This window comes from Salvelinus fontinalis, chromosome 27 (genome assembly GCF_029448725.1).
Source record: "Salvelinus fontinalis isolate EN_2023a chromosome 27, ASM2944872v1, whole genome shotgun sequence".
NCBI classification, from domain to species: Eukaryota; Metazoa; Chordata; class Actinopteri; order Salmoniformes; family Salmonidae; genus Salvelinus; species Salvelinus fontinalis.
In genome coordinates, this window is record NC_074691.1 from 17378289 (window position 1) to 17450377 (window position 72089).

At 40.2% G+C, this 72089-nt stretch overlaps 2 protein-coding genes and 1 long non-coding RNA gene across 4 annotated transcripts in view; 2 read left to right on the forward strand and 1 right to left on the reverse strand.

The window, feature by feature from the left end:
• Positions 1-20778: 20778 nt before the first annotated feature.
• Positions 20779-21262, reverse strand: LOC129825723 (uncharacterized). The gene is made up of 3 exons (XR_008754925.1): positions 21124-21262; positions 20953-20988; positions 20779-20861 (listed from the first exon to the last, which is right to left on the reverse strand). It is a non-coding gene; the product is annotated as an uncharacterized LOC129825723 (long non-coding RNA).
• Positions 21263-23918: 2656 nt separating this feature from the next.
• LOC129825179 (adhesion G protein-coupled receptor F5-like) lies at positions 23919-39043 on the forward strand. Of its 2 annotated transcripts, XM_055885062.1 has the most exons (21): positions 23919-24006; positions 24690-24793; positions 26306-26354; positions 26637-26846; positions 27022-27189; positions 27325-27360; positions 27447-27605; positions 27755-27910; positions 29431-29466; positions 31218-31274; positions 31799-31852; positions 31931-32025; positions 34651-34712; positions 35166-35278; positions 35646-35827; positions 35990-36160; positions 36436-37791; positions 37994-38035; positions 38139-38189; positions 38420-38480; positions 38597-39043. In XM_055885062.1, exons 2-21 carry the CDS (start codon positions 24692-24694, stop codon positions 38665-38667), a joined length of 3231 nt encoding a protein of 1076 aa, XP_055741037.1. In that variant the 5' UTR covers positions 23919-24006; positions 24690-24691; the 3' UTR covers positions 38668-39043. The 2 variants fall into 2 exon arrangements, with proteins under 2 accessions (XP_055741037.1, XP_055741038.1); XM_055885063.1 differs by lacking the exon at positions 31218-31274.
• A 15543-nt stretch (positions 39044-54586) lies between these two features.
• The window catches only part of adgrf7 (adhesion G protein-coupled receptor F7), an 18467-nt gene continuing 964 nt past the window's right edge, over positions 54587-72089 (forward strand). Inside the window, exons 1-10 of the mRNA XM_055885842.1 lie at positions 54587-54839; positions 66433-66582; positions 67476-67631; positions 67738-67773; positions 69175-69269; positions 69626-69687; positions 70298-70410; positions 70767-70948; positions 71109-71279; positions 71454-72089. The exon at positions 71454-72089 is cut by the window's right edge and continues 708 nt beyond it. Of these exons, the coding sequence (XP_055741817.1) occupies positions 54587-54839; positions 66433-66582; positions 67476-67631; positions 67738-67773; positions 69175-69269; positions 69626-69687; positions 70298-70410; positions 70767-70948; positions 71109-71279; positions 71454-72089 (1854 nt within the window). The remainder of the gene's footprint in view (positions 54840-66432; positions 66583-67475; positions 67632-67737; positions 67774-69174; positions 69270-69625; positions 69688-70297; positions 70411-70766; positions 70949-71108; positions 71280-71453) is intronic.

Consider the following 72089-nt stretch of genomic DNA (forward strand, 5'->3'; position numbering starts at 1 on the left):
GGATTATTTTATATTTCATGGGTAGGACAGAAAATGTACTCCAATTCTGTAATGATCCTTAAACCAAACACTTTCCCAACGTGAAAAAATATACAAAAAAAGGATGTCGTTGGCCAGTTAATATAATTTTTGAAATAATACCCTTACTTTGAAAATCCTTTAAAAAATGATCCAGCAGAAAATATATAATATTTTCCTGACAAAAAAATTATTAATGTGGAAAGACACATCATGGAATGGAGTATAAGGGCACAAGGCGAGACCCAGATGCAGACACGGGAGGCAGATGGTTTGAGTTTTGATATTTATTAAACAATTCAAAAAGGGTAGGCAAGAGAATGGTCGTGGACAGGCAAAAGGTCAAAACCAGTTCAGAGTCCATGAGGTACAGAGTGGCAAGCAGGGTCGAGGTCAGGGCAGGCAGAATGGGCAGGCAGGCGGGAGAGAGAATAAAGTAGACAGCACGGGTCAAACGTCTGATTTATGATCCTATGTCCGGATGACGCGTACATGCCCAAAGATGGGCATCCGGCCAGGACATCCTGTTCCTGTTGTCACGTGTTAGAGGGTGTGTTATTTTATATCTATATTGCATCTATTCCTTTGAAGTTGTCATGATGATTGATGTGTAGGGACCTGGTTGAACTGGGGGGGGATGTGTTTGAACATTTCATAGAGGATGACCCCACACCCACCCTATTTTATTGCCCTTAGGGTTGTTGTCTATGAAGTAGGAATGTCCGGGGGGTTGTATTTGCAGCATACGCATTATAAATAAAGCCCAGAACAAGACATGCGGCCCCAGAACACTAAACACGATTTTACAAATAAACATGGGTTTTATGATCAGTGGCAAAGCAGTGATGACCGTAACAACGGAAGCAGGACCGCGGCTGAAACATAGAGAAAGGGCAAAGTATAAAGCCACAATATACGATACGCCAAAAAAGTGGTTCCTAAGTGTGTATAGAACCCAAATACCGCCCGCAACTGCGCTGAAAGATCAAGTGATGATGTCTAATGGACAGCAATGGGGGTATCAGTTTGATTACCAGGCCTGTAGAGTGAAGCTCTATACCGTAGCCGAAGGAGAATAATATACAGACCGGACTTTAGGAGTGGACTACGGGCTTGAAGACTGGCCGGTTTTTCGCAAGGTTGTTTGTCCCAAACTGAGAGTTGGGAAGGTACCCTTGACTCCTCAGGAAGAGTATTTCACAGGGTGAAAATACAAAGAAAGAATGGACTTCCATGTCCATGTTTTGGACTTCCAAAACATTCGTGATGGTTGCCTGACTGGGGATTTTAGGTTGTGCATGCTAATTCCTTTTAAAAGTTGGGATCTAATGGAATTGAAAATGTTAGAGTTGTTGGACGCTCTTTTTGTACAGAAGCAACAGCGGCAGAGCATTGTTAAGCTAAGGAAGTGCATAATATATACGAATTCTGAGGATTATGATTCCAAATATCCCCAAGAAGGTACATCCTCTGAAGGGTCAGACCCGAACAAAACTAAGTACGCGGCTGCGTTAACCACGCCCTGATACCCAAAGGACTGGTTCAACAATAAAAGGAGTACCCTTAAAGCCTCCAGTTCTTCATTTCAGCATATATCATGGATATTCACAGGACTCCGATACGTCATGGGGGCCAGACCCTAAGGACTCTATTCTTCGCAGCCCACCATTCTACTCCCCCCGGGCAAGACCCACGACACCACCTACATGTACACAGCCCGAGGATGTGTTTGATGGGGTGGTCAGTACTATTTTTGTGGACACCATCAAGGCCTCTGTAGCCACACTTTTAGACGTGGTGATTGGAGAGTATATAAGAGACAAATGCATCGGTTGTGAGATCAATCACCCCAGCCAGCGCCGTCATCCGTGTTTATACGAGCCCCCAAGATACTACTTATTCAACCATTTTGAGGAGCTGGTGAAAATACTGTGGTCCTGCAGGTTTATACCTTCGCTAGTCAGAGCCCTGGAGTCTATGGGTCTTGTGCCATCTATTCCCACAGTTTACGGGGTAACCGAGGCCTTCCTACATGAACTGAAGGAGGCGATCTACATCCACGAGAAACTCAAAGAAATACGAGACGCCTTGGTGGACGACAACAAATACAGGGAAGCTGTGGTGGCTGATGTGATGACTTTCTGGCTCAATAAACCCCAAGAGCCCGAGTGACATTTTGTTATTTAAATGTAAAGCAATGGGCAACTATATGCATACGATGTTAGAGAGAATAACTAAATAAAATATTGAGAGAACTTACAAATGTTATGCATCAAATTATTGAAAATAAAGTGAACAATGTATCGTTCTACACAACAAACAATGCCTGGGCTAATGTAGAGTGTGTGCTAAAAATGGAGAAAATCATGAATCATGTACGACATACGGGCGAGAGTCTACAATGGACACAACTGGTATCCCGTCTTGTGGATGATTCTGAAGAACTAGAAACAACTTTGTCTAAGATTTTACTTTATTTGTTTGAAACACCATTTAATTGTAACATGTATCATATTTGTTGTTTATATACTTATATAGCGGATGTGTGTGTTTTAAAAATTCAGCGACACAAGCCTGTAAATCTAAACCAAATATACAGGGTGTTGCATGCTGGGATCGTTGAGAAAACGGGGACAAGTATCCTGCAATGAATCCTGAATTGTCTGTATACGTAATACTTGATGTTTGCACAAAAAAAAAAAAAAAAAAAAAATGAAAATGAAATGTTGTTATTTAAAAGTGGCTCATTAACTTTATTGTACCTCAGAGAGGCAAGAAGGATGGCGGAGCAGATGTTGAAAAACATTTATTATAATCCCTCTAACCCCGGGTCTTATGGGGGTAAAGAGCATTTACAGAGAGCTATAGCCGAAGAAACAGGTAGCCGGTTAAGCGCTGCTAAAGTGAATGAGTGGTTAGCCGAGCAGGATGCTCATACTCTACATAAACCTGTACGAAAACAATTTCCAAGAAATGTAGTTTTTTCTACTCATCCCTTGTCCCAATTTCAGGTGGATCTATGTGACATGCAGGCCCTTGCAGATAGAAATGATGAAAATCGCTACATGCTAACGGTTATAGATATTTTCTCTAAAATAGCATTTGTAAGGGTCTTAAATAATACGAGCAGGGCAAAAGTGACCTGGGCATATGTCTCTATCTTGAAGGAAGTAGGAGCCCCCAAGAAAGTGCAGACTGATGGCGGAAAATAATTTTTTAATAATACTTTTCAGAAACTCATGAAGAAGCGCAATATTGTACATTTTGCTACAGGCTCGGATTTGAAAGCTTCAGTTGTTGAATGCTTTTACTTCTTATGGCTGCATCCCGCTACCGGGATCGATATGACAACAGCCAGTGAAAGTGCAGGGCTCCAAATTCAAACAACAGAAATCTCATAATTAAAATTCCTCAAACATACATGTGTCTTATATAATTTTAAAGGTAATCTTGTTGTTAATCCCACCAAAGTGCCCGATTTCAAATATACTTATCAGCGAAAGCACTACAAACGATTATGCTAGGTCACCACCCGACCACAATAAGCACAGCCATTTTTCCAGCGAAAGATAGCAGTCAGAAAAAGCAGAAATAGAGATAAAATTAATCACTAACCTTTCATTATCTTCATCAGATGACACTCATAGGAATTCATGTTACACAATACATGCATGTTTTGTTTGATAAAGTTCATATTTATAACAAATAATCTGAGTTTACATTGGCGCGTTACATTCACTACTTCCTAAAACATCAAGTAATTTTGCATAGCCACATCGTTTCAACAGAAATACTCATCATAAATGTAGATGATAATACAAGTTATACACATGGAATTATAGATATACCTCTCCTTAATGCAACCGCTGTGTTTCTTCCATCCTCCCCAACTCTTCCTTTACTCTGGCCAATAAAGGGATAGGCACCCGGTAAGGGCATAGGGGACAGCATCCTCTTTCAGGCGGATTTTGTAGTCATCTTCTATCCTTCCTAGACCAGAAAACACTTTTGGGAATTTCTTTTTGAAAACCTCACCTGGGTCCTCCAGTTCGCTCACTCTCTCAATGAGTTGCAATGCTTCAATTGCTGGCAGCCCCAGCTACGGTCTGGCTAGAGAGTCAATGCCGAAAACAGGCTGGATGGCACTTTTGTCTTTACTCTCCAGTTTAATCACCAAGTGCCCTACCACTGGTAAAATCTTATTACTGGGCCCGTACAGTTTTTTGTTTGTAGAGAGCAAAGGGCCATCTCTGCTATAGCTATACAGCCTAGTTGGGATAGCTGTCACTGCTGCCCCAGTGTCTAGTTTAAATGACACAACCTCCCCTTATGGCTGCAAGCCCGACGTCGGTACACTTAAGACAACAGCCAGCTCAAGTGCAAGGCGCGAAATTCAAAATATATATTTTTTAAATATTTAACTTTCACACATTAACAAGTCCAATACAGCAAATGAAAGGTACACATCTTGTGAATCCAGCCAACGTGTCCGATTTTTAAAATGTTTTACAGCGAAAACACCACGTATATTTATGTTAGTTCACCACCAAATACAAAAGAGGACAGACATTTTTCACAGCACAGGTAGCATGCACAAAGCCAACCTAACTAACCAAGATCCAACCAAACAAACCTAGAAACAACTTCCTCAGATGACAGTCCTATAACATGTTACACAATAAATCTATGTTTTGTTTGAAAAATGTGCATATTTGAGCTATAAATCAGTTTTACATTGATGCTACCATCATAGCTACTGTCAGAAATAGCACGGGAGTAGCCAGAGTAAATACAGACACCAACGTCAACTACCTAATTACTCATCATAAAACATTTCAGAAAAATATATGGTGTATAGCAAAATGAAAGACAAAGATCTTGTGAATACAGCCAATATTTCCGATTTTTGAAGTGTTTTACAGCGAAAACACAATATTTCGTTATATTACCTTACTGCAATAGCTAACACACAACAGCATTGATTCCAAGTAATTGGTAGCGATAGCACAGTTCGACAGATATATGAAATAGCATCCCAAATTGGGTCCTTATCTTTGTTGATCTTCCATCAGAATGTTGTACAAGGATCCATTGTCCAGAACCGTCTTTGTTTGGATCCAGAACAAACTATTCCCTCTTGAATTAGCAAGCACACTGGCCGTGCAGCGCTAACTCTCTCCTTCTTGAACAAATTCTTCCAACGCATCACGTCTAAAGTCCCGAATAAATTTCAATAATATAATTAAACTATATTGAAAAAACATACTTTAGGATGATATTGTGACATGTATCAAATAAAATCGAAGCCGGAGATCATATTCACCTATAACGAAGGTTTTCCAGGAGGCAATTCCAGGTCCAACTTCGCGCCTTCGAAAAAAAATAATGGCGGACCTCTCACTCCAAGAGGATGTATTCAATCCCAGAACGAGATAATCAAGTCATTTCTGCTCTCACTTCCGCTTGACACCCAGGGGAAGGTGTATGACGTGTTTCTATAGTCCCAAGTGACATGCCCTTTTATAGACAAGCTCTTGAAAAAAGACCTCGCTTTTGGAAATCTCACTTCCGGATAGGAAATGGGCTGCAGAAAGAGTTCTGGTTCACTTAGAGAAATAATTCAAGCGGTTTAAAAAACTAGAGAGAGTTTTCTATCCAATATTAATAATAATATGCATATTGTACGAGCAAGAATTGAGTACGAGGCCGTTTGGAATGGCCACCTCTTTCCAGGTTACTCAATGCTGCCCCTTCAGGTTAACAGGTTAAGAAACTGACGTTCATAATGTTCATAATGTATCTAACATTTTTCCTGTTACGTGCCGGAACATGTGTCAACATGTCATGCATAACTTTATCTTCAACAGACATTTGATCTTCAGCCGGTAAGATCGAAGGTACAGGCATTACAGGGGCTTGGCTCTCGCTAGGCTCGTCATCTTTTAAAGGGTCCAGTAGGGAAAGCGTTAACCTTTCACGAGTATCTACCCCGGATCCGGGATCACCCCCCCCCCCCCCCCACACTGATTAGCATCGCTAGCATAGCGTCACAATTAAATAGTAGCATCTAAATATCATTAAATCACAAGTCCAAGACACCTAATGAAAGATACAGATCCTGTGAATAAAGCCACCATTTCAGATTTTTAAAATGTTTTACAGGGAAGACACAATATGTAAATCTATTAGCTAAACACGTTAGCAAAAATCACCATTTTTCTTGTCCACCATTTTCTCTCAACATCAGTAGCTATCACCAATTCGGCTAAACTAAGATATTGATAGCCACTAACCAAGAAAAAACCTCATCAGATGACAGTCTGATAACATATTTATGGTATAGGATAGGTTTTGTTAGAAAAATGTGCATATTTCAGGTATAAATCATAGTTTGCCATTGCAGCCAGCATCACAAATCTCACCAAAGCTCCTAGAATTACTAGAGACAGCAACTTGTATTACCAATTTACTCATCATAAAACATTTCTTAAAAATACACAGCACATAGCAATGGACAGACACAGATCTTGTGAATTCAGACAACATTTCAGATTTTCTAAGTGTTTTACGGCGAAAACACAATAAATCGTTATATTAGCATACCACATACGCAAACGTTACCCGAGCACTGATTCTAGCCAAAGAGAGCGATATCATATCATCGCCAAAATATATAAATTTTTTCACTAACCTTCTCAGAATTCTTCAGATGACACTCCTGTAACATCATATTACAACATACATATACAGTTTGTTCGAAAATGTGCATATTTAGCCACCAAAATCATGGTTAGACAATGACAAAAGTTGCCCAGCTGGTCAGACAATGTCGTGCGCCATATTAGACAGTGATCTAGTTGTATAGATAAATACTCATAAACGTGACTAAAAAATATAGGGTGGACAGCGATTGATAGACAATTTAATTCTTAATACAATCGCTGATTTACATTTTTTAAATTATCATTACTTTTCAATACAGTTTGCGCCAAGCGAAGCTACGTCTAAAAAGATGGCGTCATAAGCCATTAACATTTTTCGACAGAAACACGATTTATCATAATAAATTGTTCCTACTTTGAGCTGTTCTTCCATCAGAATCTTGTGCAAAGAATCCTTTCTTGGGTCTAATCTTCTTTTGGTCGAAAGATGTCCACTTGTCCGTCGAAATGCGGGACCCCGAAATGTGCCCAGCGCGTCAAAGTGCACAACAAAGCAATGCCTCAAAATCGCACTAAAAGGATATAAATTGCTATACAACTTTTCAAATTAACTACCTTATGATGCTGTTAACCTGTTTGGGGTGCAAGCCCGAAATCGGACGAAAATGACAACAGCTGCAGGGCGCGAAATTCAAAATCAATTTTTTAAAAATATTTAACTTTTACACATTAACAAGTCCAATACAGCATTTGAAAGATAAACATCTTGTCAATCCAGCCAACATGTCCGATTTTTTAAATGTTTTACAGAGAAAACACCACATATATTTATGTTAGCTCACCACCAAATACAAAAGTGGACAGACACGTATGAATTATGATTATGAAGTATGAATTATGATTGAAGTAGCATGCACAAGCCAACCGAAATAAACTAAAACCAACCTAAAGAGCCCAGAAAAAACTACCTCAGATGACAGTCATATAACATGTTACACAATAAATCTATGTTTTGTTCATAAAAAGTGCATATTTTAGCTATAAATCAGTTTTACATTGATGCTACCCAAAAATGCTAATACATAGCTAGAGTCTGAATCCAGCCGGGAGTAGCCAGAGAAAATACATACACCAACGTCGGCTACTAATTACACCTCATAAAACATTTCAGAAAAACATATGGTGGATAACTAATGAAAGACAGATATCGTGTGAATAAAGCCAACATTTCCGATTTTTGAAGTGTTTTACAGCGAAAACACAATATATCGTTATATTAGCTAACAACATAAGCTAGCATAAGGCAGCATTGATTCTAGTCAAGCGCTAGCCTAGCACAGTTAGCAGAGTTAGCATACAACAGTTCGACATATATATGAAAAAGCATCCCAAATTGGGTCTTATCTTTCTTGATATTCCATCAGAATGTTGTAACGGGGTCCAATGTCCAGTAGAGTCTTTAGTTGGGTTCCAGAACGAATTATTTCCCTCTTTGGTTAGCAGGCACGATAGCATTGCGGCGCTAGAAAGCGTTTCTTCAAAGAATTCTTCCGTCGTTTCACATCTAAAGTCCAGAATAAATTGCAATAATATAATTAAAGTATATTGAAAAAACATACTTTAGGATGATTTTGTGACATGTATCAAATAATATCGTAGTCAGGCATCATATTCAACGTTATCTACCTTGTTCCAGAAGCCGAGAACAAATTATCCTTCACGCCCAGAATTTTTTTTTAACTGCGCAGGTCTCACAAGAAGGTGTGTTATTCAGTCCATGGACGAGATATTCGACTCCTTTCAATTCTCACTTCCGCATTACAGTCTGACGAACGCCTGTGACGTGTCCCTATGGTCCTAAGTCAAAGGGCCTTTTATAGAGAAGGTCTTAAAGAGACACATCGCATTTTGGAAAACTCAATTCGGCTGGGAAAATGGCTGTAAAAATATTTCTGTTCGACTTAGAGAAACAATTCAAACCTTTTTAGAAACTACAGACTGTTATCTATCCAACAGTAGTAAATATATGCATATTGGAAAATAAAAAGTTTCTTAGGAGGCCGTTTGAAAATGTGCACACATTTTCCAGTTTTTTCAATATTCAGCTTGCAGCCATAACAGGTTTAACACCTATAACGGGTAAAAACATGACAGGAGAAATATTACTGCCTACACTAATGTTTGGAAAAAGAGCAGCGCGGTGTCCAACGCGCATCCGGTGCAGCTGGAAAAGAGTTCCTACCTACAGGATTTTTTCATTTATAGTGGCTGTGATTGCGCAATCGATACCATTCAAATCGTCATCACGTAAAGGCATCCAGGGGAAGGCGTAAGCAGTGTCCGTATCCTGATAGCGTTCACAGTCGCCTTTAAACTGACTCCAGATCAGGGGCCAAAATGTGTGAAATCTGACTCCATGTCAGGGAAATTGCTGTAGAATGAGTTCTGTTCCACTCAGAGACAAAATTCCAAAGCCTATAGAAACTATAGAGTGTTTTCTATCCAATAATAGTAATAATATGCATATTGTACGAGCAAGAATTTAGTAGGAAGCCGTTTAGTCTGTAATGAAATTATGCTAATGAGAAAACAGCACCCCCTGTAGTCGCAAGAAGTTAAATGGTTGGTCTCTCTTTCACCTTGTTTTACCAAGGCGAAATACCTTTGCAAGAGGTTTGTGTATTTTTGGACCTTATCATAGGGGTTCAATCCTTTTTGGTTCAAAATATCCTTCATGGCCGTATCCAAATCATTTTCTGCTGTTTGTGTAACGGGTGTCCTCCTCCTCTTCAGACGAAGAGGAGGAGTAGGGATTTGCCCAAAACGCAGCGTTGTGATACGACATGAATATTTATTAAACAAGACGAAGACGAAACACGAAAAACACTTGAATAAACTACAAAACAAATAAACGATGTAGACAGACCTGACTTGAGAACTTACAATAGACGAAGAACGCACGAACAGGAAACAGACTACATACATGAACGAACAAACCGAAACAGTCCCGTGTGGTGCAACATACACAGACACGGAAGACAATCACCCACAAACAAACAGTGTGAACAGCCAACCTTTATATGGTTCTCAATCAGAGGAAAAGTCAAACACCTGTCTCTGATTGAGAACCATATAAGGCTAATTACAAACCACCTAAACATAGAAACACAAAACATAGAATGCCCACCCCAACTCACGCCCTGACCAACTAAACACATACAAAAATAACAGAAAACAGGTCAGGAACGTGACAGTTTGTCTGATATTTTCAGGACCCCGCATTTGTTTTTTTAAGTCTATCCAACTCTTGTTGTGGCACCAAGTACATTTTATTGGCCATCACACTCTGTGTTCAACCCCCACGTCTGGCAGCAATAAGGCTGGTGATGAAGGGCACGGCTATACTTAGTAAAGGTAGAAGAAAGCCCCCAGACTGTTGTATGCTATGTATTTTCTTTTTAAGACTGGCCTTTTTATTGGCAAAGAGTTTAATCGATGTCTTTTGTCTCTTTAGTTTTTTCAATTGGGTCAGGGTGAGTGGAATGCGTCCTTTGAGAAGATTCAAAGCAATCTCACATAGGGATAATATGAGATCTGAAGAACAGTGACCCAAGATGGCCTTCGGTTCTTTAGCTGTAGCCCCAACTAGGCTTCTCAAGAGGGGCAGGTTTCTTTTTAAAATGCAGAGACATAGCGGTTACTTTTTAGGAATGTACGCAGCCAGTCACTCCCATGGGAACAGACCGGTTCGTAGCCTCAGGTGTTCTGGAGTATTTGCTTTTAAATCCACGATTAAATAAGAAAATGGCGCTTGGGTAGCGTCCTCATAGCTCTCCATAAAGTAAGATCTCCTTCCTGGGTACATCTGCTGAGCTAGAGTGTTAATTTGTAGTTTGTAGTTTTTTGAACAAAACCATGTAATTGGCGTTCAAACTAATGGTACGACTATTTTTACCTTGGTGAAACACATTCTGCACCAAGTAAAGCACGGACAGGTTTCTATGATGAGTATATTGGGTAAAAGCTCGTGCAATTTCGGGATGTTCGCTACCTGCAAATGGCATATCGTCCAAAACCAGCAGATTGTTTTTATGAAGAGGGAGAAGTTCATCATCAGACAGGGATTCAGGTATTCCTTCAACAAACTTGATTTTTATTTTCTTCAACAATTCATCATACAAAGGTTGATAACACGAATAACACCACACATTATTATCAGGCTTTTGAGATAACACATGTTCAGAATTCTCTGAAATACTTTTTACAAAACAAGTTTTACCACTATTGGATGGGCCTGCGATTAAGGCCGAAAATGGTAGTTGCAACCGGGGGTCAAAACCTTCTACAGCAGTCATTATATCTTAAGCTTTAACCTGTTGGGGATGGGGGCGCTGTTTAGACTATTTATGCTAATTTGGCAAATTTTTTAAACGGCTTCCCACAAAATCCTTGATCGTACAATATGCATATTATTATTATTATTGGATAGAAAACAGTCTATAGTTTCTATAGGAGTTGAAATTTTGTCTCTAAGTGGAACAGAGCCCATTCTACAGCAATTTCCCTGACATGGAGTCAGATTTGAGAAATGTTGGCCACTCTTCTGAAGTCAGTTAAAAGGGCACTGTCGTTGCTATGACTATACGGACACTTCTTACGTCTTCCCCTGGATGCCTTTACGTGATGACGATTCCAACGGGGTCGATTGCGCGTTCACAGGCCCTACAAATGAAAAAACCCTGAAGCTAGTCATTCTTTGGGAGCTGCGTCATGAGCCTAGAGGACACCGGCGCGCACCTGTTCCAAGCGTTAGTTTAGCCTGTTATATTTCTCCGGTCATCTTTTCACTCGTTATAGGAGTTAAAAACATCATAAGGTAGTTAATTTAAAGCGTTTTATAGCAATTTATATCCGTTTAGTGCGATTTTGGGACATTTATTTTTGCAACGATGTGAAAAGTTGGGCACGCTTTTCAGTTCATCCCGAACGCAGTTGACATTTCCACATGGCAAGAGGACAGCTTTCCACCAAAAGACGATTTCTCCCAAGAAAGGATCCTTTGCCCAAGATACTGGAAGAACAGCTCAAGGTAGGACATTTTTATTATGATAAATCGTGTTTCTGTCGAAACATTTTAGTGGCTTAGGACGCCATGTTTTTTGACGTAGCTTCGCTTGGCGCAAACTGTATTGAAAAGTAAGGATAAATTAAAAAATGTAATAACGCAATTGTATTAAGAATTAAATTGTCTATCAATCCCTGTCCACCCTATATTTTTTAGTCACGTTTATGAGTATTTATGTATAAGAGTAGATCACTGTCTAAGTGGCGCAAGGACTTTTTCTTTACCAGCTTGTCTACATTTCACATTGTCTAACCATGATTTTGGTGGCTAAATATAAACATTTTCGATCAAACTGTATATGCATGTTGTAATGTGATGTTACAGGAGTGTCATCGGAAGAATTCTGAGAAGGTTAGTGAAAAAATTAATATCTTTTGGCGATGTTGACTTTTATCGCTCACTTTGGCTAGAATCAATGCTGGGCTGCTAATTGCTATGTGCTAAGCTAATATAACGATTTATTGTGTTTTCGCTGTAAGACACTTAGAAAATCTGAAATATTGTCTGTATTCACAGGATCTGTGTCTTTCGATTCGTGTATGCTGTGTATTTTTACGAAATGTTTGATGATTAGTAGTTAGGTAAACACGTTGCTCATTGTAATTATTCTAGTCCATTTGTGATGGTGGGTGCAATTGTAAACTATGCCATCTACCTGAAATATGCACTTTTTTCTAACAAAACCTATCCCATACCATAAATATGTTATCAGACTGTCATCTAATGAGTTTTTTTGTTGGTTAGGGGCTATAAATATCTTAGTTTAGCCGAATTGGTGATGGCTACTGGTGTTGGTGGACAAATAAAAGATGGTGGATTATGCTAATGTGTTTTTAGGTAATAGATGTACATCTTTACATATTGTGTCTTCCCTGTAAAACATTTTAAAAATCGGAAATGTTGACTGGATTCACAAGATCTGTGTCTTTCATTAGCTGTATTGGACTTTAATGTGTGAAAGTTAAATATTTAAAAAAAATATTTTTTTTGAATTTCGCGGCACTGGTTTTTCAGTGGGGGGGGGGGGGGGGTGTGCCGCTAGCGCCACGCTGATCCTAGACAGGTTAAGACACACTGGGGCTTGTAGCATAAGTCAGTAGCCAAAGGGCAATGTGGTCCCGTCAGGTAAAAGCAGTCTCTTGTCATAGACTACCCTGAATATTTTAGTAAGTGGGGCATTCCTTAAATGGAAGCCCTTTTTAGCCCTAACAATTTTTTTGTAGGAGCTCAAAATCTCCAAGTCACTATTCCGGTCGTTTATGAACCCCTCGACCAAGCGTGTGATTGATTCCAAGTTTACACGCGGGGCATTTTCATGGTTTTGAGTCACGCCTTTGGCTTTCACACCACGTGATTGTCTTTAGTCCTAAAAGCATAGCTTTTGGGACCACAGGAGGACCATTCTGTGATATGGTCACCATCTTCGAGTTCACTCGTTAAACCACTCAGATATTTGCTAAGTGGGGGGTTCCAATCACCCTGTTTGCTTACATAGACCACAGAGTCTGTGTCGTGGGAAAGAACCCAACTCTGAAGCTGAGTGTGCATGAGGGTGTACAGTTCAAGTCGGCCATAGGCCGTGGTAAATGCTGCAAGAAACACATTTACATTACCCGGGTGTAGAACCCACTTCTTGTTACGCCTCCATTGCACCAGGGCAATGTCTTGACTCAAGAATGAAAAATGTGAAATTTCGTATTGGTCCGCAAAAAAATCCAAAAATTATTTGGGGTCTTTAATGATCGATGTTGTTAGCATATTGCATCTCTGCGAAAGCTTACCCCAAAGCGAGTTCAATAACAATTTCGACACATTTCTTTTGGTTTTGTTGACCTCTATTCTGTCAGGGTCAAGAAGTATGCCTTCTCTGTCGTGATAGTCTTGAATGTACTTGTCTTTGCTCTCTTTATCTGTGACCGATGCAGGATAGCCTGAAGCCATTTGCTTGCATCTCAAGAAGGTCTTGATGTACTCTTAAAAAGAGTGTCTGATTTCCTGGAATAGTTCCACACTTCAAAAATTTTGGCTACACGATACCCCATCTCTAGAGACTTAGAGAATTCAACTGTGACCCATACACCTGTCAGGGCTCTTTCTTGATCTGAGTGATCACAAGGGTTTTCCTGGTTGTTGTTTTCACTGCAGGTGCGACAAAGGGGAAAGAAAAGTTTTCCTCGAGGTCCCTTGTAAGGCAACACTGGTATAAACAAACCCCTAGGAGGGTAGACAGTTGCTTTGATCAGACCAAAATAGTTTTGGGGTAAGTCAAAGTCGCGGTGAATACTTTCAGGATGCCCCATAGGATAGCATGAGGAACTCATTACATGAGGGATGTAAAATCTACATATCCTATTGTCTCGTCGGGTTGCGCTACATACCTCAATGTCAAAGCATTGGTATGGCCTCCATACAAGGCCTGTCGTGGTTCCAAGGGTTCTGGTGTGTCAAAGCTGGAAAGGAAGGCTCGAACATGAGGATCAGACTTTTTGAGTGCGATCCATTCATGCTCCCACATCACATCCACGTTTAACCTTTCTAGCCCCGGGGTTCCGCTAGCGGAACGTTTCACAAAAATTGGCGAAATGACATTATTATAAATATTTAACTTCAATTAAATCAGAAGTGTTATACACCAAATCAAAGCTATACCTCTTGTTAATATAGCCACCATGTCCGATTTCGAAAAGCTTCACTGCAAAAGCGATTATCGATCAGTAAACAACACATTAGGTACAGTTACAGCAAAGTAGATTAGTCACAAAAGTCAAAAATTGCAATAATATTCATCAATTACCTTAGGAAATTTTCTTCTTTTGGCAATCCTAAAGGTCACGACGAAACAATAAAGTGGCGTTTTGTTCGATATAATCCATTTTTACAGCCTAACACGAAACATTTTGTAAACGGCTTGTGTGGAAAATTCAGTGTCCTTCAACTTTGGACATAACATTCATTGTAATTACTCACTCTAAACGGACGTTTATCCAGTCATGTTCGTTTTCATTACAATCCTCTGTTTGTTAGTAAAACAACCAAACATCATGGTTCTTTTCCCGGGACATATTGACCGAAAGGAACGGATTTGAACACACCAAACAACGACCTCATTACGCGCCAATCAAATGACCTGTCCTTCGTTGATTGACTGTATTTCGGACCAATGACCACTGATCTTCTTGAAATCTAGCTGGATAGATAGCCAATGAACTGAGGTAAATGGGAACATGTAATGTTTCGACCCGGGAAGAATATCCTTTGTCCTAAACTCATGCGTAGACACAGCCATTCGCCATTGAAAATTCTACAAGAAGCTACCACGCCGTTTACGCACTGCAACAGTTTATTTTAGAGCATTTTCAAGACATAATAATGGCAAATAAATCAGTCAAATCGAAGACCAAGTACACGGACCTACACGATATAATTGACGAAATAGATAGAGATAGTGGAAGTGAACACCAAAATGAATCTAGTGAGTCTAATCAATCTTTTGATTCTGAATTTGAGGAGAAGTTCCTCTACGGGGAAGACGCAGTTTTGGATCGGTAAGTAACGTTGTTTGAAATTAATAATATCAAATATTATTCATTTGAGTTGTTTGAGATATTTGTATTTTATTTGCCTTATATAAAAATAGGACTAGGACATGAAATATAAAGTACACAAGTATATTGAAATGTAGAAAGTACATATTGCTCTACATTGTGGGTGTATGTCTGTGTGTCTGTGTCTGTATAATTATTACCTAATTGTTTACATGTATTTTCTATCTAAAATGGAATGGACAAAACCTCACCATAGGCACTATTTGTGTATATAATATGTGTGTCTGTGTCTGTATAATTATTACCTAATTGTTTACATGTATTTTCTATCTAAAATGGAATGGACAAAACCTCACCATAGGCACTATTTGTGTATATAATATGTGTGTCTGTGTCTGTATAATTATTACCTAATTGTTTACATGTATTTTCTATCTAAAATGGAATGGACAAAACCTCACCATAGGCACTATTTGTATATATAATATGTGTGTCTGTGTCTGTATAATTATTACCTAATTGTTTACATGTATTTTCTATCTAAAATGGAATGAACAAAACCTCACCATAGTTACTAATTGTGTATATATATTATGTGTCTGTGTCTTTATTTCACAGTCCCAGTGATTCTGATTGGGAGCCAAGGTGCAAATCCCCCACTGAAGCTGGTCCATCCAGCTGGACCCCTGCTGTTTCCAGCACCACACCTACCCCCGCCCGGCCATCAAGGGGTGGTAAGCCAGCGGCAAAGAGGCGGAGGAAGGGCAGCGTGGAACCGTCCAGAGCGTCCCGCGTGGAACCTGCCAGAGCGGAGGAGGACCGTTGGCACTCTGTTCTGGAGGAGGATGTGGCCCCACCATCTCCACTTTTCCGACCAAAACGCCCAGTAGGCCCCTTAATTGGACCTGACTTCCAAATACACCCCCATGCAACTTTTCCAGTTGTTTTCACCTCGGCAGTTGTTGATACCCTGGTGATGAACACAAATAAATATGGCGCTAAGAAGCAGGAAGGCAAGACAGAGACATGGAAGGACATTTCCATTTCAGATCTGTTTTGCTACCTGTCTATGGTCAGCTACATGGGGGTGGTGAAGTTGAAAACCCTGAAAGACTACTTGAAAACTGCACCCCTCTATCAACTGCCTTTCTCCTCAACGGTCATGTCTTGCAAAAGGTTTCTGACAATTTAATGGGCGCTTCACATCAGTGACCCAGAAGTTGATAAGGACAACGAGACGAAACAAGGCACCGCAGGGTTTGATAAGCTCTGCAAGATCAAACCTCTCTACCACGATATCGTTGAGGCATGCAATACTTATTTTCAGCCCGCCCAGAACCTTTCCATAGATGAGAGAATGGTAGCCTCAAAGGCCAGAATTGGTCTAAAACAGTACATGCGCAACAAACCGACAAAATGGGGTTACAAGCTGTTTGTTTTGGCCGATTCTGCGTGTGCCTACACGTGCAATTTTTTTGTCTATGAGGGGAAGAACACTTGTCCGAGCGGTAAGGGACTCAGTTATGACTCTGTGATGCAGTTATTAGATTTCCAGCTGCTGGGGAAGGGCTACAAACTATTTGTAGACAACTTCTACACAAGCCCTACCCTGTTCACAGACCTGAGGAAGCTGGAGATGTGGGCCTGTGGCACCATTCGGACCAACAGAGTGGGCTTTCCAAAAAAACAGGGTGAACGACATGCCTAAGCGGGCTGAGCGGGGTACCATGAGATGGATCTGTGAAGATGGGCTGCTCTTTGTGAAGTGGATGGACACTCGAGAGGTTGTCATGTGCTCCACTATTCACAAGTCCTTCGGTGGGGATCACATTGTTCGACGTTTGAAAGGTTCTACAGGCGCTTGGTCCGCCAGAAATGTCCCCATTCCAGCTGCTGTGAAGGATTACAATAAGAGCATGGGAGGTGTAGACCTATCGGATGCGCTAATAGGATACTACAATGTTCTTCACAAAACCATGAAATGGTACAAAACTTTGTTTTATCATTTTATTGACATTGCTGTGGTGAATTCCTTCATCCTCCAGAAGGAAATGGCCAAGAACTGTGGACAGCCCCCAATCTCACAGCTAGCCTTTAGGGAGCTGCTCATCCAGGAGCTTGCTAACTACAGCAAGAACACTGTAGCACCTTCTATCCCCTCTACCTCTGTCCCTTCTGCTCCAACCAGTGGTACGCACATGCTGAAATTCATCATTGCAGGCAGGAATGTGCCTCAGGGATAAAGGGGCACAGTAGGGCGGCTTCGTTGTGCCCTGTGCCATAAGAAGTCCCCTGTCACCTGCACCACCTGTGCTGTGACCCTCTGTTTCACACCAGAGAGAGACTGCTATGGGATATGGCATCAGGAGCGTAACATTGTGTAGAGGACTGAGAGTCTTCACATGATTGAACATTGAAGTGTAAATAGTTACCCTTGTTAATTTTTTTATTTTTTTTAAATATTCTTTTTTTTTCCTTTGAATTTTTCAAATATATATTTTTGGGGGTATGTTAGAATAATTGTTTTGTATTTTGTATATAGTTATTTGTATCATTGTATCATTGTACCAATTCGGCCACTTGGGTACATTTGGGAAACTTGTGAGGGACACCTGGTTGACTTCATGCTCAATGGCATGTACCTCACTCATTCCTGAAGGTATCCATCTGAAACTTTGGTCAAATACTGTTGCCTACTTATGTTCTGATTTGAAATGATCCCCAGTATCATAACTGAATGTTTGGCCTTTCTTGTTGATTTTTAAAGATGCAACAACAGTAAAAGAACAAAAAACGTCTGTTGATTTCCTTGTATTTTCTTCTACCAGATCTATTGTGTTATATTCTCCTACATTCAATTCACATTTACACAAACTTCAGAATGTTTCCTTTCAAATGATACCAAGAATATGCATATCCTTCCTTTTAGGCCTGAGCTACAAGCAGTTAGATTAAGGGGGGGGGGGCAGTCCAAAACAGGTTAACCCGCAATTAGCCTGTAAAGAATCCAATTTGTCTTGAAACTCTTGGTACATTTCCCAAAAAGTATTTTGGGTTAGGACACACATGGCCTGGGGCACAAAGCAAGATTTACAACCGTGGAAGAAATAACCGTTGACTCAAACACGGTCTCAACACCGTCAATCTGTGTGTATCCATCTACATGATAAGACGCAAACGCCTTCTCACCCCTATTCAAAGCATGTTGAATAAAAATATACTCCAACGATCGAATGGACCCACTAGAGTATGACTTGAATTGGCGTCGGTAGTTGTCAAGCGAGGGGATAGCTATAGATGCTGTAGGTAGAAAGTGTGTACGATAGGTTTTCATGCATGCCCATGCAATAGTTGTACAACTCCAGGGGTCAATGCCTCTATCTTTGATTACCTCTTCTCTGAATCTGAGGCATCCTTCACGAAGTATAACCAGGTTGACACTTTACATTACAGCACATGGACATTGTGATAAGCATGAGGGAATATACACTGCTCAAAAAAATAAAGGGAACACTTAAACAACACAATGTAACTCCAAGTCAATCACACTTCTGTGAAATCAAACTGTCCACTTAGGAAGCAACACTGATTGACAATAAATTTCACATGCTGTTGTGCAAATGGAATAGACAAAAGGTGGAAATTATAGGCAATTAGCAAGACACCCCCCAAAACAGGAGTGATTCTGCAGGTGGTGACCACAGACCACTTCTCAGTTCCTATGCTTCCTGGATGATGTTTTGGTCACTTTTGAATGCTGGCGGTGCTCTCAATCTATTGGTAGCATGAGACGGAGTCTACAACCCACACAAGTGGCTCAGGTAGTGCAGTTCATCCATGATGGCACATCAATGCGAGCTGTGGCAAAAAGGTTTGCTGTGTCTGTCAGCGTAGTGCCCAGAGCATGCAGGCGCTACCAGGAGACAGGCCAGTACATCAGGAGACGTGGAGGAGGCCGTAGGAGGGCAACAACCCAGCAGCAGGACCGCTACCTCCGCCTTAGTGCAAGGAGGTGCACTGCCAGCGCCCTGCAAAATGACCTCCAGCAGGCCACAAATGTGCATGAGGTTGCTTTTGACAGTTTTTTTTGTTGGCACTAGGGCACAGTGGAACAGAAAACGATTTATTGAAGACATTAGAGCAACTGTTTTTTTGGCGATGTCCAACTTCTTTCAAACATGTAACAAGGAAATAGGTCAAATTAAGGAGGGTGTTGTTGGAGTTGATTAACTTTCTGTGGACTGTTTTTCTGTTGGCACTGAGGTACAGTGGAACATAAAAACATTATATGTAACACATTGGTGTTACTGGAATATTGGTGATGCCCGACTCAATAATACCACAAGGAAATACCGTAGGTCCAATGAAATTATATGATTGATTTGTTTCTTTGATGTTGTACTGGAGGGAGTTGTTGGAGTTGTTGAACTTGCTGTGGACTGTTTTGTTGTTGGCACTAATGCGTAAAAGTATTTACTTTACTGACATTGCTGTGTATCATTGAATGATTACATTTTGATTAACAGAGTAGTTATGTACCGTAACTACATGGAATAAGGAACTTACTTGTTACGGCAGGAGTTGGAATGCTCAAGTTAAGGACTTTTTGATAAGGACTTTTAAATATAAATCTACAGGTCAGTGGATTTTTGACACTGTTACATGTATTTGAAATACATAGATTATTGTGTAATACCAGTACTTGTTTCCTCTTCTGCTGGAAAAGCTGTGGACGCAGAGAAGTGTGAGATGATTATGATGGTGGCTGGTTCTCTAACCTGTTTCACAGATTTTTGTCTTACAGCTGTAGGTCTCAAGTAAATATACAACTATGAATAACACTATGGCAAGTTGCTCTTAGTAAGACTCTAATTAGTACAGTAAAACATTTGTTAATTAAATAGTCATGAATAATTGTCTCATACTTGGTGTTGGAGATGGTGTTGGACAAGCCGTCAGATCTATGTGGTAAATGAGATAGGGGTAAGCTTTGAGTGTAAACATTGATGAATGAATACATAAACATTGATTAAACTAGCACAGTAGAGGTGGTAAGGAAACAGTTACTTGTGATTGGCTGACAAAACGGTCCATAAGGAGGAATGGCTTTGATACATCCACAGGAGTCATCAGTGATGTTGTCACAGGACCCATAAGAGAGACACTGGTCACATGACCAACCATACTGATCCTCACATCTGCATGTGCTGTTTGGGTAGCATGCTGTGAATGAAAGGAGAGTGGAATGAACATCATCATCATCTGTGAGACCAACGATTTGAAAATATCTGAACCAGTTCTTGAATATATTTTACAATGCACAAGGAATTAAAACTCAAATGAGCATCAGCAACAGAAAATTCTTACCAGTAGTGAAGTTCACCTCTGTTACACTTAACACATCGGAGGTCAGACCATTCACACTGACCCTAAGTACATCTATCAATGTAGCCGAAATATCTGTCATGTCCAACTCAATTTCAATGATTCTGCCAGAAATGGTTGATGGCTCTATGGAAAATTACAATAAAATAAATCATGACAAGCATGTCTATTATTTTCAGAAAATGGAATCTATTGCTTGAGTAACTTCTTGGAATACCTGCTGTAGTAGTTGGACTTGGACAAGCAGTAAGATCTGTTGGGATTAGGTAAAAGACATGTCACCAAGAAGAACTATGCAACTGGGAGACGTTGCCAAAAACAACTACATACAACTACAACAACAGGTACAATGTCAAACACCAAGTGGAAGTGAGAATCAAATAGTTACTTGTGATTGGCTGACAGAACTTTCCATCAGAAGGATAGTCATTGAGACATCCACATATTTTCCCATCAACGATCTCATCACAGGACCCATTGGAGGAACACTGGTCACATGACCAACTATACTGGTCCTCACATCTGCACCTGAATCCACCGGAGTCTGAGGAGCATTCTGTGAATGGAGGGGAAGTGGATTGAACATCCTCAACTTGGAGATACAAAATTTTCTTCTGATACCAACAACGTCCAAGTTAGTTTTTTAAATACACCATTTACTAACACATGAGCCCTGTAGGTCTTGAACCTTTTATAAAATGAAGAAAAAAACAACAATTAAAATTACCAGTAGTAATGTTCATCTCTGTTACATTTCACACAGGAGATGGGGTGGGTTAAATTTAGCACATGAAACTTTAGGTAATGTATGGCTTCAAGTGGAATATTATAGACGTCCAACTCAACTTCACCAACCTTCTCAATGAGGGTTGCTGTCACTGTGGAAACAATTCATTTCAAGAGATCTTTATGGTCCCCGAAGTGCAATTCTTGTGGACCATAAAAATAAATATACATACAGTACCAGTCAAAAGTTTGGACACACCTACTCATTCCAGAGTTTTTCTTTGTTTTTACACGTTTCTGCATTGTACAATAATAGCGAAGACATCAAACATATGAAATAACACATATGGAATCAAGTAGTAACCAAAACCTTTTATATTTAAGATTCTTCAAAGTAGCCACCCTTTGCAAACTCTTGGCAATCTCTCATAAAGCTTCATAAGGTAGTCACCTGGAATGCATTTAAATGAACAGGTGTGCCTTGTTAAAAGTTAATTTGTGTAATTTCTTTCCTTCTTAATGCGTTTGAGCCAATCAGATGTGTTGTGACAAGGTAGGGTTGGTTTACAGAAGATAGCCCTATTTGGTAAAAGACCAAGTCCATATTATGGCAAGAACAGCTCAAATTAACAAAGAGAAACAACAGTCCATCATTACTTTAAGACATGAAGGTCAGTCAATCCGGAAAATTATGATGAAACTGGCTCTAATGAGGACAGCCACAGGAAATGAAGACCCAGAGTTACCTCTGCTACAGAGGATATGTTCATTAGAGTTAAATGCAAGTCAGATTGCAGCCCAAATAAATGCTTCACAGAGTTCAACAGACACATCTCAACATCAACTGTTCAGAGGAGACTGAGTCAATCAGGCCTTCATGGTCAAATTGATGCCAAGAAACCACTACTAAAGGACACCAATAATAAGAAGAGACTTGCTTGGGCCAAGAAACACAAGCAATGGTCATTAGACCGGTGGAAATCTGTGCTTTGGTCTGATGAGTCCAAATGTTAGGTTTTTGGTTCCAACCGTTGTGTCCATGTGAGACGCAGAGTAGGTGAACGGATGATCTCTGCATGTGTATTTCCCACCGTAAAGTATGGAGGAGGTGTCATGGTGTGGGGGTGCTTTGCTGGTAACATTGTCTTGATTGATTAAAAATCAAGGCTCACGTAACCAGCATGGCTTTCACAGCATTTTACAGCGATACGCCATCCATCTGGTTTGCGCTTAGTGGGACTATCATTTGGTTTTCAACAGGACAATGACCCAACACACCTCCAGGCTGTGTAAGGGCTATTTGACCAAGGAGAGTGGTGGATTGCTACATCAGATGACCTGGCCTCCACAATCACCCAACCTCAACCCAATTGAGATGGTTTGGGAGGAGTTGGACCACAAACTGAAGGAAAAGCAGCCAACAAGTGCTCAGCATATGTGGGAACTCCTTCAAGACTGTTGGAAAAGCATTCCAGGTGAAGCTGATTGAGAGAATGCCAAGAGTGTGCAAATCTGTCATCAAGGCAAAGGGTGGCTATTTGAAGAATCTCACATGTCAAATATATATTTTTTGTTACTACATGGTTCCATATGTGTTATTTCATAGTTTTGATGTCTTCACTATTATTCTACAATGTAGAAAATATTAAAAATAAAGAAAAACCCTGGATAGGCAGTGTAATTCAACTGAAAACATTTGAGCATAACACAGTATTACTTCTGTGCTGATAAAATGCCATTTACAGTACTCTAACTAAACATGATTTTATCCTGTTGTGTGACTCTGCCTCATCTGCAATGTTTTAGGTGGTGAATTGTTGATTATTTTTTTCACAATATTCAAATAATACAGGGGTTAGGAAAGCAAACACTTGGCCTGGGGTTGTCCAGTGGTCTTGTGCTGTGGTGGAATGTCTCCCCATTATGCTTGCAACAATCTAATGTTTTTAACAAGGCCTTTTGCCTTTTGCCTGTAAATAAGTATTTGTTCTTAACTTATTTGCCTAATTAAATAAAAGTCAAAAAATAAATAAATTGTGAACACTTCTGGTTGAAGAGTATTGGAAAGCAGCCATTTTTTTCCCCACTCTCCCATATATCAATTTGTCCCCCCAGTCCCCTCTTGCCATTAACACCTCAAAATCCACCAAACCTGTAGTCACGTCCCTAATTCCACCTCCCTTTCACCCCCCAACCACCCCTTCCATCCATTTCATGCACTTCCTGAGTTCATCAGGCTAGCACTGGAGTAATATGATCACATTTTTGGGATTGTAATCAAGATTCTGACTCAACTCAACTATGCTCTCACAGTTCAAGGACAACGAAGAGAAACCTAAACCTGTCAAGCAGGTGATGTGGCATGTGGATAGCGAAAGGAATAAGGGAGATACCTAGTCAGTTGTACAACTCAATGCATTAAACTGAAATGTGTCTTCCGCATTTAACCCAACCCCTCTGAATCAGAGTACAGTGGCAAATTGGCAAGAGACACACCGAAACCTTCTTGCCCTTCCATGAGAAGTCAATTTAGAGAGTCGGAGGGGTAAGATTATAATTATACTTTTCACATTTTATATTGAAAGGATGTAAATGATTTGATTGAGTTCATTTTTAAGTATGACCTTTCACATGGTTCAGGTATAAATAGAAATGTAGTATTTGTTAAAGGTTTAACAATGTGAATACAGAAGAGTAAATGAAGGACTCTTAGACAACATATGGTGCTTGTGACACTGTGTCACAATTATTATAATAAGTAATCTTTCTCATCTCTTATTTGAACATATGTAGTATACAGATCCAGGAGTGCATGCTCTGTGCGTCATTTTGAGCATGAATTTCAGATTAAATTGCATTTAATGCGATTGGATCAGTATGTACAGAAAAGTTAGGTTAATATATTCACTGAAATTCAGCAGAGACGTGACCAACCATTTGTTCAGTCATATGTTTCCTTCTTCATCAGACCGCAACAATTTTCTTCTAAGCATTCCAATCAGGTCAATGAATATTAATAAGTAACATAATCAGGAAAACAGACCACAAATACCTCAGCTGTCACCATAACTTGTGCGTATTTAGTTGTGTTTAATTGTATCCTTTTTGGCAACCATGCTATCTCACAATCTGCACACCATATGGTATTCCACTGGGGGAAAAATCTCAAATGTGTAATATTGACAGTATGATGTTTTGTTTTGTATATCTTATGCTATATTCATACAGATATGGCCTCACCAAAGACAGTTTGGTACTTTAGTGTCCTCTTGGTATTTTGCTGTAGTCTGGAAAAACAAGATTGCACGGGAACTCCAAATGTAACATCAGAGGTAAGAGGCCAGTCAATAAACTTCAAATACTGAAAAAAATTGTTCACAAGGTGATATTTAGCATGTCAGAGAAATACAATATTGTTTGAGCTACATATCTTTAGGTGTATCACTATTAATATAATATGTTTCAAAACAGATTTGTTTGTTGGTTCCATTTGTGCAACTACAGGATGTATACTTAGTAATTACACAAACTGCACAGGTGTGTTACTGTATCCACATTGTAATAACACTGCACATCCCTGTGTATCTGTCACGTTCGTCGAAAGGAGTAGATCAAAGCACAGCGTGATCTTGGTTCCACATCTTTATTACTATGTGAAAACTCACCAAACAAAACAAAGAGGCACAAACGAAACGTGAAGCTACTGGTGTGCACATAGGCAACTATCTGTAGAAAAGATCCCACAAATCACAAATGAGGAAATGGCTACCTAAATATGATCCCCAATCAGAGACAATGATAAACAGCTGCCTCTGATTGGGAACCATATCAGGCCACCATAGAAATACAATTCACCTAGATGACCCACCCTAGTCACTATCACGCCCCAACCAACATAGAGAATAAACAGCTCCCTATGGTCAGGGCGTGACAGTATCTACCATGCCAATATATAAGGTGCGGACTCCGACCGCAAAACCTGACTCAATAGGGGAGGGTCCGGGTGGGCATCTACCGTCTGGGGCGGCTCCGGTGCGGGGCGAAGTACCCACTCCACTAGCAGATACGCCATCGGCCATCCTTGTCGCCGGAAGCTCCGGACCGTGGATCCTCGCTGGAGGCTCTGGACTGAGAACCCATGCTGAAGGCTCTGGACCACCGATCATCGCTGGAGGCTCTAGACTGCCGACCGTCGCTTGAGGCTCCGGACCGCCGACCGTCGCTGGAGGCTCCGGACCGCTGACGTCTCAGGAGGTTCCGGACCGCAGACCGTCTCAGGAGGTTCCGGACCGTAGACCGTCTCAGGAGGTTCCGGACCGCAGACCGTCTCAGGAGGTTCCGGACTGTGGACCGTCTCAGGAGGTTCCGGACTGGTGGTGGGATCTTCGGTCACGTTCGTCGAAAGGAGTAGACCGAAGCGCAGCGTTATCTTGGTTCCACATCTTTGTTACTATGTGAAAACTCACCAAACCAAACAAAGAAGCACAAACGAAACGTGACGCTACTGGTGTGCACACAGGCAACTATCTGTAGACAAAATCCCACAAATCACAAATGAGGAAACGGCTACATAAATATGATCCCCAATCAAAGACAACGATTAACAGCTGCCTCTGATTGGGAACCATATCAGGCCACCATAGAAATACAATTCACCTAGATGACCCACCCTAGTCACTATCACGCCCCAACCAACATAGAAAATAAACAGCTCTCTATGGTCAGGGCGTGACAGTATCTACCATGCCAATATATAAGGGGACTTTTTTGAGTGTTAAAACACCTACTTCTTTTGACGCAATGATACAAATCAATGTTTTTCTGATTAAGTCTATCTTTTCCAGGAATCACCCACTGATGGATCACAAGTTCCTTCTAGAGAAAAGCGAGAGGGTGAGTCAGCTAATTTGTTTCGTTTTCACTTGGTCTGCTCAAACCTACGTTTCCGCCCCCAATGTGCTTGAAGGCACACTACAAAATTGAAAAAAAGGTCATATTGTTTATGTTCACACAAATCCAAAACAAATATAACAATTTACTTAGCAACAAACATCGTTATTTATCTCACTGCTCTTTGCCATTGGATATTTGCTGTGTGTAGGATATTTGCTGTGTGCGGAATATTTGCTGTGTGCATGTTTTTATGTATATACATTTATTTTTATGGTCCACCAGAATTGTCCTTCGGGGACCATAAAGATCTTCGGAATGTAATTGTTTCTACAATGGCAGCAACATTCTATGAGAAAGTTGGTGAAGTTCAGGTGGACGTCTATGATATTCCTCTTGAAATCTTACAATACCTAAAGTCCCGTGTAAAAGATTTAACCTACCCCATCCTGATCTCCAGTGTGTTAAATGTAACAGACATAAACATTACTACTGGTAAGAGTTTTTAATTGTTATTTTTTTCTTCATTGTATAAAAAGTTCAAGACCTACAGGGCTCATGTGTTAGTAAATGGTGTATTTAAAAAACTAACTTGGACGTTGTTGGTATCAGAAGAAAACGTTGTATCTCCATGTTGAGGATGTTCAATCCACTTCCCCTCCATTCACAGAATGCTCCTCAGACCCAAGTGGATTCAGGTGCAGATGTGAGGACCAGTATAGTTGGTCATGTGACCAGTGTTCCTCCAATGGGTCCTGTGATGAGATCGTTGATGGGAAAATATGTGGATGTCTCAATGACTATCCTTCTGATGGAAAGTTCTGTCAGCCAATCACAAGTAACTATTTGATTCTCACTTCCACTTGGTGTTTGACATTGTACCTGTTGTTGTAGTTGTATGTAGTTGTTTTTGGCAACGTCTCCCAGTTGCATAGTTCTTCTTGGTGACACGTCTTTTACCTAATCCCAACAGATCTTACTGCTTGTCCAAGTCCAACTACTACAGCAGGTATTCCAAGAAGTTACTCAAGCAATAGATTACATTTACTGAAAATAATAGACATGCTTGTCATGATTTATTTTATTTTTCCATAGAGCCATCAACCATTTCTGGCAGAATCATTGAAATTGAGTTGGACATGACAGATATTTCGGCTACATTGATAGATGTACTTAGGGCCAGTGTGAGTGGCCTGACCTACCCTGTCCTGATCTCCAATAAGTTAAATGTAACGGACGTGAACTTCACTACTGGTAAGAGATGTCTGTTGCTGATGTTCATTTGAGTTTTAATTCCTTGTGCATTGTAATATATTCAAGAACTGGTTCAGATATTTTCAAATCGTTGGTTTCACAGAAAACATTGATATGATGATGTTCAATCCACTCTCCTTTATTCACAGCATGCTACCCAAACAACACATGCAGATGTGAGGATCAGTATGGTTGGTCATGTGACCAGTGTGTCTCTTATGGGTCCTGTGACAACATCACTGATGACTCCTGTCGATGTATCAAAGCCATTCCTCCTTATGGACCGTTTTGTCAGCCAATCACAAGTAACTGTTTCCTTACCACCTCCACTGTGCTAGTTTAAGTATTCGCTCAGCAACATTTAACCTTTTACGGGGGCAGCCCGACACCGGTACACTTATGACAACATCCAGCTCAAGTGCAGGGCGCGAAATTCAAAATCTATTTTTTTTTTTTATATTTAACTTTCACACATTAACAAGTCCAAGACTCCAGATGAAAGGTGCACATCTTGTGAATCAAGCCAACATGTCCGATTTTTAAAATGTTTTACAGGGAAGACAAAATATGTAAATCTATTAGCTAACCACGTTAGCAAAAGACACAACTTTTCTAACTCCATCAGTTTCTTACTCCATCAGGTGCTATCACAAATTCGACCAAATAAAGATATAAATAGCCACTAACCAAGAAACAAATTCATCAGATGATAGTCTGATAACATATTTATTGTATAGCATATGTTTTGTTCGAAAAATTTGCATATTTCATGTATAAACCATAGTTTACATTTCAGCTACAATCCGAAATTGCACCGAAAGCAGCCATAATATTTACAGACACCAACGTCAAATAGCTAATTACTCATCACAAAACATTTCTGAAAAATACATAGTCTGCAGCAATTGAAAGACAGGCATCTTGTGATTCCAAACAATATTTCCGATTTATTAAATGTTTTACAGCGAAAACAAAATGTATCGCTATATTAGCGTAGCTACAATGGACAGAAATAATTGGGCGCCCACGGACAGTTCACATGCACGACAGATATATGAAATAACATCATAAAATGGGTCTTACTTTTGCTGATCTTTCATCAGAATGTTGAAGAAGGTGTCCTCTGTCCAGATGAGTCGTTGTTTCGATTCAGAATGGCAAATTTCCCTCTTCAATTAGCATTGGCACTAGCCGAGTGGCATAAATTTCTCCAACGTAAACACAGTCAGAGGACGGAACACGGCAAAACTCCCGAATAAAGTTTCAATAATCTGATTAAACTATATTGAAAAAACATACATTACGATGATATGGTCACATGTATCAAAAAAAATTTGAGCCGGAGAAGTTAGCCGTTCGATACGAAGGCAAAACAGAAATCAATCCCACTTCCTTCAGAGTACCGTAAGTGGACGGTCACGTCAAAGAAATAGGTTTTTTTCCACCACAGGCCAAGAGGAGCACAAAAATTTCTTCTCTGACATCCTCTTTACACCAATAGGAAGGCGTATAGAGTGTCAGCAGACTCCTAAGTGTCAAGACCATGTATAGGCATCAAGTTGAAAAGAGCATCGATTTCTGACATTTTACTTCCTGGTCAGGAAAAGTGCTGCAGAAGGACTTCCGTTTCACTCAGAGAAATAATTCCAACTCTTTTAGAAACTAGAAAGTGTTTTCTATCCAAAAAGAATAATAATATTCATATTGTACGAGCAAGATTTGAGTAGGAGGCCGTTTGAAATGGGCACGATTTCACTGGCTACTCAACACTTGCAGCCATAAGAAGTTAAACTCTAAGCTTACCCCTATCTCCTTTACCACATAGATCTGAAGGCCTGTACAACACCATCTCCAACACCAGGTATGAGACAGTTATTAATGACTATTTAATTAACAACAGTGTTATTGTACTAATTAGAATAAGATCAACTTGCCATGGTGTTATTCATAGTTGTATATTTACTTGAGACCTACAGCTGTAAGACAAAAAGCTGTGAAACAGGTTAGAGCCAGCCACCATCATAATCATCTCACACTTCTCTGCAACCACACCTTTACCAGCAGAAGAGGAATCAAGTACTGGTTTTACACAATAATCTATGTATTTCAAATACATGTAACAGTGTCGAAAATCCGCTGGCCTGTTCAGATGTGATTTTGTTTTGGTTAATCTTCTCAGATTATTACAAGAGGGGCAAATTATAGCTAGTGTATAGAAAGTAACTTAAATCTTCAAAAATAGATTTTCTGTTGGTTTATTATAAATATTAAAAAATCCATAACAAATAACTTGAGCACTCCAACTCCTGCCGTAACAAGTAAGTTCCTTATGCCATGTAGGGTTGGGGAAATTCATGTATACTGAGAGAGAGAGAGAGAGACTTGGAAAATGATTCTAACAATCAATCTTTATTTAACATTGATGAATTATTGCAATAATGAAACTGTAGACCCCACACTCTTGAGTGTGTTGCAGAGAGCTTAACCTTTACAGAAACTGCTGGTTCTTATATAGCTCACACTAAAAATGCTTAGTCATGGCTGGTTCCACCCCTCCCATGCAGATCGGGGGCATGGTAAGCCACCTTGGGTTTATTTTGTGGTTTTCTGCACCTGGTGTTGTTTTAACCCCTAACCCGGTTTAGTTTCACAGATGCCAGGCTGATTAAGAACAATGAGGGTTTTGTTCTACTGCTCCAGGCTATCTCTATCTCGGTTACACCCACCACATCTTGTCTATGGTGTCACGAACCGGCGTCGTCACAATGGAATGCGAGTGTGAGGATGTTGGTGAATGGAAAAATGCAGAGTCAGGCGCAGGACACAGATATGAGTAATAGTCCAAAATTTACTCAAAATATAAGTAAAGTTCCAACAAGGAACAAACACAATAAACCAGAACACTAACAAAACAAACCCACATGACAAACAATAACGCACAAAACGGAGAGGGAAGTCGGAGGGTTAAATAAGGAACATAATTAATGAAATGGAAACCAGGTGTGTATGATAAAGACAAAACAAAACGAAAATGAAACATGGATCGGTGGTGACTAGAAAGCCGGTGACGTTGACCGCCGAACGCCGCCCGAACAAGGAGAAGGACCAACTTCGGCCGAAGTCGTGACAGCGAGCTGTAGATCAATTGTCAGCTCAAGCTATCTCTATTGATCATACGCCCAGATTAGCTGCAGGGAGCTAGAGTGGAGACCATATACACCCAGCACTAGTAGAACAAAAATGTCTTACTATTTGTTAAGTATTAATATCAAACAAATAAGGTAAATACGTAATTTTTCTCTCACAGTAGTTACTGTACATAACTACTCTTTTAATCAAAATGATCAATCATTCAGTGATACACAGCAATCTCAGTAAAGTAAACACTTTCAGGCATTAGTGCCAACAATAAAACAGTCCACAGCAAGTTCAACAACTCCAACAACTCCCTCCAGTACAACTTCAAAGAAACAAATCAATCATATAATTTCATTGGACCTAAGGTATTTCCTTGTTATATTATTGAGTGAAGTCGGGCATCACCAGTATTTCAGTTACACCAATGAGTTAAATATAATGTTTTTCTGTTCCACTGTACCTCTGTGCCAACAGCAAAAAATTCCACAGAAAGATCAACAACTACAATGACACCCTCCAGTACTACATCAAGTATACAAATCTATAATTTCATTTAATTTTACATATGTAATGGTTGTCCTCCTCCTCTTCATCTGGAAATAACAAACGGAGTAGACAGACCTGGACGACGAACTTACATAAACACGAAGAACGCACAAACAGGGAAAATAGCCTACACATAAAATGACGATGAACAAACAAACCGAACAGTCCCGTATGGTGCGACAAACACTGACACAGGAGACAACCACCCACAACGAACACTGTGAAACAACCTACCTAAATATGACTCTTAATTAAAGGAACGCCAAACACCTGCCTCTAATTAAGAGCCATACCAGGCAACCCATAAACCAACATAGAAACAGACAACATAGAATGCCCACCCAAACTCACGTCCTGACCAACTAACACATACAACAAACTAACATAAATAGGTCAGGAACGTGACAACATATTTCCTTGTTACATGTTTGAAAGAACTTTGACATAACCAATATTCCAGTTACACTAATGTGTTCAATATATTGTTTTTCTGTTCCACTGTGCCCTAGTACCAACAACAAAACAGTCAACAGCAAGTCCAGCAAATCCAACGACGCCCTCCGGTACGAGACCTCAGTTATGCAAATGTTTAATTAGAATTTCAACTCGCATTCTTATATTTTGTTATGTTTTTGTTTTAGAAAAAACACTGAACCTACAATTTACTATGGCTATCCCATATGACTCTAACTACAATGATGAAAATAATGCAGTTTTCAAAGATATTGATCAAACTGTGAGTATACTATATTCCCTCATCCTTATCACAATGTCCATGTGCTGTAATGTAAAGTGTCAACCTGGACTCAGGGGTAGATGTAACAGAGTAAATACAAGTAGGTCTCACTCCATTTAGTGTGATACATTTTGATGGTATGTATTAATTTGTGGATGTCTATTATTCATTTCGCATGATATATGACAAATTACAATTCATATGATATGTTACAAATTCCAATTTGTTGTGGCTAACATTAGCTAGGTGGCTAGCTGGCAAATTTTTGCGAAGCTTTTTGCGAAGCTAGGGGTTAATGTTAGGGTTAAGGTTAAGGTTATGGGGAAGGGTTATATAACATGCTAAGTAGTTGCAAAGTAGCTAAAAAAGTATTAAGATGTTGCACAGTTGCTAATTAGCTAAAATGCAAAAGTTGTCAATGATGTGAATCGAATATGCCCCAACAAACCTCCCACCTTTAAAGGAATTAGTGGTTTTAGGTGGATATTTCATTTGTGATAGAGGGATTGGGTTAAATGCGGGAGACATATTTCAGTTCAATGAATTCATTTCAAATCAAATCAAATGTTATTTGTCACATACACATGGTTAGCAGATGTTAATGCGAGTGTAGCGAAATGCTTGTGCTTCTAGTTCCGACAATGCAGTAATAACCAACAAGTAATCTAACCTAACAATTCCACAACTACTACCTTATACACACAAGTGTAAAGAGATAAAGAATATGTACATAAAGATACATGAATGAGTGATGGTACAGAGCGGCATAGGCAAGATGCAGTAGATGGTATAGAGTACAGTATATACATATGAGATGAGTAATGTAGGGTATATAAACATAAAGTGGCATAGTTTAAAGTGGCTAGTGATACAGTTGTATAGCTGACTAGGTATTCCACTTTCCCTTTTCCTTTCCCTTTAAAAATGTATCAATTGACCAATTCAGCCAATTTGGGCAAACTTCTGGCAGACTTGAAACAAAATATTGTGCAGTAATGTAATTCTTCACTGGATCTGTCTGAAACTTTGCACACACACTGCTGCCATCTGGTGGCCAAAATCGTTTTTTTTTCTTCTCTTATTTCAAAGATGATCGAACAAAACGCTTTTTTTTGTTTGTATTATCTTTTATCAGATCTGTGTTATATTCTCATACATTAATTTCACATTTCCACAAACTTCAAAGTGTTTCCTTTTAAATGGTATCAATAATATGCATATCCTTGCTTCAGGTCCTGAGCTACAGGCAGTTAGATTTGGGTATGTCATTTTAGGAGAAAATTTAAAGAAAGTGTACGATCCTGAAGAGTGTTAAATAAATTGACAGTGTTAAATAACACTAATATATGAGAACAATATATTTGTGAACAAGTGATTCATTTTGGCGTTATAATAAGGTTGGTAGCAACATGGGAAATTATTGTAGAAATCCGTTGCAGCTCAAGTCGACTACAAAATCCACAATGCAATGCACTCTCTGTGGGCTGGCTGGCTAGCTAGCTAGCAAACGTAGGTACACACAATAATAGCGAAGACAATATCAGCATGTAACATAGCTAGTTACCTGTACAATCGCTTAAACAAACTGCACTGTCAGTTTAGGAGTCTACAATCTCAACATGTTTAACCTGCAGATATACTTTTGAAGTGATGGGAAATGTTCCCCATGCTACGCCAATGGGCCACACGTTCAATGGGCCCAAGAATCGTGACATGACGTACTTTCTAGGAAAATGGGCACTTTTCTCAACATATACACTGACTTTGAGAAGGGATTGCATGATGATTAGCTTAGCAACCGTGTGGCGCAGCATGACAACGTGAATGTGATATCTTTGGCAACAGCACCATGCAATGCACCCTGGACTAAAGAGGCAGACAAATAGGGAAAATGTGCTAGAACATCTGTTAAATAACACATTTCTCGAGGTAGGAATATCGCAAAAATATAATCAATGGTTCATTCGAGAGAAGACATCCTTACAAATTATTACATTAGCCATTATTGAAATCTGACATGTGTTATAGACTTTTTTGCAATCTGAAAGTCATATTCCTATTAACTTCCAGGGTAGTGAGAGCAATTTTATCATGGTGCTACGTCATACCGGACATATTTCTGCTTTGAGCCACAGCTCGTTCTAGCAACGTTAACAATCTAATCACATCATTGTTTTGGCAAGACAGTGTGATATAGAGAATCCTCACAACCAAATGAAGAATCTTGTAGTGTATGACCCCCCATCTGTGCCACATTGTTTAGTGTGCGCAACACTACTTTGTCAAGACACAAAACTACAGGAAAGACTGTCGTTTCATGTGAGAGGCTCAGAGATGTTAGGATTTTGAAAGTCATGTCGTGTACGCCCGGCATTATGTAACCATACCAAACGTAACATATCATTCTATTTTGAGTGTCACATATTTACATGTACTACATAAGTAGGATCTTATTTTGATCACCCTGTAGCAGGAGAACTTGTTGTATATTTGTGGTTTGAAAAGGCTTCTGATGTTTTTACTTTTCACGTTTCTGGTTTACTTCAGAGAGCTTTCATTTCATGTCCTTTTCAAGTCTTTATTTTAACTCACTCTTGATCAATAATAATTCACTGTCTCACACAGATCAAAGTCATATATAAGAGAAACATGCAAGGCTTCATATCAGCAAAGTTAAATAGTTTAAAGTAAGTTTTGTCCCAGTGTTATTACCTCTATTCAAAATCTTTTACATTTTATGTTATTTCAAGCCTTCATTTCATGTGCTAGTAATTTGAATATTCAAATACCAAATGTCACCTTTAATTTAGCCAATATCTCAACTTTCAGTATAATGTATAATTTCAATCCCTAATGATTTTGAGGGATATATGGGCCCTATAATACTTGTTGCACAAATGTAACAAATTGAAGGTTGCTAAGCAAAGCTGAAATACTAACAATTTAAATTGTGGCACACAATGTCCAATATAATAAATACATTTTCAGTATACGCCCCAGAGACAAGAGTATCCCTTCGAAATGAAAAGGACTTTGGGTTGATGTTATACAGTGTATATATGGGCTACTTTTGCTAATGTACACATGCATGACATTCATTTGTGGATAGGTTTTCTGATATTTCTTTCTCACATGAATAGGAGTGGAAGTGTTATTGCAGATTTTACTGTTATGACAACAAATGTCAATAATGTGGAAATTGCAAAATCAAAAGAGGATATTGTCTCAACACTTGGAGAAAAATACAAAATAGGTAAGTACTTGATTAGGTTAGTATTTGGTGGATTTGGTGGATAAAAGTTAGTTATTACTTGTCCTGAAATACATTCAAAAAGTATTTAGATCAGTTTAAATTGTGGCAGCAGTACATGTCAGTTGATTTTAGATGAATGGTTCAGTTTCTTGCATTTCTGCTGTGCATCAAAATATTGTCACAAGAATTTTGCTTAAATTCGCCTCCATGTAATCACATAATTCATGACATGTAATCTACAACTGTAATATCTATAAAATTATAATTCTAAATATTTTATAAAATATCGTATATTTATATATTTAAGGTATATGTGAAGTAATGTTTTCACGTCATGATTTCACAAATCCTATTCCATTTCTCTCAGGCTTTACCTGCGTGAATGATCCGATCTTTGGCAATGGACAACTTAATGAGAAAGTTGTAGTTGACTGCAAATCGGATGAAGTGGGTCAAAAGACTGCCATTTGTCAAAAAAATGGCTCGTTTTCAGATCGGGTGGACAACTGTGTCTTAAAAGAAATTGAAAACCTGTTTTCTTTATCTCTGGTAATATGTTAACATATTAACAATTTTCACTGTATATAAAATATACTTTCTATAAAAATTGTTTAGTAATAATGGTATTTCTTTGTTACAGTTCTGTGTATAGCATCAATCCAGAAATGTATTTGTATTTTATCTTTCTTTCATCACTTTAAATCGACACAGGCTTTAGTGGGGACTGATCTTCCAGGCTTTTTGGAAAGTCTCCGCAACAGCACTTTGAACCTCCAAGGTAGAATAGTTGCATCACCTGCAACTATTTCTACTATTGTTAGTATTCTTAAAAATGTTGCAAATGTTTCCCAAAGTACCCCAATTAACAAACCATTGATGAAGGTATGTTGACATCAACAGTATCACTTTAAATCATTTTTAAACATTCCATTTAAAGATATTATAATGCTAATTTATTATTACACCCTTAAAAATTGAATTATAGAACATACAGCATCGTTTTAGAAGTTAAATCATTTTTAAACATTCCATTTAAAGATATTATAATGCTAATTTATTATTACACCCTTAAAAGTTGAATTATAGAACATACAGCATCGTTTTTATTAGGATTTCAGTAATCCTGTACTAATTCTGATTTCTATCTTGATCTCTAGAATATCCTGGAAACGGCAGGAGTACTTACTTCCAATGAAGCAAAAACCTCCTGGGTTGATCTAAACAAAAACCTCACCAAAAACGAAAGCTCAGCCTTTCTGGGCACCATTGAAACAATTTCCAATTTCCTTACCGATGACTTTTTTGACATAGAAACGCAAGGCATTAATTTAAACAAAACCACAGTCAACAACTTAGTCAACAACTTATTCAATTTAAACTCGTCTGTTCTGATAGACATACCAGCATCTGAAGCTTCCTTCAATTCAATCACCATAATAACATTTGACTCCTTGAATAATGTTTTACCTGCCAGAAACAGCAGCAGTCTGAACAACATTGTCAACACCATCAACGGAAAAGTGGTTCTGGTGAAGGTGAATGGCACAATCAAGAATGTGAATTTCAGTTTTGACGTACTGGACAAGACACTGGCCAATCCTCAGTGTGTTTTCTGGAACTTCAACCTTTTTGGCGGCCTTGGAGGATGGGATGATAAAGGATGTGAACTGCAGTCTGATAAGAATGGCACTGTCACCTGTCACTGTAATCATCTCACCTCCTTCTCCATTTTGATGTCGCCTTTCATTCCACGTGTGTTAAGAGTCGCTTTGGATTTTATCACTTACATTGGAGTTGGCATATCAATGGGTTGCTTGGTCGTGTGTCTCATCATTGAGATGTTGGTATGGAAGGCTGTGACTGGAAACAACACATCTTACATGCGTCATGTCTCTATAGTGAATATCGCCTTTTCCCTTCTGATTGCTGACATTTGGTTCATTATTGGTGCAGCAATTTCCGACAATGAAAAAAAAGATCTACCTGCGTGTTCCACAGCAACATTTTTCATCCACTTTTTCTACCTGGCTCTGTTTTTCTGGATGTTGGTCTCAGGCCTTTTGCTGCTCTACCGGACTGTCATGGTTTTCTCTCACATGTCTAAAGCAGCAATGTTGGCCATCAGTTTTTCTTTGGGCTATGGAGCTCCCCTCATCATTGCTGTCATAACTATCGCAGTGACAGCCCCAGGGAAACAATACATTAGAGAGAATGATGGGGTTTGCTGGCTCAACTGGACAGAGTCAAGGGCCCTTCTGGCTTTTGTGATCCCTGCCCTGACCATAGTGGTCATCAACCTTTTGATCCTGATTGTGGTTCTGTTCAAAATGCTGAGGAGAGGTGTGGGGGATGTTACCCAGCCAGATGAGAGAAATGCTTTGGTGGTCATCGCCAGGTGTCTGGCCATTCTGACTCCCTTCTTTGGTACTACCTGGGGACTAGGAGTAGGAACCATGACTACACCAAACAATCTAGGAATCCATATTGTGTTTGCGATCTTCAATTCCTTACAGGTATTTAACTCAGTTAAATAACACTAGTGATTAACTGTTCCTCAGTAAAATACAATTGACTTGAAATATATATATATATATTTAAATGCATTAAATTCCCAATGGCATGTTATACTAAGTTAAGATTTGGATAAATGTTTACAATTAAATATACTGGACTTTGGTATAGTAAATCCATCCTTCACCATGTTATCATTCAAAGGGTTTGTTCATCTTGGTATTTGGAACACTTTTGGACAAAAAGGTATGTTCCTGACACACTTACTGATACCTCTCATAGTATGTATTGTAATGTGCTGTGTTCTGACAATTCATATATTTGATGAACTCCTTGTCTGTGCTTTCAGATCCGGGAAGCTCTGACAGGAAGGTCACACGTGTCCTCCAACCGCACAAGGGTAAGGGCTTTATTCAAACCACACGGCTGCATAAGATAGTATGATCATGTTTATAATTAAATATGTTATAAATCTAAATTATTTGTTGCTGGCCACAACAGGTTTGTTATACTATTGTCTATGCTTACTCATATGACCATTCTATTGTATTTATCACTGTGTAGAACATGTCAGGAAGTTTACTACCTTTAAGCTAGTGATGAATGTTTTATATTATATTCTCGTTTCAGACCACAAGTGCTGCAACATCATCGTCAAGTGGTTTGGGATTTTTCCGGATACGGAGGAGAAGTAAGTCTATAGTATAAAGCAATACTCTAAGGCAATTGGGCACAACTTCACATTAAGTTGCCCTTATACTACAGTACGTTGTGCCATTGTTTGACCTATTGTTCCTACTGTTCCAGATGTTTTCAACGTTTCAGCAGCTCCAACATCCAGCACTACTGGTGCATCAGAGACTTTCATCAACACTTAACTCAATGCAACAAATGTGATTATTATGAAATAACCTGACAATCAAAAGGCGTTGACACACATCATCAGTTGATGCACTAGGTTACAGTAGCTAACACCTTGAGTGTGACCTTGAAGTGACAGACACTAAGATCTGACCCCAACTCTCAGTGACGTCATTAGTGGTTATTTCTTACACAAAGCGATTCATTCTGAACTACATGGTATTTTAACTTTTTAATCGGGATTGTTGAGTATTATATTGAAAAACATGATTATTGTTTTTTTGGGTGTGGGGGTGTTTAAATAAGAGTATTACTGTGTAAATGGATTAATCAGCTAACATGAAGAATGGAGATTGTTTCTGAAATAACACATTACATTCTCTCTTTGAATAATTCACTGTTCATTTTGTCACAATTTATTTTACGTTTAATTTACATGTAAAAGGTCATATATTGTGGAGTCTAAGACCAGTGGTGAACAAATACTTTACGGTACGACTTAAGTCGTTTTTTGAGGTAACTGTACTTTACTTTAATATTTATATTTTTGACATATTGAACTTTTACTTCACTACATTCCTAAAGAAAATAATGTACTTATTACTCTATACATTTTCCCTGACACCCAAAAGTTCTCGTTACACATTGAATGCTTAGCAGGACAGGGAAATTGTTCAATTCACGCACTTATCAAGAGAACACATGGTCATCCCTACTGCCTCTGATCTGGCAGACTCACTAAACACACTTATCAAGAGAACACATGGTCATCCCTATTGCCTCTGATCTGGCAGACTCACTAAACACACTTATCAAGAGAACACATGGTCATCCCTACTGCCTCTGATCTGGCAGACTCACTAAACACACTTATCAAGAGAACACATGGTCATCCCTACTGCCTCTGATCTGGCAGACTCACTAAACACACTTATCAAGAGAACACATGGTCATCCCTACTGCCTCTGATCTGGCAGACTCACTAAACACACTTATCAAGAGAACACATGGTCATCCCTACTGCCTCTGATCTGGCAGACTCACTAAACACACTTATCAAGAGAACACATGGTCATCCCTACTGCCTCTGATCTGGCAGACTCACTAAACACACGTAACAAGAGAACACATGGTCATCCCTACTGCCTCTGATCTGGCAGACTCACTAAACACACTTATCAAGAGAACACATGGTCATCCCTACTGCCTCTGATCTGGCAGACTCACTAAACACACTTATCAAGAGAACACATGGTCATCCCTACTGCCTCTGATCTGGCAGACTCACTAAACACACTTATCAAGAGAACACATGGTCATCCCTACTGCCTCTGATCTGGCAGACTCACTAAACACACTTATCAAGAGAACACATGGTCATCCCTACTGCCTCTGATCTGGCAGACTCACTAAACACACTTATCAAGAGAACACATGGTCATCCCTACTGCCTCTGATCTGGCAGACTCACTAAACACACTTATCAAGAGAACACATGGTCATCCCTACTGCCTCTGATCTGGCAGACTCACTAAACACACTTATCAAGAGAACACATGGTCATCCCTACTGCCTCTGATCTGGCAGACTCACTAAACACACTTATCAAGAGAACACATGGTCATCCCTACTGCCTCTGATCTGGCAGACTCACTAAACACACTTATCAAGAGAACACACGGTCATCCCTACTGCCTCTGATCTGGCAGACTCACTAAACACACTTATCAAGAGAACACATGGTCATCCCTACTGCCTCTGATCTGGCAGACTCACTAAACACACTTATCAAGAGAACACACGGTCATCCCTACTGCCTCTGATCTGGCAGACTCACTAAACACACTTATCAAGAGAACACATGGTCATCCCTACTGCCTCTGATCTGGCAGACTCACTAAACACACTTATCAAGAGAACACATGGTCATCCCTACTGCCTCTGATCTGGCAGACTCACTAAACACACTTATCAAGAGAACACATGGTCATCCCTACTGCCTCTGATCTGGCAGACTCACTAAACACACTTATCAAGAGAACACATGGTCATCCCTACTGCCTCTGATCTGGCAGACTCACTAAACACACTTATCAAGAGAACACATGGTCATCCCTACTGCCTCTGATCTGGCAGACTCACTAAACACAAATGCATTGTTTGTAATTTATGTCTTAGTGTTGGAGTGTACCCCTGGCTGTCTTTACATTATTTGAAAATGCAGGAATTGCCGTAGAGCTCCGAGACAGAATTGTGTCGAGGCACAGATCTGTGGAAGGGTACCAAAAAGTTTCTGCAGCATTGAAGGTCCCAAAGAACACAGTGGCTCCATCATTCTTCAATGGAAGAAGTTTGGAACCACCAAGACTTTTCTTAGAGCTGGCCGTCCGGCCAAACTGAGCAATCGGGGGAGAAGAGCCTTGGTCAGGGAGGTGACCAAGAACCACATAGCCACTTAATCCGGAAGCCAGCCTCACCAATGTGCCGGAGGTAATACCGTACACCTGGCGACCATGTCTCTGGGCCCGCCGCAAGGACATCCCTACCAGCCAAACCCAGACAACGCTGGGCAACTTGTGTGCCGCTCCAAGACTCAACTGGTCGCAGCTGCGACAGTGCCTGAACTTGAACCCAGAATCTCTGGTGGCACAGCTAGCACTGTGATGGAGTGCATTAGACTACTGTGCCACAAGGGAGGCCATTTATTTTTGATTCTTAAGTATTTTTAAAACAAAATTCTTTCCGTCTTTTAATCAAGTAGTATTTTACTCGATGACTTTCACTTTTTCTTCCGTCATTTTGGCGTCCCGAGTGGTCTTATTCACTGCATCTCAGTGCTAGAGGCGTCACTACAGACCCTAGTTCGATTCCAGGCTGTATCAGAACCGGCTGTGATTGGGAGTCCCATAGGGCAGGGCACAATTGGCACAGCATTGTCCCGGCTAGGGTTTGTAAATAAGAATTTGTTCTTAACTGACTTGCCTAGTTAAATAATGGTTAAAAAATCTATAAAATTATATTAAGGTATCTTTACTTTTTCTCAAGTATGACAATTGGGTACCTTTTCCACCATTGCACAAACTAAAGGGGATTTTTTTTTTTTTTAGCAAAATAGTGTTTTTTAGACAAAACTGCAAACTTGTTCCAGAAAACACACTGAGGATTGGCCAGTGTCTTCAAACTTCAGGCCAGGGCATTCATGGAGTTGGTCTAATGGGAATCTGTGGTAATCAGCCTCCTCCTTGCTTCAGGACCGTGTGGTGCCATGTAGTGCCAGGACAACAACCTCTCCCTCAATGTGATCAAGACAAATGAGCTGACAGTGGACTACAGGAAAAGGAGGGCCAAGCAAGCCCTAATTCGCATCAACGGGGCTGTAGTGGAGCAGGTTGAGAGCTTCAAGTTCCTTGATGTCCACATCAACAAACTAACATGGTCCAGGCACACCAAGACAGTCATAAAGAGGGCAAGACAAAACCTATTCCCCATCAGGAGACTGAAAAGATTTGGCATGGGTCCTCAAATCCTCAAAAGGTTCTACAGCTGCACCATTGAGAGCATCCTGACTGGTTACATCACTGCCTGGTATGGCAACTGCTCGGCCTCCGACCGCAAGTCACTACAGAGGGTAGTGCGTACGGCCCAGTACATCACTGGGGCCAAGCTTCCTGCCATCCAAGACCTCTATACTAGGCGGTGTCAGAGGACAGCCCTAAAAATTGTCAAAGACTCCAGCCACCCTAGTCATAGACTGTTCTCTCTGCTACCGCACAGCAAGCGGTACCGGAGCGCCAAGTCTAGGTCCAAGAGGCTTCTAAACAGCTTCACCCCCAAACCATAGGACTCCTGAACAGCTAATCAGATTTGCATTGCCCCCCCCCCCCCCCTTCCCGCTTTTACGCTGCTGCTACTCTCTGTTTATTATCTATGCATAGTCACTTTAACTCTACCTACAGTGGCTTGCGAAAGTATTCACCCCACTTGGCATTTTTCTATTTTGTTACCTTACAACCTGGAATTAAAATGGATTTGTTGTGGACTTGCACCATTTGATTTACACAACATGCCTACCACTTTGAAGATGCTAAATATTTTTTATTGTGAAACAAACAAGAAATAACACAAAAACACAGAGAACTTGTGTAACGGGCTTCCTCCTTCTCCTCATCCGAAGAGGAGTAGCAAGGATTTGACCAAAGTGCAGCGGGTTGTGAATACATAATGATTTATTAAAGCAAACGACGAAACACGAAAACAAACACTTGGAAGGATTACAAAATAACAAAACAACGTAGACTGACCTGAACGTAAGAACTTACATGTAACACGAAGAACGCACGAACAGGGAAAACAGACTACACAAAAACCGAACGAACAAACATACCGAAACAGTCCCGTGTGGCGCAACATACACAGACACGGAAGACAACCACCCACAACAAACAATGTGAAACAACCTACCTTAATATGACTCTCAATCAGAGGAAACGCCAAACACCTGCCTCTAATTGAGAGCCATACCAGGCAACCCATTAACCCAACATAGAAAACACATAACATAGACTTCCCACCCAAAACTCACGCCCTGACCAATTAAACACATACCAAACAACAGAAAACAGGTCAGGAACGTGACAACTTGACCATGCATAACTATTCATCACCCCCCCCCCCCCCCCCCCCCAAAATCAATACTTTGTAGAGCTACCTTTTTGCAGCAAATAAAGCTGCAAGTCTCTTAGGGTATGTCTCTAGAAGCTTGGCATATCAAACCACTGGGATCTGCTCCAGCTCCTTCAAGTTGGATGAGTTCCGCTGGTGTACAGCAATCTTTAAGTCATACACACAGATTCTCAAATGGATTGAGGTCTGGGCTTTGACTAGGCCATTCCAAGACATTTAAATGTTTCCACTTAAACCATTTGAGTGTTGCTTTAGCAGTATGCTTAGGGTCATTGTCCTGCTGGAAGGTGAACCTCCATCCCAGTCTCAAATCTCTGGAAGATTGAAACAGGTTTCCCTCAAGAATTTCCCTGTATTTAATGCCATCCATCGTTCCTTCAATCCTGACCAGTTTCCCAGTCCCAACCGATGAAAAACATCCCCACAGCATTATGCTGCCACCACCGTGCTTCCAACACCGGGATGGTGTTCTCGGGGTGATGAGAGGTTTTGGGTTTGCACCACATATAGCGTTTTCCTTGATGGCCAAAAAGCTCAATTGTAGTCTCATCTGACCAGAGTACCTTCTTCCATATGTTTGGGGAGTATCCCACATGCCTTTTGGCGAACACCAAACATGTTTGCTTATTTTTTTCTGGACACTCTTCCGTAAAGCCCAGCTCTGTGGAGTGTACGGCTATAGGGGGCCCTATGGAGAGATACTCCAATCTCCGCTGTGGAGCTTTGCAGCTCCTTCAGGGTTATCTTTGGTCTCTTTGTTGCCTCTCTGATTAATACCCTCCTTGCCTGGTCCGTGAGTTTTGTGGGCGGCCCTCTCTTGACAGGTTTGTTGTGGTGCCATATTCATTACATTTTTTAATGATGGATGTAATGATTCTCCGTGAGATTATCTAAGTTTCTAATATATTTTTATAACCCAACTCTGATCTGTACTTCTCCACAACTTTGGCCCTGACCTGTTTGGAGAGCTCCTTGGTCTTGAAAGTGAGATCATGTGACAGATCATGTGACGCTTAGATTTCACACAGCTGGACTTTATTTAACTAATTATGTGACTTCTGAAGGTAATTGGTTGCACCAGTTCTTATTTAGGGGCTTCATAGCAATGGGGGTGAATATACCACTTTTCTGTCGTTTTTTTGTTTAATTTTTTGAAATAAGTAATTTTTTAAATTTCACTTCACCAATTTGGACTATTTTGTGTATGTCCGTTACATGAAATCCAAATATAAATCAATTTAAATTACAGGTTGTAACACAACAAAATAGGATAAACGCCAAGGGGGGTGAATACTTATGCAAGGCACTGTACATGTACATATGACCTCAATTACCTCGACTAACTGGTGCACCCGCAAATTGTCTCTGTCCGGATACATTGACTCTGTACCGGTACACCCTGTATATAGCCTCACTATTGTTATTTTACTGCTGCCCTTCAATTATTTGTTACTTTCTTTTCTAAATCTTTACTTATCTATTTTTTTACTTAACAGGTCTTTTTTTCCTAAAACTGCATTGTTGGTTAAAGGCTTGTAAGTAAGCATTTCACTGTAAGGTCTACAACTGTTGTATTCAGGCGCATTAGACAAATACAATTTGATTTGAACAATAGAGGAGCAACAGAGAACAAAAGCAAACAGCCCCCCCCCACCCAAGTGCAATGTCATGACATACCTGGACCACCTATTGAGATGTGCCTTTTGTTACGTAAATCAGGTGTTAAATGATCGTAAAAAAGAGACGAGTGCCATTTTAAGAGGTAGAAGGTAGAAGGTAGAATATTGAAAGTGGAACATTCCATTTTATGTGCTTATATTCAGATTTTGTTTTTACTTTACATCTGACAGGATATATATGCCTTGTTCTGAAGAGGCACACAGTTGATCACAGTGGGGCTGTTATAGCAGCAAAGGGGGGACCAGCTCCATATTAATGCCAATGATTTTGGAATGCGATGTTCGACGAGCAGGTGTCCACATACTTTTGGTCATGAAGTGTATGCCCTACCATTCAAAATTGTGGTGAAGTGTACCTACAATGCACTGCTTAAATGTATATGTTGACTAACATTACACTCAATAGGAGTGAAACTGTTGGATAGGCCTTACTAGTGCTGGATTTTGCAAGTCACATTTTAGAAAGGTGTTATTGTACATTGTTGCAATGGGCAGAAATGGCTTATACATACAACATGCTGCACCAACACTTTTTATTGCAACAAAATAATTAATACACTTTTGCTTATGTGGATGATGTAGTCCATAGTCTAAGACAGGAAGGAAAGTTGACTGATGATCTGCTTCTACTACTTAGTGAGAGCCATTTTACCTGCTGTTCCTATGAGCCGTTCTGGCTAGCACAAGCCAAGGTTCCTGCAAGGCTTCTTCTTACTTACCTACATAGAGGCATTGGAACCCTGAAGCACATCTACAGCCCATAAGTTAACATCCTAACTCATCATGTGAGAAACATGCAGTTTAAAGTCATTTGCCAATGGACTGGATGAAAGTTTGTATGCATGTGTGCTATGCCTACTGCTTACAGAATTTAGTCAGCTAAGATGATTACAATAAACGTTTACAGTACATTTCATTCTATCTGGATCATGGATGACCGGGCTGACAGATTTAAACATATGGCTCAGTTGGTATGAGCAATTTGAATACTTATATGCCAACAAAAACACAATTATGGGCAGACTCTTTAAAAATTGTATTATATTTATTAACAATATTATGCATATGATGTATAAATACATGCAACCAACTGATTAAAGCATTACTGTAAAAAAGGAGGAAGCAAGTGAAAATGGGAGAAGGTAGAGATCTTGTCAGTGTGCCCTATATTAATAACCAAAACACAAATAGGAAGATTTATTTTGTTTAAATGTTCACAAAGTTGGGAGATGTCCAATGGCACCAGGGGGTCTGGGGATATCTGTAACACAAATGTATGTACTAGGACTCATTATCACCAACTGCATATTTAATGTATAGTTATGAAATTGACAAAAATACTAACGTGTACAGTTAAATACTATCACATGCAGAACACATACACAACGCAATTAACTGTACTTTCATTCATATTTCTGTCTCACTTAAACAGCAGGTAGATAACTTATCCTCATGAGATGGAAGCATTTCATTTCATTATACTGGACACTTGATTTCAACATATTTTCTGTAAATAAATTCCCACCATTAAAAATAATCAAAACAACCACATTTATTGGACTCACATTTGACACCAGCATGACCTGGGCAAGAGTGTCAGTTATGGGTCCCACTGACCCAGCAACTGCTGAACCTGGGAGCCAGGGGGGTCCAGGCAAGACAGGCAGCCCCTACACCACAATAAACAAAACACAAAAGAAGACATCTGGATTTTTTTACACTTCATTTTGGCCCATTCTACCCTTAACGTTCCCATGCATGCAAATGGTCCCCAGTTTGTTGTTGTAATGCAGTTTGTGTTCTAAGTCAAGATGAATGGTAAAATAAATATAAACTGTTGAAGATGTAAAAAATGTAGCTAAAAAGGAACATATCAACACCTAGGTTAGACAAAATACATCTACTGTAGGAATGCGTTCAGTTCGACATTAGCAAATTCTTCACATGCAAATTAACTTCAAGTGCAAATTGTGTTCCACTTGGAGATTCGGACACCGTGGGCTACTTCAGTCAAGGTTTGGTCTTGAATAACAAAGATTTGTAAAGGGTTCAGGGTTGTTTAAATGAGTGACTAGTCTGTGTAGCCATTTGATTAGCTGTTCAGGAGTATTATGGCTTGGGGTAGAAGCTGTTTAGAAGCTTCTTGGACCTAGACTTGGCGCTCCGGTACAGCTTGCCGTGCGATAGCAGAGAGAACAGTCTATGACTAGGGTGGCTGGAGTTTTTGACAAGTTTTAGGGCCTTCCTCTGACACCGCCTGGTATAGAGGTCCTGGATGGCCGTACACACTACCCTCTGTAGTGCCTTGCGGTCGGAGGCCAAGCAGTTGCCATACCAGGCAATGATGCAACACATCAGGATGCTCTCGATTGTGCAGCTGTAGAACCTTTTGAGGATCTGTTGTTGGTGATGTGGACGCCAAGGAACTTGAAGCTCTCAACCTGCTCTACTACAGCCCCGTCGAAGAGAATGGGGGCGTGCTCGGTCCTCCTTTTCCTGCAGTCCACAATCATTACCTTTGTCTTGATCACGTTGAGGGAGAGGCTGTTTCCTTGAACCACACGGTCAGGTCTCTGACCTCCTCCCTATCCGCTGTCTCGTCATTGTAGGTGTTATCGGCAAAATAATTGATGGTGTTGGAGTCATGCCTGGCCGTGCAGTCATGAGTGAGCAGGGAGTACAAGAGGGGACTGAGCATGCACGCCTGAGGGGCCCCGGTGTTGAGTATTAGTGTGGTGGATGTGTTGTTACCTACCCTTACCACCTAGGGGAAGACCAACAGGAAGTCCAGGATCCAGTTGCAGAGGGAGGTGTTTAGTCCCAGGATTCTTAGCTTAGTGATGAGCTTTGAGGACACTATGGTGTTGAAAGCTGAGCTGTAGTCAATGAATAGCATTCTCACATAGGTGTTCCATTTTTCCAGGTGTGAAAGGGCATTGTGGAGTGTATTGGAAATTGCATCATCTGTGGATTAAAAAAAATATATATTTCACCTTTATTTAACCAGGTAGGCTAGTTGAGAACAAGTTCTCATTTGCAACTGCGACCTGGCCAAGATAAAGCAAAGCAGTTCGACACATACAACAACACAGTCAATGTTACAGTAGAAAATCTATATGCAGCATGTGCAAATGAGGTATGATGAGAGAGGTAGGGCATTAAATAGGCCATGGTGGCGAAGTAATTACAATATAGCAACTAAACACTGGAATGGTAGGGTGTGCAGAAGATGAATGTGCAAGTAGAGATACTGGGGTGCAAAGGAGCAAGATAAATAAATAAATACAGTATGGGGATGAGGTAGATTGGATGAGCTATTTACAGATGAGCTATGTAGAGGTGCAGTGATCTGCGGCCAAAGGAAGAATTGGCTGTGGGGGTGGCCAGTGAGATATACCTGCTGGAGCGTGTGCTACGGGTGGGTGCTGCTATGGTGACCAGTGAGCTGAGATAAGGCGGGGCTTTACCTAGCAGACACTTGTAGATGACCTGGAGACAGTGGGTTTGGCGACGAGTATGAAGCGATGGCCAGCCAACGAGAGCATACAGGTCGCAGTGGTGGGTAGTATGTGGGGCTTTGGTGACAAAACGGATGGCACTCTGATGGACTGCATCCAATTTGCTGAGTACAGTGTTGGAAGCTATTTTGTAAATGACATCGCCAAAGTCGAGGATCGGTAGGATGGTCAGTTTTACGAGGGTATGTTTGGCAGCATGAGTGAAGGATGCTTTGTTGCGAAATAAGAAGCCGATTCTAGATTTAATTTTGGACGCTTGCGTCCCACTTGCCCAATAGCCAAGGAAAATGTAGAGCGCCAAATTCAAAAAAATTATATAAAATCAAACTTTCATTAAATCACACATATAAGATACCAAATTAAAGCTACACTCGTTGTGAATCCAGCCAACATGTCAGATTTCAAAAAGGCTTTTGGCGAAAGCATAAGATGCTACTATCTGATGATAGCACAACAGTAAGCAAAGAGAGTGTAGCATATTTCAACCCTGCAGGCGCAACACAAAACGCAGAAATAAAATATAAATCATGCCTTACCTTTGACGAATTTCTTTTGTTCGCACTCCAATATGTCCCATAAACATCACAAATGGTCCTTTTGTTCGATTAATTCCGTCCATATATGTCCAAAATGTCCATTTATTTGGCGTGTTTGATCCAGAAAAAAACAGCTTCCAATTTGCGCAACGTCACTACAAAATATCTCAAAAATTACCTCTAAACTTTGCCAAAACATTTCAAACTACTTTTGTAATACAACGAATGGTATTTGTAAATGTTAATAATCGATCAAATTGAAGACGGATCTATCTGTTTTCAAAACAGGAGGACGACAAACTAACGATACTTTTCTGTCACGCCCTGGCCTTAGTATTCTTTGTTTTCTTTATTATTTTAGTTAGGTCAGGGTGTGACATGGGGAATGTTTGTGTTTTGTCTCGTTTTTGGTGGTTATATGGAAAAGGGGGGTGTTGGGTTTAGTTTATGGGTTTGTGTTGAGTGAATGTTTCTAGGTATGTCTATGGTTGAGTGAATGTTCTAGGTATGTCTATGGTTGCCTGAGTGGTTCCCAATTAGAGACAGATGTCTTTCATTTGTCTCTGATTGGGAGCCATATTTTAGGCGGCCATAGGCATCATGTTTTTGTCGGGTCATTGTCTAGGTCTGTGTCTGTGTCTAGGTTGCATGTTTGCATTTCGTTCGGTTCTAGCTTCACGGTCGTCTATTTGTTGTTTTTCTTCGTTTGTTTTCTCCTAAATAAAGAGAAGATGTCTTTTTTACATGCTGTGCCTTGGTCCTCTCTCTCTCCCATGGTCAATCGTGACACTTTTCTAGTCTTGCGCAACTCTCAAACAGTACACATAACGTTACACTGATTCCAGATGTTCGTTCTTCTTCATCGCACAAAGTAATAACCTCAACCTATTTCCAAAGACTGGTGACATCCAGTGGAAGCGGTAGGAACTGCAAACAGGTTGATTAGAAATCTAGTATCCCAATGAAACCTCATTGAACAGACGGTGACCTAAAAAAAAAAATATCTGAATGGTTAGTCCTCTGGGTTTTGCCTGCTACAAAAGTTCTGTGATACTCACAGACATGATTCAAACAGTTTTAGAAACTTCAGAGTGTTTTCTATCCAAATCTACTAATAATATGCATATCTTATATTCTGGGGATGAGTAGAAGGAAGTTGAAATTGGGCACGCTATTTATCCAAAAGTGAAAATGCTGCCCCATATCCTAGAGAAGTTAACACAGTGTGCAAAGAAGGGCCGGATGTATACAGAATGCTGTCATCTGGGTAGAGGTGGAGCAGACAATCACCAGCAGCAAGAGCAACATCCTTGATGTAGCAGAGAAAAGAGTCAATCCGAGAATTTAACCCTGTGGCACCCCCATAGTGTGCCAGAGGTGAACTTGGTGAACCAGGCGAGACAGTCATTTGAGAAACCAATGCTGTTGCGTCTGCCGATAGGACTGGGTGATTGACAGAGTCGAAAGCCTTGGCCAGGTCAATGAAGACGGCTGCACAGTATTGTCTTTTATCGATGGCGGTTATGATATCGTTTAGGACCTTGAGCGTGGCTGAGGTGCCCCCACGACCATCTCGAAAACCAGATTGCGTAGTGGAGAAGGTGCGGTGGGATTCGAAATGGTCGGTAATCTGTTTTTAACTTGGTGGGTCTGGCTCTCGACCTGAAACCTGCCCCTCCGCCTGCCCTGCCGGAAGCTGGGTCCGCGGTTTGTGGGGCCATTTAAAGTTCTGAGGAGGCTGAACGAGGTATGTTACAGGTTACAGCTTCCCCCAGATTATCGTATTAATCCCTCATTCCAGGTGTCTCTCCTCATGCCGGTGGTGGCTGGTCCACTCCAGGAAGCTGAGGTGCGGGAGGTTCCGCCGCACCTCAGGCATCGAGGGGCCCCCGGCGTATATGCTGTTCGAGCTATCCTGGACTCGAGGCATCGGGCGAGGGGCCTTCAGTACCTCGTGGAGTGGGAGGGGTACGGTCCAGAGGAGAGATGCTGGGTGCCGGTGGAGGACGTCCTGGACCTTTCGTTGTTGCGGGATTTCCACCGTCTCCATCCGGATCGCCCTGCACCTCATCCTCCGGGTCGTCCCCGACACCTCCGGGTCGGTGTCGGGGGCGCTGCTGGAGCCGCGCGTCAAGGAGGGGGTACTGTCACGACTTCCGCCGAAGTCGGTCCCTCTCCTTGTTTTGGGCGGCGTTCGGCGGTTGACGTCACCGGCTTTCTAGCTACCGCCGATCCACTTTTCATTTTCCATTTGTTTTGTCTTTGTTTCACATACCTGTTTTCAATCCCACAATCACCTGTTCATTATTTACCCTCTGTTCCTCACATGGTTTCTGTGAGTGATTGTTTGTTGTATTGCGCTCCGTATTGTGTGGCCATGTATATTACGTGTATATATTTAGATTTTTGAGTAAAAGTGTTTTTATTACTCAAATCTGCTGTCCTGCGCCTGACTCATCTCACCAGCTACACACAGACGACAAAGAATGTGAAATTGCTAATTGTACATCATAGCAGCTATATATGGCCCATAGCCTTCAAATTCATTCACAGACAATAGGCACTACTACTTTGTAGCTCAGCCCCCTCAACACCTCCACTACAGTAATATGATTGGCCTCAACTGAACATTTTGGTGTCAACAACTCTGTTTTTGTTGTTGCTTCAGGGTCTTCGCTAGCTGCAACGTGGTTGCAGAAGCATGTTTTGAACAGACTTTTAAAAATGGCCATTAAATGAAAGGGGAGAATGTCGACCCTCCAGCCGATCAGCTGTAGATTGGACTAGGGGCCTGGCGGGCCCGGAGGTCAGCTGAGGGCAGACTGTTCCTTGCCACATCTAACAGGCTATCAAGAAAGATCTGAAAGATGAATATCGAAAGTGAATATTGAATAAAAAGGCAAAATGATAAGTTACAGGACATTACTGCCATTAATAATAAGTCCCCTACCTTTGCCAGTATGTCTTCCAGCTGAATGTTTCCAAAAAATGATGGTCGCTTGATGGTTAACTCATGGCCCAGACATCTAATGACGATGGTCCCCTCCTCAAAAGAGCGGTAGGGGAACCAACCATTTCACCACATGCATCTAACAGGGAAGACACAGAGAGCTTGTCATGGACAACATACAGTGAATTCGTAAAGTATTCAGACTCCTTGACTTTTTCCACATTTTGTCAAGTTACAGCCTTATTCTAAAACTGATTAAATCGTTTTTTCCTCTTCAATTTACACACAATACTCCATAATGACAAAGCAAAAACGTTTTTTTAGATATTTTTGCACATTTATAAAAATAAAAAAATGAAATACACATTTACATAAGTATTCAGACCCTTTACTCAGTACTTTGTTGATGCACCTTAGGCAGCGATTACAGCCTTGACTCTTCTTGGGTATGACGCTACAAGCTTGGCACACCTTCATTTGGGGAGTTTTTCACATTCTTCTCTGCAGATCCTCTCAAGCTCTGTCAGGTTGGATGGGGAGCATCGCTACACAGCTATTTTCAGGACTCTCCAGAGAATTTTGATCAGGTTCCAGTCCGGGTTCTGGCTGGGCCACTCAATGACATTCAGAAACTTGTCCCTAAGACACTCCTGCGTTGTCTTGGCTGTGTGCTTAGGGTTGATTCGCCCCAGTCTGAGGTCCTGAGTGCTCTGGACCAGGTTTTCATCAAAGATCTCTCTGCACTTTGCTCTGTTCATCTTTCCCTCGATCCTGACTAGTCTCCCAGTCCCTGCCGCTGACAAACATCTCCACAGCATGATGCTGCCACCAACATGCTTCACTGTAGCGTAGTGCCAGGTTTCCCCCAGATGTGACGCTTAGCATTCAGATCTGAGAGTCCTTTAGGGGTCTTTTGGCAAACTCCAAATGGGGGATCTTGTGCTTTTACATCTGGCCACTCTACTATAAAGGCCTGATTGGTGGAGTGCTGCAGAGATGGCTGTCCTTCTGGAAGGTCCTCCCATCTCCACAGAGGAACACCGGAGCTCTGTCAGTGACCATCAGGTTCTTGGTCACCTCCCTGACCAAGGCCCTTCTCCCCCGATTACTCAGTTAGACCGGGCGGCCAGCTCTAGGAAGAGTCTTGCCCTGTCAACTGTGTGACCTTTTATAGACAGGTGTGTGTCTTTCCAAATCATGTCCAATCAATAGAATTTACCACAGGTGCACTACAATCAAGTTGTAGAAACATCTCAAGGATGATCATGGAAGCAGGATGCACCTGAGCACAATTTCGAGTCTCATAGCAAAGGGTTTGAATATTTATGTAAAAGGTATTTTTCTTCTGAATTTTTTATACATTTGCTAACATTTCTAAAAAACAGGTTTTTGTTTTGTCATTTTGGTTTATTGTGTGTAGATTGATGAGGGAAAAAATACATTGCTGGAGCAATTCTGTGGGTTGTCTGTCAGGCAGCCTACCACAACTGTAACCTCCCAGCCACTCAGCAACCCGGCTGTTAGCAGCGCGGCCTCCCTGTCCACCCCGGTTTCCAGGAGAATCCCGCTTGCCTCCCGCGGAATGCTTTGTTGGAGAGTCAGGAAGCTGTCGGGCGTTTCTCGTGCAGTGTTCTCTTATCATCGAGCTGCAGCCCTCCTCCTTCCCCTCGGACCGCTCGAAGATAGTGGGAGATCACGCTGATGTCCGGGAGGGCTCTCGCCTGGGCTCCGGCCGTGTGGGAAGAACAGTCGGCCATATGCCATAGTCTGGAGGAGTTTGTGATGGAGGTGAAGAAGGTTTTTGATTCTCCATTGTCCAGGAGAGAGGCTGCCTGGAAGTTATTCCAACTTCGGCAAGACTCCCGCAGTGTGGCAGACGATGCGGTGGATTTCCGCACGTTTGCAACTGAGAGTACCTAGAACCCAGAATCGCTGTTCGACCTTCTCCCAGGCACCACACCGCCCCGGGGACAACTGTACTCTCTGTCAGGTCCGGAGACCAAGGCTATGGAGACCTACATCAAGGACTCTCTAGATGCAGGATGTATCCGTGCTTCTTTCTCCCCTACCGGTGCAGCGTTCTTGTTTGTGGAGAAGAAAGACAAAATCCTGCTCCCGTGCATCGACTGCCGGAGCCTCAATAACATCACGGTGATGAACCGCTACCCGTTACCGCTCATCGTCTCGGCCTTCGAGCCCCTCCAGGAGTCCACCGTTTTCTCCAAGTTGGACCTGCGTAACGCTTACCACCTGGTGCAGATGCGGGAAGAGGACGAGTGGAAGACTACCTTCAACACGGTCAATGGTCACTACAAATACCTGGCCATGCCATTTGGCCTCATCAACACAAAAAAAGCTGTGTTCAAGGTCTTGGTTAATGACGTTCTCCGCGGCATGTTGAACCGGTTTGTCTTCGTCTACCTCAACAACATCCTTGTTTTCTCCCACTCAGTCCAAGAACACGTGCTCCACGTCCACTGAATCAGCTTTTTGTAAAAGCGGAGAAAGGCAATTTCCATCACTCCATCATCCCCTTCCTTGGTTAGATCATTGCTGCAGGGAATGTACAGATGGATCACGGGAAGGTGAGAGCGGTGGTGGATTGGGCCCAGCCTACATCCAGAGTGCAGCTGCAACGTTTCCTGGGATTTTCCAACTTTTATCGTCGCTTTATCTGGGGTTACAGCACCCTGGCTTCCCTCCTGTCTGCACTCACCTCTCACAAGGTTCAGTTCACGTGGTCCCCAGCTGCTGACCTGGCGTTCCGAGACCTCAAGCACCGCTTCACCACTGCTCCCATATTGGTTCATCCTGACCCGTCCCGTCAGTTCGTGGTAGAGGCTGACGCTTCGGATGTCGGAGTGGGGGCTGTCATGTCCCAGCGTTCTGCCCTGGACCTCAAGTTACATCCCTGTGCCTTCTTCTCTCATCACCTCAATGCCACGGAGAGGAATTATGAAGATGGGAATCGTGAGTGTCTCACGGTGAAGATGGCGTTGTAAGAGTGGAGACACTCTTACGGATCACAAGAACCTGGAATATCTCCGCAGCGCTAAGCGTCTCAATTCCAGGAAAGCTAGGTGAGCCCTGCTTTTCACCCGGTTTAAATTCTCCCTCTCCCACCAACCGAGATCCAAGAATATCAAGCCGGGTGCACTGTCACGGCACTATAGACCCACGGCTACACCCTCGTACCCCGAGACCATCCTTCACACCTTGTGCCAGTAGACAGCACTCAGCTGGGGAAGTACTATACAACAGTAGTATGCCTGGGATGATAGCGACCCACCTCGACAACATCCGTTGAAATTGCAGAGCGCGAAATTCAAAATACAAAAATCGTAATATTCAACATTCATGAAAATACAAATGTCTTACATCGTTTTAAAGCTTAACTTCTTAACTTTAAAAACCATTACGGCGAAAGCACACCATACGATTATCTGAGGACAGCGCCCTGCATACATCACCATTAAAAACATTTCCCAAACCAGCAGAGGCGTCATAAAAATCAGAAATAGCGATAAAATATATCCCTTACCTTTGAAGATCTTATTCTGTTTGCAATCCCAAGGGTCCCAGCTACACAACGAATGGTCATTTTGTTCGATAAAGTCCTTCTTTATGTCTCAAAAAAGTCAGTTTAGTTGGTGTGTTTGATTCAGCAATACACCTGTTCCACTTGTTCAACATGCAGACAAAGGAATCCCAAAAGTTAATTGTAAACTTCATCCAAACAAGTCAAACAACGTTTCTAATCAATCCTCAGGTACCCTAATATGTAAATAAATGATACAATTTAAGACGGAATGTAGTATGTTCAATACCGGAGATAAATAACGAAGTGTGCGCACTCATTCACGCGCGCCACAAGACTAGAGTCCTAATGAGAGACACCTTGAAAAACTACAACTACAAGCTAATTTTTATAAAAACAAGCCTGAAACCCTTTCTAAAGACTGTTGACATCTAGTGGAAGCCATTGGAACTGCAATCTGGGAGGAATTTCTTTGAATATCCCATAGATAAGCATTGGAATGGCCTGTGACCTCAACAACAAAAAAAATCTGGATGGATTCTCCTCGGGTTTTCACCTGCCATGTCAGTTCTGTTATACTCACAGGCATTATGTTAACAGTTTTAGAAACTTCCGAGTGTTTTCTATACAATGCTACCAATTATATGCACATCCTAGCTTCTGGGCCTGAGTAACAGGCAGTTTATTTTGGGCACGTCAGTCATCCGAACTTCCGAATACCGCCCCCCAGCCCAAAGAGGTTGTAATAATGTTTACTCATCTCAAATGTATATACTGCATTCTATTCTACTGAATTTTTGTCAAAGCCACTCCGACATTGCTCATCCATATATTGATATATTCTTAATTCCATTCCTTTACTTAGACTTGTGTGTATTATGTATTTGTTGTGAAATGGATGGTTATTACTTGTTAGATATTGCTGCACTGTCGGAACTAGAAGCAGAAGCATTTCACTACACCTGCAATAACATCTGCTAAACACGTGTATGTGACCAGTACATTTTGATTTGATATTAAGTCAGTTAAGAACAAATTCTGATTTACAATGATGGCCTACCCCAGCCAAGCCCTAACCCAGATGACGCTGGGCTAATTGTGCACTGCCCTATGGGACTCCCAATCACAGCCAGTTGTGATACAGCCTGGAATCAAACCAGGGTCTGTAGTGATGCCTTTAGCTCTGAGATGCAGTGCCTTAGACCACTGCTCTATATCAATAATAAGTGATATCCGTATCGCCGTAGACTGCACCACTGCTGACATCCTTACCACCAAAGAAGTTGGATAGTCTTTGGATGCCGACAGAAGTTGCAGCATTGGAAGACATAACTTGGAATTTAGACTACAAAAGCCTATTCATTCACTTTTCCCGAGATCGATCAAACACATTTAGTGTCATCATAATGGTCTCTGACTTGTGGTCAGACTTGCTCAGGTGGAACGAACTTAAACTTGCGCATTTTTTAAATACTGATTTGAATGTCATTGAGAAAACAGAGAAGTGTCTAAGATTTTTTTTGCAAACATCCTTTTTGAATTTAAAAGTAATCCTTGAAGTAATCATCTAGTTTTTCAAATGTATCTGTAGTCTGATTACAATAGTTTTGTTGGTAAGGTAACGGATTACAGTTACCTTTTTCTGTAATCCATTACATGTAACGGATTACATGTAAATCAGTTACTCCCCAACCCTGGCTCCTACTGGAAATATCACCTTGATAGCCATCTCAAAAGCACACTTCATAATCAATCAATGAATCAATCAAATTTATTTTTTATAAAGGACTTTTTACATCAGCAGATGTCATAAAGTGCTTCTACAGAAACTCAGCCTAAAATCCCAAAGAGTTAGCAATGCAGATGTGTCACGTTCCTGACCTGTTTTATGTTATTTTTGTATGTGTTTAGTTGGTCAGGGCGTGAGTTGGGGTGGGCATTCTATGTTTTGTGTTTCTATGTTTAGGTCACTTGTAATTAGCCTTATATGGTTCTCAATCAGGGACAGGTGTTTGACGTTTTCCTCTGATTGAGAACCATATATAGGTTGGCTGTTCACACTGTTTGTTGGTGGGTGATTGTCTTCCGTGTCTGTGTTTGTTGCACCACACGGGACTGTTTCGGTTTGTTCGTTCATGTATGTAGTCTGTTTCCTGTTCGTGCGTTCTTCGTCTATTGTAAGTTCTCATGTTTTAGGTCAGTCTACGTCGTTTTGTTGTTTTGTAATTTTCCAAGTGTTTTTCGTTTTCGTCTTCGTCTTTCAATAAATTCATTATGTATTCACAACCCGCTGCATTTTGGTCCTCCGATCCTTCTCTCCTCTCCTCGTCCGAGGAGGAGGAGGAACTAGACGCCCGTTACAAGATGTAGATGCACAATGTCTAGGAAAAACTCCCTAGAAAGGCAGAAACCTAGGAAACCTTCTGGCTGTGGAGAGTACAAGGCCAGATCTTTCTTCAAGATGTTCAAACGTGCATAGATGACGAGCAGGGTCAAATAACAATGACAGTGGTTATAGAGGGTGCAACAGGTTAACACCTCAGAAGTAAATGTAATTTGTCTTTTCATAGCCAAGCATTCAGAGGTCGAGACAACAGTTGTGGTGGAGAGGGAGAGGGAGACAGAGGGTCAAAATAGCCAGTTAGCCTGTCCGGTGAACAGTTCAGGGTTCCATAGCCGCAGGCAGAACAGAAGAAACTGGATCCGCAGCAAGACAAGGTGGACTGGGGACAGAGACAGCCAGGGGTTGTCAGGCCAGGTAGTCCTGAAGAATCCTAGTGCTCAGGTCCTCTGGTAGAAGAGAGAGAGCGAGAGAGAGAAGTGAGAATTATAGAGAGTATGCTTAAGATCACACAGAACACCAGATAAGACAGGATAATTACACCCAATAGTATAGACTGATCCTAGCCCCGTGGCACATAGATTATTGCAGCAGAGATACTGGAGACTGAGACAGGGTGGACAGGAAGATCACTTCAGTGACTCAACCCACTCAAATTGTGTACAGCAAAAAAAATCCTGGCACAACGTGATGCACCCCTCCCAGGGACGGCATGGGAGACAACTAGAAACCCTGTGACTCAGCTTCCAAAATAGGATCAGAGGCAGAGAATCCCAGTGGAGAGAGGGGAGTCGGCCAGGCAGAGACAGCAAGGGTTGTTCGTCACTCCACTGCCTTGTCTTTCACCTTTGCACCTCAAGGCCAGACTACACTCAATCCTAGGACCGACTAAAGAGTTCAGTCTTTAGTAAGTGATTAAAGGTTGAGACCGAGTCTGCATCTCTCACATGGATCGGCAGACCATTCAATAAAAAGGTTGCTCTATAGGAGAAAGCCCTGCCTCCAGCTGTTTGCTTTGAAATTCTTGGAAGAATAAGTCTTGCGTCTTGTGACCATAATGTATGTGTAGGTATGTACTGCAGGACCAAATTGGAGAGAGAATTAGTCCATGTAATGCATTGTTGTTTAGCAGTAAAACCTTGAAATCAGCCCTAGCCTTAATAGGATTCCAGTGTAGAGAGGCTAGCACGGGATTAATATGATCACATTTTTGGATTCTAATCAAGATTCTGACTCAAATATAATCTCACAGTTCAAGGACAAGGAGGTGAGTGCCTTTATTATATTTAATCAAATGTTTTGATGTGAAATGTGGAAAGGTAAAGGGCAAGGGCAATATCTAGTCAGTTGTACAACTGAATGCATTCAACTGAAATGTCTCTTCCGCATATAACCCAACCCTTCTGAATCAGAGTACAGTGGCAAATTGGCAAGAGACACACAGAAACCTTTTTGCCCTTCCTTGAGAAGTCAATTTAGAGAGTCAGAGAGGTAAGATAATTAATGTACTTTTCACATTTTATATTGAAATTATGGAAATTATTTGACTGAGTTCATTTTTAAGTATGACCTTTCACATGGTTCAGGTATAAATAGAAATGTAATATTTGTTCAAGGTTTAACAATGTGAATACAGAAGTGTAAATTAAGGACTCTTAGATAACATATGATGCTTGTGACACTGTGTCACAATTATTAAAATAAGTAATCTTTCTCATATCTTAGCTGAAGTCGGAAGTTTACATACACCTTAGCCAAATACATTTACACTTAGTTTTTCACAATTCCTGACTGTTAATCCCAGTAACTTTTCCCTGTTTTAGATCAGTGAGGATCACTACTTTATTTTAAGAATGTGAAATGTCGGAATAACAGGAGAGAGAATGATTTATTTCAGCTTTAATTTCTTTCATCACATTCCCAGTGGATCAGAAGGTTACATACACTCAATTAGTATTTGGTAGCATTGCCTTTAAATTGTTTAACTTGGGCTAAATGTTTCGGGTAGCCTTCCACAAGCTTACCACAATAAGTTGGGTGAATTTTGGCCCATTCCTCCTGACAGAGCGGGTGTAACTGAGTCAGGTTTGTAGGCCTTCTTGCTCGAACACGCTTTTCAGTTCTGCCCACAAATGTTCTATAGGATTGAGGTCAGGGCTTTGTGATGGCCATTCCAATACCTTGACTTTGTTGTCCTTAAGCCATTTTGCCACAACTTTGGAAGTATGCTTGGGGGTCTCTGTCCATTTGGAAGACCCATTTGCAGTCAGGAAGCTTTAACTTTCTGACTGATGTCTTGAGATGTTGCTTCAATATATCCACATAATTTTCCTACCTCATGAAGCCATCTATTTTGTGAAGTGCAGCAGTCCCTGCTGCAGCAAAGCACCCCCAAAACATAATGCTGCCACGCCCGTGATTCACGGTTGGGATGGTGTTCTTTGGCTTGCAAGCCTCCCCCTTTTTCCTCCAAACATAACGATGGTCATTATGGCCAACAGATCTATTTTTGTTTCATCAGACCAGAGGACATTTCTCCAAAAAGTACAATCTTTGTCCCCATGTGCAGTTGCAAACCGTAGTCTGGATTTTTTATGGCGGTTTTGGAGCAGTGGCTTCTTCTTTGCAGGACGGCATTTCCGGTTACGTCGATATAGGACTCGTTTTGCTGTGGATATAGATACTTTTGTACCTGTTTCCTCCAGCATTTTCACAAGGTCTTTGCTGTTGTTCTGGGATTGATTTGCACTTTTCACACAAAAGTATGTTAATCTCTAGGAGACAGAAAGCGTCTCCTTCCTGAGCGGTATGACGGCTGTTTATAGTTGCGTACTATTGTTTGTACAAATGAACGTGGTACCTTCAGGCGTTTGGAAATTGCTCCCAAGGATGAACCTGACTTGTGGAGGTCTACCATTTTTTTCTGAGGTCTAGGCAGATTTCTTTTGATTTTCCCATGATGTCAAGCATAGAGGCACTGAGTTTGAAGGTAGGCCTTGAAATACATCCACAGGTACACCTCCAATTGACTCAAATGATGTCAATTAGCCTAACAGAAGCTTCTAAAGCCATGACATCATTTTCTGACCCACTGGAATTGTGATACAGTGAATTGTGAAGTGAAATAATCTGTCTGTAAACAATTGTTGGAAAAATTACTTGTGTCATGCACAATGTAGATGTCCTAACTGACTTGACAAAACTATAGTTTGTTAACAAGACGTTTGTGGAGTGGTTGAAAAACAAGTTTTAATGACTCCAACCTAAGTGTATGTAAACTTACGTCTTCAACTGTATGTATTCTACAGATCCAGGAGTGCATGCTATGTGCATCGTTTTGAGCATGAATTTCAGATTAGATCAGTATGTACAGAAAAGACAAGCTAAAATATTCACCAAAATTCAGCAGAGACGTGACCAACCATTTGTTCAGTCATATGTTTCCTTCTTCATCAGACAGCAACAATTTTCTTCTAAGCATTCCAATCAGGTTAATGAATATTAATAAGTAACATAATCAAGAAAACAAACCACAAATACCTCAGCTGTCACCATAATTGGTGCTTGTTTAGTTGTGTTTTTTTGTATATTTTTTTTTGCAACCATGCTATCTCACAATCTGCACACCATATGGTATTCCATTGGGGGGGGAATCTAAAATGTGTAATATTGACAGTATAATGTTTTGTTTGGTATATCTTATGCTTTATTCATACAGATATGGCCTCACCAAAGACAGTTTGGTACTTTAGTGTCCTCTTGGTATTTTGCTGTAGTCTGGAAAAACAAGATTGCTTGGAAACTCCAAATGTAACATCAGAGGTAAGAGGCCAGTCAATAAACTTCAAAAACTTCACAAATTGTTCACAAGGTGATATTTAGCATGTCAGAGAAATACAATATTGTTTGGACTACGTATCTTTAGGTGTATCACTATTAATCTAATTTCAAAACAGATTTGTTTGTTCGTTCCATTGGTGCAATTACAGCATGTATACATTATAATTACACAAACTGCACAGTTGTGTAACTGTATCCACATTGTAGTAACACTGCACATCCCTGTGTATCTACCATGCCAATACATAGGTCGCAGTTGTAAATGAGAACTTGTTCTGAACTGGCCTACCTGGTTAAAAAAAGGTGAAATAAAAAAATATAGGGGGACTTTTCTGTGTTAAAACACATACTTCATTTGGCGCAATGATACAAATCACTGTTTTTTTTATTAAATCTATCTTTTCCAGGAATCACCCACTGAAGGATCGCAAGTTCCTTCAGGAGAAAAGCAAGAGGGTGAGTCAGCTCAAACCTACATGTCTGCCCCCATAATGTGCCTTTAGACACCTTAGAAAATGACAAAAGAAAATCATATTGTTTATGTTCACACAAATCCGAAACGATTAAAACATCATTATTTATCTCACTGCTATTTGCCATTGGATTTTTGCTGTGTGCAGTATATCTGCTGCGTGCATGTTTTTATTTATTTATTACATTTCTTAAATGCCCAGATAAATCTACCCTGATTGATTTGATATTGACAAATGTTCCACATAAATATTCTGCGGTTGGTGTTTTTTGTAATGATTTAAGTGACCATTGTGCTGTTGTTGCTGTTAGAAATACTAAGGTTCCTAAGACAAACCCACGTTTTATTCGTAAGAGAAATTTGAAGTATTTTAATGAGCAGGCTTTTCTCCATGATTTGTTTTATTTTGACTGGAGCAAGATTGAGCTTATCCCTGATGTGGAAACTACCTGGAAATTCTTTCATTATGTTTTTTTCCAAATTGTAAACAAACATGCCCCATTCCGCAGGTTCAGGGTTAAAGGGCGGGATAAACCATAGTTTTCTTCTGAGCTGTCTTGTATTATTCACGACCGTAATCTAGCCTGGGCTAAAGCAAGGAAATCATGTTCTGATGCTGATTGGCTTATTTTACACGAAACAAGTGTTCTTTTCTTCTCAGGAAGGCCAAGTCTGAATATTTTACGTCTGTTACCACTGATAACCTGAATGACCCTAGAAAGTTTTGGAAGGTTATTAAGTCTATGTCTGGTAACAGTAATGTTAATGAATTACCGTCATGTGTTTTGAAGGACTCTGTTGCTGTATATGACAAAACTGAAATGCTGAATTGTTTCAATGAGCACTTTGTATCATCTGGTAGACTGTTTAATTCAGTGTTCTCTGTCTCTGTACAACCCTGTGTGGATGAACCAGTGAGAGCTGGTCAAACTTTTAGCTTTTTGCCATTCTCAGTGCAGGTGGTACTTAAAGCCCTGAAATCCTTAGATCAGAGAAAGCCTGCAGGTCCTGATCTTTTGGATCCCTGCTTTTTAAATCTGGCAGCTGATTTCATAGCTGAACCACTTACATATCTGTTCAATCTAACCCTGGAATGTAATGAAATTCCAAAGATCTGGAAATCAGCATTTGTCCTACCACTTATAAAAGGGGGAGATCCAACTCTTTTAAATAAGTATAGGCCAATCTCAAAGCTGTCACCCCTGGTGAAAACACTTGAAACCCTTGTGAGTGAACAGCTAAAAGAGTTGTTATTTACTTACTCTATTTCATCAATGTACCAATCGGGCTTCAGGAAGAAGGATAGCACAATTACCACAGCCAAGAAGGTTTTAAAGGATATCACTGAAGCCCTTGACAAAAAACAGGACTGTGTCTCACTTTTTATTGATCTCTCTAAGGCTTTTGATACAGTTGATCATGCTATACTAAGGCAGAGATTGTCAAGTGTAGGTCTTTCAGAGCATGCAGTTGCATGGTTTGCTAACTCCCTGTCTGATAGAACTCAGTGCACTCAATTTGATGGGGTTATGTCTGTTAAATTGTCTGTCTTTAATGGTGTGCCCCACGGCTCTGTACTTGGTCCTCTCTTATTCACTATTTATATAAATGATTTAGACAAAAATTTCCAAAATGCGCAACTTCATTTTTATGCTGATGATACTGTTATTTACTGTTGTGCCTTGTCTCTTACAAGAGCATTCCAGAACTTTCAAACTGCTTTTTATACTGTTCAACATAACTTGAGTCAATTGAAGCTTATCCTCAATACTGACAAAACTAAACTAATGGTGTTTTCTAAAGCAAGAAATAGACCTCTGAACCTTTCACCTATTACTACCTGTCAGGGCAAGGAGATTGAAGTTGTAACCTCATATAAATATCTTGGAATTTTAATTGATTATGGCCTCTCTTTTAAATTCCATATTCAACAACTTACAAGAAATTGAAGCTGAAATTGGGATTTTATTTTAGGAATAAGGCCTGTTTTTCTTTTGAAGCCAGAAGGAGGCTTGTATCAGCTACATTTATACCTTTACTAGATATTGGGGATATTTTATATATGAATCATTCCGCTCAGTGTTTGAGATCAATTGACACCCTTTACCATGGCGCTTTGAGATTTATTTTAAACTGCAAAACCCTTATGCACCACTGCATTTTGTATACCAGGGTTGGCTGGCCTTCTCTAGTCACTCGTAGGCTCAGTCAATGGTATACTTTCATTTACAAAGCCATTTTGGGTTTACTACCATTTTATTTGGGCATTTTTATTGTTCAGAAATGTGGTGGGAACTCTCCTCATTCGCAGGACTTTATCCTGCTAACTGTTCCAAATGTCCAAACTGAATTTGGTAAAAGGGCTTTTATGTACTCTGCGCCATCGTCTTGGAACGCCTTACAAAATACTTTTAAACTGGAAGAACTTGTCCCGATTGGTATTTTTAAATCACTGATGAATGATCTTGAGACTGATTCCCTTACCTGTCAATGTTTTTAATTTGCTGTTTTTGATTTTGTTATACTCTTGTGAATTCTATGGTTTTTACTAGATTACTTGTAGTTTTTCATGTTGTTTGTCTGTAATTTTTGTAATGACTTGGTGCTGCCTATCTTGGCCAGTACGCTCTTGAAAAATATATTTTAAATCTCAATGAGCCCTTCCTGGTTATAGTACCAGTGAAACGTTTGGACACACCTACTCATTCAAGGGTTTTTCTTAATTTTTACTATTTTCTGCAATGTAGAATAATAGTGAAGACATCAAACATATGAAATAACAAATATGGAATCAAGTAGTAACCAAAAAAGAAATCAATATAGATTTTAGATTCCTTAAAGTAGCCACCATTTTTCTTGACGACAGCTTTGCAAACTCTTGGCATTCTCTCAACCAGCTTTACCTGGAATACTTTTCCAACAGTCTTGAAGGAGTTCCCACATATGCTGAGTACTTTTTGGATGCTTTTCCTTCAGTCTGTGGTCCAACTCATCCCAAACCATCTCAATTGGGTTGAGGTTGGGTGATTGTGGAGGCCAGGTCATCTGATGTAGCAATCCACCACTCTCCTTGGTCAAATAGCCCTTACACACCCTGGAGGTGTGTTGGGTCATTGTCCTGTTGAAAACCAAATGATAGTCCCACTAAGCGCAAACCAGATGGATGGCGTATCGCTGTAAAATGCTGTGAAAGCCATGCTGGTTACATGAGCCTTGATTTTTAATCAATCAAGACAATGTCACCAGCAAAGCACCCCCACACCATGACACCTCCTCCATACTTTACGGTGGGAAATACACATGCAGAGATCATCCGTTCACCTACTCTGCGTCTCACATGGACACAACGGTTGGAACCAAAAACCTAACATTTGGACTCATCAGACCAAAGCACAGATTTCCATCAGTCTAATGACCATTGCTTGTGTTTCTTGGCCCAAGCAAGTCTCTTCTTATTATTGGTGTCCTTTAGTAGTGGTTTCTTGGCATCAATTTGATCATGAATGCCTGATTCACGCAGCCCCCTCTGAACAGTTGATGTTGAGATGTGTCTGTTGAACTCTGTGAAGCATTTATTTGGGCTGCAATCTGACTTGCATTTAACTCTAATGAACATATCCTCTGCAGCAGAGGTAACTCTGGGTCTTCATTTCCTGTGGCTGTCCTCATTAGAGCCAGTTTCATCATAATTTTCCGGATTGACTGACCTTCATGTCTTAAAGTAATGATGGACTGTTGTTTCTCTTTGTTAATTTGAGCTGTTCTTGCCATAATATGGACTTGGTCTTTTACCAAATAGGGCTATCTTCTGTAAACCAACCCTACCTTGTCACAACACATCTGATTGGCTCAAACGCATTAAGAAGGAAAGAAATTACACAAATTAACTTTTAACAAGGCACACCTGTTCATTTAAATGAATTTAAGTGACTACCTCATGAAGCTTTATGAGAGATTGCCAAGAGTTTGCAAAGGGTGGCTACTTTGAAGAATCTCAAATATAAAAGGTTTTGGTTACTACTTGGTTCCATATGTGTTATTTCATATGTTTGATGTCTTCACTATTATTGTACAATGCAGAAACGTGTAAAAACAAAGAAAAACTCTGGAATGAGTAGGTGTGTCCAAACTTTTGACTGGTACTGTATGTATATTTATTTTTATGGTCCACAAGAATTGCACTTCGGGGACCATAAAGATCTCTTGAATTGAATTGTTTCCACAGTGACAGCAACCCTCATTGAGAAAGTTGGTGAAGTTGAGTTGGACTATAATATTCCATTTGAAGCCATACATTACCTAAAGTTCCATGTGCTAAATTTAACCCACCCCATCTCCAGGGTGTTAAATGTAACAGAGATGAACATTACTACTGGTAAGAGTTTTTAATTGTTATTTTTTTCTTCATTTTATAAAAGGTTCAAGACCTACAGGGCTCATGTGTTAGTAAATGGTGTATTTAAAAAACTAACTTGGACGTTGTTGGCATCAGAAGAAAATTGTGTATCTCCATGTTGAGGATGTTCAGTCCAATTCCCCTCCATTCACAGAATGCTCCTCAGACTCCGGTGGATTCAGGTGCAGATGTGAGGACCAGTATAGTTGGTCATGTGACCAGTGTTCCTCCAGTCAGTCCTGTGATGAGATCGTTGATGGAAAAATATGTGGATGTCTCAATGACTATCCTTCTGATGGAAAGTTCTGTCAGCCAATCACAAGTAACTATTTGATTCTCACTTCCACTTGGTGTTTGACATTGTACCTGTTGTTGTAGTTGTATGTAGTTGTTTTTGGCAACGTCTCCCAGTTGCATAGTTCTTTTTGGTGAAACATCTTTTACCTAATCCCAACAGATCTTACTGCTTGTCCAAGTCCAACTACTAAAGCAGGTATTCCAAGAAGTTACTCAAGCAATAGATTCCATTTTCTGAAAATAATAGACATGCTTGTCATGATTTATTTAATTGTAATTTTCCATAGAGCCATCAACCATTTCTGGCAGAATCATTGAAATTGAGTTGGACATGACAGATATTTCGGCTACATTGATAGATGTACTTAGGGTCAGTGTGAATGGTCTGACCTCCGAAGTGTTAAGTGTAACAGAGGTGAACTTCACTACTGGTAAGAATTTTCTGTTGCTGATGCTCATTTGAGTTTTAATTCCTTGTGCATTGTAAAATATATTCAAGAACTGGTTCAGATATTTTCAAATCGTTGGTCTCACAGATGATGATGATGTTCATTCCACTCTCCTTTCATTCACAGCATGCTACCCAAACAACACATGCAGATGTGAGGATCAGTATGGTTGGTCATGTGACCAGTGTCTCTCTTATGGGTCCTGTGACAACATCACTGATGACTCCTGTGGATGTATCAAAGCCATTCCTCCTTATGGACCGTTTTGTCAGCCAATCACAAGTAACTGTTTCCTTACCACCTCCACTGTGCTAGTTTAATCAATGTTTATGTATTCATTCATCAATGTTTACACTCAAAGCTTACCCCTATCTCATTTACCACATAGATCTGACGGCTTGTCCAACACCATCTCCAACACCAGGTATGAGACAATTATTCATGACTATTTAATTAACAAATGTTTTACTGTACTAATTAGTCTTACTAAGAGCAACTTGCATTTACATTTACATTTAAGTCATTTAGCAGACGCTCTTATCCAGAGCAACTTACAAGTACATACATTCATATATATATATATATTTTTGTTTTGTACTGGCCCCCCGTGGGAATCGAACCCACAACCCTGGCGTTGCAAGTGTCATGCTCTACCAACTGAGCCACACGGGGCCCTTGCCATAGTGTTATTCATAGTTGTATATTTACTTGAGACCTACAGCTGTAAGACAAAAATCTGTGAAACAGGTTAGAGAACCAGCCACCATCAGAATCATCTCACACTTCTCTGCGTCCACAGCTTTTCCAGCAGAAGAGGAAACAAGTACTGGTTTTACACAATAATCTATGTATTTCAAATACATGTAACAGTGTCAAAAATCCACTGACCTGTTCAGATGTGATTTTGTTTGGGTTATCTTTTTGAACCTTTATTTAACTATGCAAGTCAGTTAAGAACAAATTCTTATTTTCAATGGCGGACTAGGAACAGTGGGTTAACTGCCTTGTTCAGGGGCAAAACAACAGATTTTTACCTTGTCAGCTTGGGGATTCATTCTCGCTACCTTTCGGTTACTAGTCCAACGCTCTAACCACTGGGCTACCTAACCACTAGGCTATCTCAGAGTATTACACAATGAACTAATTATGGCTAGTGTATGGAAAGTAATTTACAATTAAAAAAATAGATTCTCTGTTAATTAAATATATTTAAAAGTCCATAACAAATAACTTGAGCATTCCAACTCCTGCCGTAACAAGTAAGTTCCTTATTCCATGTAGTTACGGTACATAACTACTCTGTTAATCAAAATGCAATCATTCAGTGATACACAGCAATGTCAGTAAAGTAAATACATTCAGGCATTAGTGCCAACAACAAAACAGTCCACAGCAAGTTCAACAACTCCAACAACTCCCTCCAGTACAACATCAAAGAAACAAATCAATAATGTAATTTCATTGGACCTACGGTATTTCCTTGTGGTATTATTGAGTCGGGCATCACCAATATTCACACCAATGTGTTAAATATAATGTTTTTATGTTCCACTGTACCTCAGTGCCAACAAAAAAACAGTCCACAGAAAGTTGATCAACTCCAACAACACCCTCCTTAATTTGACCTATTTCCTTGTTACATGTTTGAAAGAAGTTGAACATCGCCAAAAAATCAGTTACTCTAATGTCTTCATTAAATTGTTTTTCTGTTCCACTGTGCCCTAGTTCCAACAAAAAAAACTGTCAAAAGCAACCTCAGTTATACAAATGTGTAATTACATTTTTAAGTTCCGTATTCTTATATTTTGTTCTGTTTTTGTTTTAGAAAACACACTCAACCTTCAATTTACTATGGCTATCACATTTGACTCTAACTTCAATGATGAAAATAATGCAATGTTCAAAGATATTGATCAAACTGTGAGTATACTATATTCCCTCATGCTTATCACAATGTCCATGTGCTGTAATGTAAAGTGTCAACTTGGACTCAGGGTTATGTGTAACATAGTAAATGTAAATCGGTCTCACTCCATTCATTTTTACATTACATTTAAGTCATTTAGCAGACTCTCTTATTCAGTATGACAGGTTACATTTCGTATGGTATGTATTAATTTGTGGATGTCCATTGTTCATTTCGCATGATATGTGACAAATTACAATTCGTTTGATATGTGACAAATTGCAATTTGTGCAGTATGTTTATTTCATGTCCTTTTCAATACTTAATTTTAAATCACTCTTGATCAATAATAATTCACTGTCTCACACAGATCAAAGTCATATATAAGAGAAACATGCAAGGCTTCATATCAGCAAAGTTAAATAGGTTAAAGTAAGTTTTGCTCCAGTGTTATTACCTCTATTCAATACTTTATCATTTTATATTATTTAATTTCATGTGCTAATAATTTGAATATTCAAATACTAAATGTCACCTTAAATTTCTCAACATTCAGTTTAATGTATAATTTCAAACCCAAGTGAATTTGAGGGATGTATGGGCCATATAATAGTTATTGCACAAATGTAAAGAATTGAAGGTTGCTGAAATTCTAACAATTTAAACTGTGGTCCAAAATGTCCAATATAACAAATATATTTTCAGTATATGCCCCAGAGCAGTGGCGGTTCTAGCTTGTATGGCTCCCTGGGCGAACCCACGTTTTCATGATATCATTGACGTGACGTGCAAATGAGCGATAGAAAACCGATCGAGTAAATGTCACCATTCTAAAAAATGTTATGCGGGCGCCCCGTGCCGCCCCCGGCAAGATGCCGCCCTAAATCCGCCACTGCCCCAGAGACAAGAGTATCCCCTCGAAATGAAAAGGACTTGGGGTTGATGTTATACAGTGTATGTAGGGGCTGTTTTTTGCTAATGTACACATGCATGAAATTAATTTGTGGATATGTTTTCTGATATTTCTTTCTCACATGAATAGGAGTGGAAGTGTTATTGCAGATTTTACTGTTATGACAACAATTGTCAATAATGTGGAAATTGCAAAAGCAAAAGAGGATATTGTCTCAGCACTTGGAGAAAAATATAATATAAGTAAGTACTTGATTAGGTTAGTATTTGGTGGATTTGATGGACCAAGTTAGCTATTACTTGTCCTGAAATACATTCAAAAAGTATTTTGATCAGTTTAAACTGTGTACATGTCAGTTGATTTTAGATTAATTGTTAATTTTCTTGCTTTTCTGGTGTGCTTCAAAAGAATTGTCACAACAATTTAGCTTAAATTCCCCTTCATGTAATCACATAATTCATGACCTGTAATCAACAGTTGTAATATCTATAAAATTACAATTATAAATGTTGTACAAAATATTGTATATTTATATATTTAAGGTATATGTGAAGTAATGTTTTCAAGTCATGATTTCACAAATCTTATTGTTCTCTAGGGTTTACCTGCTTGAATAATACAATCTTTGGCAATGGACAAGTTAATGAGAAAGTTGTAGCTGACTGCAAATTGGATGAAGTGGGTCAAAAGACTGCTACTTGTCAAGAAAATGGAAATTTTTCAAATCTGGAGAATAACTGTGTCTTAAAAGAAATTGAAACCCTGTTTTTATTATCTCAGGTAATATGTTAACATAAAAACATTTTCACTGGATACAAAATAAACTCTATAAAAAATTGTTTAGTAATGATGGTATTGCTTTGTTACATTACTGTGTATAGCATCAATTCTTATATACGTTTGTATTTTTTCTTTCCTTCATCACTTTAAATCCACACAGGATTTAGTGGGGACTGATCTTCCAGTCTTTTTGGAAAGACTCCGCAACAGCACTTTTAACCTCCGAGGTAGAATAGTTGCATCACCTGCAACTATTTCTACTATTGTTAATATTCTAACAAATGTTGCAAATGTGTCCCAAAGTACCCCAATAAACAAACCATTAATGAAGGTATGTTGACATCAACAGTATCACTTTAAATCATTTTTAAACATTCCATTCAAAGATATTATAATGCTAATTTATTATTACACCCTTAAAAGTTGAATTATAGAACATACAGCATCGTTTTTATTAGGATTTCAATAATCCTGTACTAATTCTGATTTCTATCTTGATCTCTAGAATTTCCTGGACACGGCAGGTGTACTTACTTCCAATGAAGCAAAAGCCTCCTGGGGTGTTCTAAACAAAAACGAAAGCTCAGCCTTTCTGGGAACCATTGAAACAATTTCCAATTTCCTTACCGATGACTTTTTTGACATAGAAACGCAAGGCATTAATTTAAACAAAACCACAGTCAACAACTCAGTCAACAACTTATTCAATTTAAACTCGTCTGTTCTGATAGACATACCAGCATCTGAAGCTTCCTTCAATTCAATCACCATAATAACATTTGACTCCTTGAATAATGTTTTACCTGCCAGAAACAGCAGCAGTCGGAACAACATTGTCAACACCATCAACGGAAAAGTGGTTCTGGTGAAGGTGAATGGCACAATCAAGAATGTGACTTTCAGTTTTGACGTACTGGACAAGACACTGGCCAATCCTCAGTGTGTTTTCTGGAACTTCAACCTTGTTGGCGGCCTTGGAGGATGGGATGATAAAGGATGTGAACTGCAGTCTGTTAAGAATTGCACTGTCACCTGTCACTGTAATCATCTCACCTCCTACTCCATTTTGATGTCGCCTGTCATTCCACTTGTGTTAAGAGACGCTTTGGATTTTATCACTTACATTGGAGTTGGCATATCA

Bases quoted from the DNA above. Each gene is read 5' to 3' on its own strand.
- LOC129825179 (XM_055885062.1), top strand. From the start codon at position 24,692: ATGGCCTCACCAAAGACAGTTTGGTACTTTAGTGTCCTCTTGGTATTT. The intron at 35,279-35,645 runs GTAAGTACTTGA...CATTTCTCTCAG, and splicing joins TGGAGAAAAATACAAAATAG to GCTTTACCTGCGTGAATGAT. The intron at 36,161-36,435 runs GTATGTTGACAT...CTTGATCTCTAG, and splicing joins TTAACAAACCATTGATGAAG to AATATCCTGGAAACGGCAGG.